Source organism: Phoenix dactylifera, chromosome 16 (genome assembly GCF_051530095.1).
Source record: "Phoenix dactylifera cultivar Ajwa chromosome 16, Ajwa_hap1_PhDact_Kaust_v1.1, whole genome shotgun sequence".
Taxonomy (NCBI): domain Eukaryota; kingdom Viridiplantae; phylum Streptophyta; class Magnoliopsida; order Arecales; family Arecaceae; genus Phoenix; species Phoenix dactylifera.
The window spans coordinates 3,409,218-3,481,306 of NC_143205.1; the positions used below are offsets into that span (position 1 = coordinate 3,409,218).

General features: G+C 41.3%; 2 protein-coding genes across 3 annotated transcripts; one reads left to right on the forward strand and one right to left on the reverse strand.

Annotated features, from left to right (window-relative positions):
• The first annotated feature begins 44,917 nt into the window (after window positions 1-44,917).
• On the forward strand, window positions 44,918-46,072 carry LOC113461197 (nudix hydrolase 15, mitochondrial-like). Its single transcript, XM_026800837.1, has 3 exons — window positions 44,918-45,074; window positions 45,179-45,321; window positions 46,067-46,072. The coding sequence occupies exons 1-3, from the start codon at window positions 44,918-44,920 to the stop codon at window positions 46,070-46,072; spliced, it is 306 nt and encodes a 101-aa protein (XP_026656638.1).
• Window positions 46,073-49,517: 3,445 nt separating this feature from the next.
• On the reverse strand, window positions 49,518-51,256 carry LOC103696295 (GATA transcription factor 7-like). 2 transcript variants are annotated; one of them, XM_008777865.6, is made up of 3 exons: window positions 51,120-51,249; window positions 50,713-51,045; window positions 49,518-50,617 (listed from the first exon to the last, which is right to left on the reverse strand). In XM_008777865.6, exons 2-3 carry the CDS (start codon window positions 51,028-51,030, stop codon window positions 49,874-49,876), a joined length of 1,062 nt encoding a protein of 353 aa, XP_008776087.2. In that variant the 5' UTR covers window positions 51,031-51,045; window positions 51,120-51,249; the 3' UTR covers window positions 49,518-49,873. The 2 variants fall into 2 exon arrangements, with proteins under 2 accessions (XP_008776087.2, XP_088568793.2); XM_088712667.2 differs by having other exon boundaries at window positions 50,713-51,256.
• Window positions 51,257-72,089: the final 20,833 nt, after the last annotated feature.

A 72,089-nucleotide genomic window follows, 5' to 3' on the forward strand; every position in this document is an offset into this window, starting at 1 on the left:
CATAATTGATGTTTATGAAATTTCAGTTTTAAATTTATTATGACCATAAAGTTTAAATATAAATTGTTTATATTTGGAATAAATTGACACCTTGAATCCATGATCATAATACATTTAATAAAGAATTAAATGTTGAATTTAAAATTTAAAATTTGAATTTCAAATAAAGATTTAAAATTCAAAATTTGAAATTCGAATTAAAATTTAAATTTGAACATGGGTTTTGGGGCATGGGTTAGCACAATCAGATTAGTTGATTAGGTTAGACCTAATGTTAGAATTGAATTGGAATCAATAGTTGTATTAGACTAAATTCATTTTTCTAATTTGATCAAACTCAATAGTTTTGTTGATCATGTCCAAACACTTCAATTGGATCTGATTGTGGCTCAGTGGTCGAGCCTGAGTTCTTAATGACTATCTAAATCAACTTGACATACCATTTGGTGTCTAAGGCAAGTTGGATCTACGGTTATTAATTGGGGCTACCTCTTTCCTGGCCAACTCTGTTGGTGTCTAGGAAAGACGGTTAATGGCGGAACCCTCCCGTGATCTCTCTTACCTGGCCAAAGTGGTCGTTCAAGCTTTGATTTAGATATCTTGAGACTTGGTACTCACCCATGTCAATAAGGAAATCAGTATGACTGATTTAGATGTCCATAGACCAATGAAATTCTATGTCCTCTATATGACTCAGTGCAGTCAGTGGGAGGATATAGAATTATCAGTCTCTCTAAAATCCTCTAAATTATTAGGTCCTTAAAATGATATAGTTATATAGATAACTAGGTCATAGCCTCCCATTAAAATGGATGATAATTGGTCCAGTATTCCAGTTGGACATGCAGGACGCTTCCGTCTGGTGTTCATCTGAATATTGGAATTATCCTTCATTATATGATAGCTCTTTGAGCTATCTGATTGTGATTAGGTTGGCCGAGCTTTCCTCGGGCCTGATCATACATTAGGTAGTGTCATCGAGTTAGTTCATTAATGGTTGGATCTGACCAGGATTTTCAGTGGAGGCCTCCGCCTACTGATTACCACCTGGGGCAAAATAAAATACTAGAAATTATTTAGAGAAATAATTGGTAATGTACCTACCCTTAGATGCATATGGGTTGGCCGAGCTTTCCTCGGGCCTGTATACAGTCCATGTGGATTCTAGTACCCGCTAAGGAATTAAAGTAATTCCTCGAATTAAAGGTAGAGGCTATTAATTCGATTAAAATAGTGGGAGAAAACTTTAGACTAAAGTCCAAGTCTTTAGGATTAAATAAATCATATACTGATTAGTTGGGTTTTTCCTTTATTTTTCAGATATGGCTAACTCATTGTCCCTCCGAACACTATTAGACAATGATAAGCTTAATGGACCTAACTTCGATAGCTGGTATCGAAAGATGAAAATAGTATTGGAGCATGAGCGGATCCTGTATGTGATATCGGATCCTGCACCTGAGGAACCTGCAGCCAATGCACCACGTGCAATCAGAGACGCTTATCAGAAGTGGCTCAACGATCGCACTACAGTGCGTTGCATCATGAGGGCCTCGATGAATGACGAGTTTAGTCGTAAATTCGAGGAAGCGCAGCCAGTGGAAATCCTTCAAATGTTGAAGGAGTCTTTCGGTACACCTGATGATGTTGAACGACATAAGACCTCCTGCGCTATATTCAATGCCCGCATGAGGGAAGGGGCATCGGTCACCGATCATGTATTGTACATGGTCGAACAAATTGATCGCCTAAGTAAACTTGGCTTTCCTTTGCATGAGCAATTGGGCAAGGATGCCATTTTGAATTCACTTCCTAAGTCCTACCTGACCTTCCTTAGTCATTATAGAATGACTAAACCTGAAGTATCCTATCATGGTTTGCTAGGATTACTGCAGACCTATGAGAAGGATCACCAACTCAAAAAGGAGTCGGTGAATGTGGTAGGTGGGACTTCTGCAGGACTTTCTTCCTTTAAGAAAGGAAAGAAGAAGAAGGTGCAGAAAGCTCGTGCTGGGGTCTCTAAGCCCAGCCAGACTAAGAAGCGTAAAGCCGATAAGAGCAATGCAGAGTGCTTCTTCTATAAGAAGATGGGTCATTGGAAGCGGAACTGTCCGGCTTACATAGCGTCCCTTGATCCAAACAGGCCTAAGAAGAAAAAGCAGCAAACAGTTGCTACACAAGGTAATTATATGATAACACCTTGTAATTTTTCAATTTATGATTCTACCACTTGGGTATTGGATACCGGAAGTCCAATTAATATTTGCAATTCGTTGCAGGGACTTCAAGTTAGTAGAAGATTCAAAAATGACGAGAGATTCCTGAATGTTGGAGATGGAAGATCAGTTCCAGTCCTAGCTTTAGGAGTCATTCAGCTTGTTTTTGAATCTAGAGTAGTCATATTAGATGATTGCCATTATTGTCCAACATTTTTAATGAATGTCATCTCTGTAGGCCTTTTGGCCAAAAATGGTTATTGTTTATCAATAAAAGAAAATTTTTGTGATATCATTTTGAATGGTATTAAAATTTTTCGTGGACAATTGAAATATGGCATTTATACTCTATCACTGCCTGTGAATGTAATGTACACCTCTAATAAACGCCTTAAGTTAGATAATGTCAATGAAGCCTATTTATGGCATTGCCGGTTAGGTCACATAAATAAAAACAGGATAAACAGGTTAGCCCAACAGGGCATTTTAGAAATCAATGATTGTGAATCATTGCCAACTTGTGAATCCTGTCTTCTGGGTAAAATGACCAAATCACTTTTTTCTGGAAAGGGTGAACGAGCCAGCGATGTTCTTGGCCTCATACATACTGATGTATGTGGACCTATGAACGTAAGTGCCAAAGGTGATTATGCCTACTTCATAACCTTCACAGATGACCTATCCAGGTATGGGTATGTCTATCTGATGAAGCATAAGTCGGAATCATTTGAAATGTTCAAACGATTTCGTAATGAAGTAGAAAAACAGACTGGAAAGAGTATTAAGATCCTTCGGTCAGACCGAGGAGGAGAATACCTTTCCGGTGATTTCTTGACTTATCTAGAGGAGAATGGGATTCTCTCACAATGGACCCCTCCAGGAACACCTCAGCATAATGGTGTATCCGAAAGGAGGAATCGAACTTTGTTAGACATGGTTCGATCCATGATGGGATTTACTAGTCTGCCTCTATCTTTTTGGGGTTATGCTTTAGAGTCTGCGTGTATAATACTAAATAAGGTTCCAAGTAAGTCTGTTGAGAAGACTCCATATGAGATATGGACTGGGCGTAAGCCGACACTTTCATACCTTAGGGTTTGGGGATGTCCGGCTTATGTTAAACGTTCTCAAACTGACAAACTTGGTCCTAGGTCCGATAAGTGTTATTTTGTAGGGTACCCCAAGCAAACTAGGGGTTATTACTTTTACCTTCCTAATGAACAAAAGGTGTTCGTAGGACTTAAGGCAACATTTTTGGAAAAGGAATTCCTTGGTGAAGGAATTGTTGCCTCTAAGGTTGAACTTAGTGAAGTTCAGCAGGTGGAAGATTTAACACAATCTACTGAACCCACAGAATCGGTTTTGATTAGATCAAACCCGGAGCCCAATGTAGAAGCACCATTAAGGCGATCCGGTAGAGTGCCGCGTCAAGTGGATAGATACTACGGTTTCTTGGTCCATGACGCGGATCCTATTGAGCTCGATGAGAACAATGAGGATCCGATCACCTATATGGATGCTATGCAGAGGTCTGACTCTGAGTTGTGGCTTAATGCCATGAAATCCGAAATGGAGTCCATGGAAATCAATAGTGTATGGATACTAGTTGATCCACCTAAAGGGATAAAACCCATAGGGTGCAAATGGATCTTCAAAAGAAAGAGAGGCGCAGACGGAAAGGTGGAGACCTATAAAGCCCGTCTGGTTGCCAAGGGGTATCGTCAACGTTATGGTATCGATTATGACGAGATTTTTTCCCCTGTGGCAATGCTAAAATCTATTCGGATCATGCTAGCTATAGCAGCATATATGGATTATGAAATCTGGCAAATGGATGTGAAAACAGCTTTTCTAAATGGAGAGCTAGAAGAAGAGGTGTATACGATACAACCTGAGGGTTTCATATCCACAGACGAGTCCAAAGTATGCAAGCTACAAAAGTCCATTTATGGACTTAAGCAAGCTTCTCGAAGTTGGAACATACGTTTCGATAAAACTATCAAAACGTATGGCTTCGTTAAGAACGAAGAAGAACCTTGTGTTTACAAGTGGGCTAATGGTTCAGTGATCACATTCTTTGTCTTATATGTGGATGACATTCTCTTAATTGGGAATGACATTCCAGCATTACAAAATGTGAAACTCTGGCTGTCATCACAGTTCTCCATGAAGGATCTGGGAGAAGCATCCTACATCCTAGGGATGAAAATCTATAGAGATAGATCTAAGAGGTTGCTTGGATTATCCCAATCCACGTACATCGACACTATGTTGAAGCGGTTCAACATGGAGAATTCCAAGAAGGGCTATCTTCCGATAGGCCAAGGAATTTCTCTCTCTAAGAAAGATTGTCCGACAACTTCCGAAGAGAGAGAGCGTATGAGTAGAATCCCATATGCTTCTGCAGTAGGTTCTATTATGTACGCCATGACATGTACAAGACCGGATGTTGCTTACTCACTAGCAGTAGCAAGTAGGTATCAGTCTGATCCGGGTGAGAACCATTGGAAGGTGGTGAAAACCATCCTTAAGTATTTAAGAAATACTAAGGACCAATGGTTAATCTATGGAGAATCTGACTTAAAACTTGTGGGATTTACAGACTCTAGTTTTCAGTCAGACCATGATGACAGTAAGAGTATGTCAGGATTTGTGTTTACCCTGAATGGAGGAGCAGTCTGCTGGAAAAGTTCCAAGCAGCATTCAGTAGCCGATTCCGTATGCGAAGCAGAGTATGTTGCTGCATCAGATGCGGCAAAGGAAGCTGTTTGGATCAAGAAGTTTGTAAATCAACTTGGTGTTGCTCCCTCAGTCAATGGTCCAGTTCTTTTGTATTGTGACAATACTGGAGCCATTGCACAAGCAAAGGAGCCAAAGTCCCACCATAGAACCAAGCACATTCTGCGTCGCTACCACCTTGTACGAGAGATCATGGAACGAGGTGACGTCAATCTTCAAAAGATCGATGGAAAGGAGAACCTAGCTGACCCATTCACTAAAGCCCTTTCTGTAAAGGAGTTCGATTATCACAAATCGAAGATGGGTATTAGATACTGTACAAATTGGCTTTAGTTCAAGTGGGAGTTGTTGGGAATTGTGTCCCAAAGCCAATTTTTTAATTGTAAGAAATTGAATTATGTATATGTTTTATTAAAATGAATAAAAGTTTATTCTGGCAATTTTCTATTTATCACAAGTGTTGCATCTTCAAATTGAACTCCTGTGTATTGTGATGAAGTCCTTAGGACTAATTTGGTGGATAAAAGAGGTTTTATCATTTAGTCCTTAAAGCAGTTCGCGACCAAATGACGAGCTGTCAATTGGACGATAGCTATGTCAAGTATAGGTTGTTGTGTGCCATTTAGTTGGTTGTCCTCTTAAACCAAGGAGTGTGGAGACACTGTATGGCATACAGGTGAGATGTAGGAGTACATCGTCACTGAATAGTGACTCACCTGCGTAGCACTCCACTGTCGGGAGTTAGCTCGTAAAACGTATGGGCATAAGTACCCCTTAGACCTGAGACTGTCACAGTGACTTGCAAGCAACTCACTGTACTTAGGCACTGGATGACCTGAATTTCTAATTCAGGGATCGGAAGGATGCTGGGTGCAGTCAAGTACTCGCGAAGTCTGTGTATGAGTCAAGATGGGATTGACCGCTCCAGATTTTAGGAGTTGATGTCTCACTGTATTTCAATTCAGTAAAACCTTGGCCAGGGTAAACCAAGTGATAGGTCACTTGATTTGATTATTTGAAATACACTATGGATGACCGGACCCAGAGGTCGACAGTCCTCTCTGAGGTCATCTTGAGCATCGAAGGTCATAGGGATGAATTATGCAACAACCATACGTCTAGGTTCTTGAATGTTGCTTTGCATATTCGACCTATCCGGACGTCGGGTATCATTGCTAGATGGTCACCTCGATTAGTGTATGGAGTAGTCCATGTACTACCGGCTTAGTATTCGAACCTATCGGAGTCACGCACATAAGTCAAGTTAAGTAGGAAGGACTTGATCCAATTTAATTGAGAATTAAATTGTGGATCATTTGAGATTTGATTTTGTCTATGTTCAGCTAGCACTGAACATGAGGTACATACTGAATTTCATGGATGTGTATTTAATTATGTCTGTATTCTGGCTTAATCAAGTTTCAATTAATGTAATTGAAATTGATTTGGACTCATTTGTTGAGTTTGTTTTTGAATTGGATTCAAATGAATGTAATTGGGTTTCATGATGATTTTATTAGAATTTATTCCATATTTATTCTAGTCCAAGTGTGACTTGGATTGATCCGAAAATTGAACTAATTGGAGTTCACATGAATCAGATTCATGTGGAATTTTTCCGGATCCAAAATCTTTCAAATTGGTCTTCAATTTGGTTTAGAACCAATGATGGACCCAAACCCATTTGATTCAGCCCATTTGAATTAACCCATTTAAGTCAAGTCTGAAAATTTACGTTTTTGCCCCTCAAATTTAATGACACGGGTTGTTCTGGTTTCTTCCTCGGTCCATGGACCGATTTCTCTGCATATCATCTCCCGTGGACCGCTTTTTCCTTCTTCTTCCGAACACATCATAGGGCGCTTGATCTTCCCTCTTTCGGCTACCATTTGAAGATCCGAAGAGACGTGTCTCTTCGGTTTTGAAACCTCTTTAACATAGGACTGATTTAATTGAAATCAAACGGTTCAAAAAAATTCAATAAAATCGTGAAACGTTTGGCGTTCACTCTTCCCTTTTGCCGTTTTCTCTTCCCTGGTTCAGCCTTTTCTTTGCCTATAAATAGGCTGGGGTTCTCTTCATTCTTGGCTAGAGATTTGATCTGGGGAGAGGGGAGATTCGTGATCTTTTGAGTAGCTTGAAAAAAGAGGAAAAGGAAACGGGAAGAAAAAGAAAAAAAAAAAAAGGGGAAGAAAGAATTTTTTGAAATTCTTTTCTTCCAAGGGCTTATTTGCAAAAGGGTTTTTGCACTATACAGACATCATCCTACCTTCCTGCATTTCTTGGCGTGCGTGTGAAGTAGAGGGTCCGTACATCCGGGCCTTGCATTGCACCAGATCCATCAGTACCAGATCCGGCACCAGATCCAGTTCCAGATCCAGTTTCCGATCCAGTACCAGATCTAGCATCTGATCCAGTATCTGATCCAGCACTTGGCCCTGTACCAGATTCTGTTCCTGAGTACCTTGACCATCTTCCGCTGTGGGATCGAGGTATGGTAAACATAATATAGTTATGTTATTTATTTATACCTGTTATAAATAAATAGATAAAATTTTAAAACTGATTTTCTGACCTGGCATCCGATTTTATCGGATTTTGCGGGATATTTTCCCTTCACTTTGTCCAAAGATGCGACCGGTGCCAAAGGAATGCCAATGTTCAGCGCCGGCCCTCGGCTCCTTTGACTTCTATCAGTTCCCCTTGGCCTTTTGCCCAGTGGGGAATTGACATCCTAGGGCCATTTCCACTGGCCGCCGGGCAAAGAAAATTTCTGGTCGTCTCCATCGACTACTTCACCAAGTGGGTAGAAGCCGAGCCCCTTGCCCGGATCACCGAGCAGAAGATGCGGGATTTTGTCTGGAAGTCCATTATATGCAGATTCGGACTTCCCCGCATCCTTATTTCTGACAACGGTCGCCAGTTCGACAACATCCACTTCAGAGAGTTCTGCTCCGAGCTTGGCATTGACCACCGCTTCACCTCGGTCGCGCACCCTCAGACGAACGAAGAAACCGAGGTAACAAATCGTACTATTTTGCAGGGTCTTAAAGCCAGGCTCGACAAATCCAAAGGACAATGGGTCGAAGACCTATATAATGTCCTGTGGGCTTACCGGACCACGTTCCGTGTCCCCACCGGCGAGACTCCCTTCAACCTAACCTATGGAACGGAGGCCGTCATCCCACTGGAGGTTGGGCTTCCCTCTCCAAGAGTCGAGCGTCATGATGCCAGTTCCAACTCTTCGTAGCTCAGAAGTAACCTTGACTTGATCGAGGAAACAAGGGAGGCCACCCGAGTTCGTATGGCGAGGTACCAGCAAAAGACAGCTCAGTACTACAACGCCAGGGTCAAAGTCAAATCTTTCAGACCAGGGGACCTTGTCCTCAGAAGAGCTGAAGCCTCCCGACCTGCTGAGCAAGGAAAGCTGGCTCCCAATTGGGAAGGACCGTACCGAGTCACGCGCGTTCGCCGGTCCGGAACTTACCAGCTGGAGTCCCCAGACGGGACGCCCATTCCGCGGAGCTGGAGCTCTGAAAACCTCCGCGTGTACCATCAGTAGAACCCTAAGGGGTTCCCCATTATTCAATTATTGAACCTCGTTTTATGAATTCCATTTTATAATAAACTTACGGTCCGCATACTCATTTTGAGCTCACCAATTTTTCCTGATTATCTCATGATGTCAGGTTTATTTCTCTTACCCTGACCACGGTCAGGATGCCCTGCCACAACGGGATGCCCCGATTCGTCGGGATGGCCCGAGACATCGGCAATGAGTTAGCGGTCCTCTCTGACCGGACGAGCTCGGCTCGTGCTCCATCGGCAATGAATTAGCGGTCCTCTCTGACCGGACGAGCTCGGCTCGTGCTCCATCGGCTATGAGTTAGCGGTCCTCTCTGACCGGACGAGCTCGGCTCGTGCTCCTACCCTGAGACGTCAGGATGCCCCAATATATTGGGATGCCCTGCCGCAACGGGATGCCCCGATTTGTCGGGATGGCCCGAGACGTCGGGCAATGAGTTAGCGGTCCTCTCTGACCGGACGAGCTCGGCTCGTGCTCCATCGGCAATGAGTTAGCGGTCCTCTCTGACCGGACGAGCTCGGCTCGTGCTCCATCGGCTATGAGTTAGCGGTCCTCTCTGACCGGACGAGCTCGGCTCGTGCTCCTACCCTGACCACGGTCAGGATGCCCCGAGACATCGGGATGCCTCGATCCGTCGGGATGCCCCGAGACGTCGGGATGCCCCGGCTATAGGGACGCCCGAGACGTCGGGATATAAGTTAGTGGTCCTCTCTGACCGGACGAGCTCGGCTCGTGCTCCATCGGCTATGAGTTAGCGGTCCTCTCTGACCGGACGAGCTCGGCTCGTGCTCCATCGGCTATGAGTTAGCGGTCCTCTCTGACCGGACGAGCTCGGCTCGTGCTCCTACCCTGACCACGGTCAGGATGCCCCGAGACGTCGGGATGCCCCAACTATAGGGATGCTCAAGACATCGAGATGAGTTAGCGGTCCTCTCTGACCGGACGAGCTCGGCTCGTGCTCCATCGGCTTTAGCCAACGAGTCCGGCCTGACCTATTATTGGATTTCTCTGTCGACGCCCTCCAAGAACGGAGTCCGAGCAGAGAAGCGTCTTCAGTCGCCTCGGCGCCAGGACGCACACGGTACAAGGTACCTATCTATTTAATGTCTTTACATTACCTATTATTGGATTTCTCTGTCGATGCCCTCCAAGAACGGAGTCCGAGCAGAGAAGCGTCTTCAGTCGCCTCGGCGCCAGGACGCACACGGTACAAGGTACCTATCTATTTAATATCTTTACATTACATTACCTATTATTGGATTTCTCTGTCGACGCCCTCCAAGAACGGAGTCCGAGCAGAGAAGCGTCTTCAGTCGCCTCGGCGCCAGGACGCACACGGTACAAGGTACCTATCTATTTAATATCTTTACATTACATTACCTATTATTGGATTTCTCTGTCGACGCCCTCTAAGAACGGAGTCCGAGCAGAGAAGCGTCTTCAGTCGCCTCGGCGCCAGGACGCACACGGTACAAGGTACCTATCTATTTAATGCCTTTACATTACATTACCTATTATTGGATTTCTCTGTCGATGCCCTCCAAGAACGGAGTCCGAGCAGAGAAGCGTCTTCAGTCGCCTCGGCGCCAAGACGCACACGGTACAAGGTACCCATGTATTTAATGTTTCTACATCATTTTATCTATTTCTCTGCCGATGTCCTCAAAGAACGGACACCGAACAGAGGAGCGTCTTCGATCGCCTCGGCGAAGAAGTGCTCAGGACACCGACACATTGTACTAAATCCGGTGAATCCCCGTCACGAGCTGACGAGTATGCAATCCATCTGTAAGAAGAATCCGGTTCGCCCCGGCAACCCGAGGCTCGGATTCGAAATTCGCCGCATTAAGAATTAAGTTCTAGCGACCGCCCTAGGGCTTGGACGAATTCTGGATTAGGCTCGGAAAAACTTTCCGAGCCCAAACCCTTGGTATAAGCACAAGCGTTGCTATACCACTAGTCGAAGAACCGAGCAATGGAGCTCGGCAAGGCAAACTTAAACTCAAACCCTGTGGCGGGAAAAACTGAGGCCCTAGAGTCCATATCCTCGGAACCTAAAATGGATCCGAGCAGAAAAACTTAGGCTACGACAGACGAGTTTCCAAAAAAGAAATGTATATTCATTTCAAAAGGGCCCGTAGGCTAAGTACAAAATCCGGGTTTGGCCCTTACAAGTATGGGAGGCCATCCCGACTTTACAAGAAATAACAAAAATTACATCAAAGGCTCGAGCTCGACCACCTCGGCCTCGGCAGTACCAGGAGTGGTTGGCTCGGCAGTACCAGGAGTGGTTGGCTCGGCTGCCGGGACCTCTTCGATAGCCTCGGCAGCAATAGGAGTAGCCTCGGGGACGACCTCGGGGGCGACCTCGGGGGCGACCTCTGTCACTTCGGGGACAGCTACGGCCGCCTCGGCTCCCGGAGTTTCTGCCTCCGCCTCCGGAGTTTCTACCTCTGCCTCCGCCCTCCCTGCTCCCGGCTGGAGCAGGTTAACGTCAAAATCCGGGAGAAGCCACCGCAACTGGTTGCGGAAATCCCGGAAGCCTTGGATCAGCCCGTTCACGCCCTCCTCAGCCATGAGTTCGTGAAACTCCTCCGACTCGCGGAAGAGCTTCACTGCGTTTTGGGCGTTCTCCCGGGCCTCTATCTCCCGGGCCTCGTGGTAAGCGGCTCTCCGCTCGAGGCCCCTTAGCTCCTGCTCGAGCTCCGAATGTCGGAGGCGGGCATTCCCCACCTCCTGCTCGCGGGAGGCCAACGCCTGCTCGGCCTTGGCCAATCGAGCCTCCGCGGCGCGCAGCTCGGACCTCGCCAATGCGTGCGCGCCCTTCTCTTCATCGAGCTCGGCGGCTAGAGCTCGAATCCTTCCATCGGATGCTCCGACCTTCTCTTGGAGCACCCGTTGTTCGGCCTCAGAGGCCTGGTACTTCTCCTCGGAGGCTTGGTACTTCGCCTCGGCGGCCATGTACCTTTTCTGGGCCTCCTCATAGCTGCGCTGGCACCTCCGGGCTTTCTCCCGGTATTCTTGAACCAGGTGCATCAGCATCTCCGTCTCATGCAAATACTGTAAAAAAGACGAAAAGGAGAACATAAGGCGCCGCTAGTAGAAAAACTATACAGATTACATAGGCGAAAAATTTTACTTACCCGGACGGAGTTGCAGCGTGTAGCGTCCATGAAAGCGTTGTAGCTCATGGACTGCATCATGGCCCGGTCGGCCGGGAGCAGCGCGAGCCGAAAAACCTTGCGCGCCACTTGCGGGTTTTCAAGGGCCAAATCGCCCTCGAACACCGACCAGGTGGGTGCGAAGGGCACCCGTTCTTCCGAGCTCAAAGGGCCCGGGAGGCCAGCACCATCTGGCCTAGGTGGAGCCGACCCCGAGGCTCCTTGACTGCTCCCCGGCTGGGAGCTAAGGGGCTGGGATCGGGCGAGCGGCCGATCTAACCGCCGCACAACTATAGCGGGGCGTGCAAGCACGGAACCCGCTGGACTTCTCCCCTGGTCGGCAACTGGAGCGTCCTGCCGACCAGGGACCTGCGTCAAGGGCGCCGGGCATGGGGGCGCCATCGGGGCTCTAGAGCCCGAGCCCCCGGAGCCCGCGCCCTCTCTCCGATCAGCCTCAGGGCGCGCGGGTTGAGAAGGCCCCGCCTCGGAGTTGGCGGGGCGAGAAGGCCCCGCCTCGGGATGCGCAGGGCGGGAAGGACCCGCCTCGGTCACCACTGCCGCCGAGGGAGTCGAGGTTGCCGAGACCTTCTGCTTCTTTCTCGGCTCCGCAGGCTCCCCCGAGAGCTCGGCTGCCCTCTTCTGGAAGCGGGCGTAAAGGAATTCGCTCTTGGTCACCATTTTTGCGATGTCTGCAAAGATAAATAAAATTAGAACATTAGAACAATAAGGAAATAAAAGTTGCTGTAACTATCCTTATCCTGAGGACGTGCCGAGCTCAGGCCCACGTTCACCAGGGCGTCCTCGCTGATGAGGCCGTTCAGCAAAATCCTGTCCCCAAGGCTGCGGATGGTATCGAAGATCTCCTGCTCACGCGGAGAAAGCTGGGGGAGCCTATTGATGGATTTAAGCTGGGCCGGCCTCCACCTGGGGTCAAACCCCCAGGACCGTTCAGAGCCCAGGAAGAAGAATTTCTCCTTCCAACCATGAATGGATGAGGGGGCACCATGAAAAAGTGGCCAACCCGCCCAGAGGGCGATGTAGAGCCACTCCCCGTCTCCCGGGTTCGACTTAAAAATAAAAAGTCGCCGGAAGACGTTGACAGAGGTAGGAATCCCCTGCAGTAAACATAGTGACAGGAAACCCATCACTGTCCTCCAAGCGTTTGGAGTGAGTTGCGCCGGAACCAACTGGCACACCGCCAGCAACTCATTCACAAAGCTGTGGAGAGGAAATCGGAGGCCGGCCCAGAGTGACTCCGAGTGCACTCCGATCCGGCCTACCGGAGGATCAGTTATCTGATCCCTTCGCCTGGCGGGTTCCAAACGGAACCCGCGAAGAGGGAAAAACCACTCTTCGGCCATCTCGACCTCCAGGACACTCATGGTGGACACTACTTCACTAGGCAAAGAACCCATTGCAAGAGAGGAAAATCAAAAAGAAGGGGGACCTGGGAAAGATGCCGGAGAGAAGGGACTTCGGTCTGAGGAAGACTGGGAGAATAGGAAGCTGAAAGCAGAAAGCAATAGAAAGAGAACAGGGGGCCGGGGGAGAGTTTATATAGACCTCCCCAACGGCCTGGATCAGCGAAGAAGGCGCTGCATCCTGGTTAGATGATAACACGTGTCGGTCTAAAAGACAGAACGACGCATTTAATTAGGGCTAGCGCTTCGAACGTCGAAGCGCCCCGTCGGATCGTGCGAAAAGGCGTCCGCAATCGAAGATCGTGCGGCCCCATCATGAGCCCACGACGCGAGGACGCTTCGCAAAAGGTGTCCCAATAATGAGGCTTTTCGGAAAATAAGAGACGCCGCCTATTAAAGGCACCTCGAAGCGTTCGATAACTCAAAACGCGCAGCAAATCAAAATTTTCGGAATTTGTAATGACCCAATTAAAGCTACTTCCCGCGCCCCAGCTGGTAGCCAACTGGAACTCGGAAGTCGGGGGGTAGTGTTGGGGGAAAAACCCCAAGTCATACATCCACGGAGGCGCTCGGCCGAAGAGCGCCGACCGGAAAGCTGCTCGGCCAAGGAGTGCTGACCAGAGAGCTGCTCGGCCGAAGAGCGCCGACCAGAAAGCTGCTCGGCCAAAGGATGCCGACCAGGAAGGCGCTCGACTAGAGGGCGCCGACCAGAGTGCGCGCCAAGAGGTGCCCAACCAAAATAAGCTGCTCAGTCAGAAAGTGCCGACCAAAGACAGCGCCGAGGCGCTTTGCTAGAAGGTGCTCGCCTAAAGGGCGCCGACCAGGAGTACTCAAAACAGCCCCGCCACAGGGCGCCCCATTGGGCGACCATCTCGGCTCGGCACCCTTGCCGAGCCGATGCCTTAACCAAATGTTCAACCTCCGCCTAAAGTCCAAGGGACTTGACAACTCCTACAGCTTGCGACCTGCCACTATCTCCAAGCCATTAAGGCATAAGATCTCCGCAGGCGTTCGGCACGACTTGCCATTAATGTATGAGACTCCCTCAAGTCTCCGGTGCACTCAGGCATTTAATGAACACGGCTCAAGACGATCTCCGGATCGCTGAACCATCAGAGCGCATGGCTCTACCTGACCGCCGGTTCATTCGGTAATAAATGCACTCACCATCCACAGACCCCAGGCCCGCTACGGCCGGCGGTTCAACCACTCCAACAGGTCCGATCGACCGTGACAACTCCCTGGTTCCGGTCTGATTCGGCCTCGTTCTCCACTACGCCATAAATGGGCCAAATCGTGCCCAATTATTACAGACAGGGACAAATCCCCCGGTTACCTCCCAGGTAACGTAATCCCCTCCTATAAAAGAGAACCTGGGAGAACCAAGGAGGAGGGACGACAACAAAAACGAAAACAGATCCCCGAGACTGAACCCTCCGGAAAGCACAGACACAATAGATGATATCATTCTCTTTGTCTTCTTGATCTGATAAAATACTGTGTCTTCTCCATACACTCTCTCCCCCCCCCGCTCTCTCCACATACTTGCCCCCTCTGACTTAGGCATCGAAGGGCCGGCGCCGGGGAGCCCGGCCACCGGTTTTCCTTGTAGGACTCGCACACCCCCCGCGGCGGAGGACGCAGTAAGCCGGCGCACCGCCGTCCGCCTCCTGCAGCAGCGGAGCTCCTCCTTCCCCGGCTTCACGATGGCCCCCGGGTCCAATTTCCAGCAACAAGCATAATCCATCTTGCCTAAATCATGAAGATCTACCATATAAATATTTCCATGCCTATGTCCCATAAGTACAATGCTATTATCTTTTAGATTTGTAATTATGCATACTGAAGCTTCAAATGTGACTTTAAGATCTTTATCACAAAATTGACTTATGCTAAGCAAGTTATGTTTCAGACCATCAACTAATAAAACATTTTCTATAAATGTGGATGGAGTAATATAGATTTTACCCTTTCCAATGATAAGTCTTTTTTCATTGTCTCCATAGATTACCACTCCACCCTCCTTAGATTCCAAAGTGACAAATTGTTCTATGTCACCTGTCATGTGTCTTGAACAGCCGCTATCTAGATACCATTGTTTATCCCTCTTATTAGCTGTAAGACACTCCTGCAATCAAAGTCAAGAATGTGCCTTAGGTACCCAAACCATGTTGGGTCCTTTAAGGTTAGTACTTGATGTTCCTTTTGGAACCCAAATTTTTTTGGACTTTAGCTTACTTTTATCACTCAATTTGTTACAGCTAAGCTTTCAAAGATTGCATTCATATACTTTGTGTCCTACTTTATTGCAGCAATGACAAGTTATATTTTCAGTTTTGGCTTTCACAAATATGTTCTTTAAGTATTTTTGCTTCCTATTTGTTTTATATCCCAAACCAGCCTTATCATATACAGCTTTTTGACTATCAAGAATCATATTTAATTTAGTTAAACTAAGTGTAAACTTGTCCAAGTAGTTTAACAAATAAAGAAAGAAGATTTAAATTCCTAGATGAGCAAATGAAACAATATAATCAACAAAGAAGAGTTTAGAAAGTATTTATCGCTTGATGTGACTTCTCTCTTCTTTTTCAAGGATGCTTCTCTCTTTAAGGGTGGATGGAGCTCTTGATGACTCTTTGAATCTGCTCAACCACTTTCCTTTGATTCTTGAATGAAGCACTTGGATGAAGAAGATTAGGGCACTTTCTCTTTTTTGTGTACTCTTTGATATTCTTTGGAAAAGATGTTCTATCTGATGAATAGTGCCACTTTAAATAGTTTCTTACATCCATTGGACAAGCCCCAATGGTTAGAATTCAAAAACTAGCCGTTACTCACTGTTGGAAGGACAAAAAGTACATCTGCAGAACTAGCCGTTATGCTTCTGCCCGTGTTTGGGTCGGCTCAACCTGTCCTTGGGTCGACCCAACTTTCACTTGGGTCGACTCAAACATTCCTTGGGTCGACCCTCTCAGAAACACAGAAACTTACAATTCAGCCTTCCTTCACTTGGGTCGACCCAACCTTTCTTTGGGTCGACTCAAGGTTCAGTTGGGTCGACTCAACTTCTTCTTGGGTCGACCCTAACAGGATTTCCAGAGAACCTTTTCTGTCTTCTATTCTGTCTTGCTTTTGGGTCGACCCACTCAGGGTTTGGGTTGACTCAAGCTTGGGTCGACTCAACTATATCTTGGGTCGACCCTCTCTGTAAATCCAGAGAACCATTTTCTGAGTTGTTTTGAGGATCTTGATGTTTGGATCGACTCATGCTTTCCTTGGGTCGACCCAACTCACTGTTCATTTGTGCCATTTTTGCAGAAGTGTGCCAAATGCTTTCTTGATGTGCCGGGGTCGACCCAATCATCCCTTAGGTCGACTCAATCCACACTTTGCTGCATCTCAAGGTTAGATTCATTCAAATAAACAATGAAATGTATCTATATCAATTTATACAAATATACTGAGAGTAATAGACTTATAAATGAAGTATCGATTTAACTTATAATATACTCTAGATAATTGCTTGTTAATCATCAAAATAACACTATCATCCTCACACCTACGTCCACTCCCCAAGAGACCCCTTGGAAATTTACTATAATCTCGCGGATTACAGTTGGATTGTTTTCCAGGCTCACAATCCAAAAACCTTTACACTTGGTTTTTCGGGATCACCAAAAATCTATGTTGGTTTTACGGGCTCACCAACAAACCTTCACCGTTGGTTTTACGGGTTCACCAACAAACCTATACCGTTGGTTTTACGAGCTCACCAACAAACCTTCACTGTTGGTTTTACGAGCTCACCAACAAACCTTACAAGATTTTAAGTAGAAGAAGATTGAAAATTCTAGATGAGCAGATATAACAAATATAAGCTACAAAGAAGAGTTAGAATATTGTTATCGCTTTAATATGGCTATTCTCTTCTTTGTCAAGGAATGCTTCACTCTTCAAGGGTTGGTGGAGCTCTTAATGCCTCTTTTGATCCGCTCAGCCACTTTCTTTTAACTCTTGAATGAAGCACCTTGATGAAGAATACTAGGGCTTTGTCTTTTTTGAGTGAACTTTGATTTTCATGCAAAAGATGTCTTGTTCTGATGAATAGTGTCATTATAAATACTTTTCCACATGTTTAGGTTACTCTCCATTGGTTAGATTTGAAAAACTATCCGTTACTAGCCGTTGAGTGGTCAAAAAATACTTCTGCAGAACTAGCGGTTATGCTTCTGCCCATGCTGGGGTCGACTCAAACCACTGTCCATCAGACTTGGGGTCGACTCAACTTCCAGTGGGGTCGACCCAACTTTCACTGGGGTCGACTCCTGCTACAATGGGGTCGACCCTCTCAGAAATCACAGAACCTTGTATTTCAGCTATTTTTCACTGGGGTCGACTCAACTCTTTTTGGGGTCGACTCAAGCTACAATGGGTCGACTCAAGTTCTATTGGGGTCGACCCTCTCAGGAATTCCAAAGACACAGTTTTGAACGACATAGCCTTGGGGTCGACTCATGTTTAGTTGGGGTCGACTCCATTGGGGTCGACTCAAGCATTCCTGGGGTCGGCCCCATCTGGGGTCGGCTCTCTCAATAAATTCCAGAGACTTGTTTTCTTGAGGATTGAAGCTGGGGTCGACTCAAGCATACTTGGGGTCGACTCCACTACTGTTCATCCATGCTATTTTCGCAGAGGTGTGCTTGATCGTTTCATGATGTGCCAGGATCGACTCCACCTTTGTTGGGGTCGACTTATTCCATACTTTGCTGCATCTTAAGGTTAGACTCATCCATACAATCAATGAAATATACTTCAAGCAATTTTAAATGTATGCCATGGTAGTGCTACATACTCTTAACAATAAAAATTACTATTTTGCCCTTAAGAGTACGTGTTACTTGAAACTTTGCTGAATTAGTATTTAGAATTCACTATCCCTTTTCTATCACAAATTTTATCTCATTATTAATCATTGAAGGACATCTTGATCTCATTCTTCTAATGTGTCGAGAGTGTCGAACTCAGTAATGGTGTATTATGTTAACTTGTAGTACTTAATTAGATACTTCCTCAATGGTTGTGTTAATCATCAAAATAATACTATCATCCTCAGGTGTTCATAACATTCACATACCATCTTGAGGGGGAGTGTTGCAGTTCTATTTATACAGCCTTTACTATGTTTGTTAAACGTAGCTGTAATTCAGTTGATTCAGTTAAGTTTGTTAAGCTTCAGTTAGAATTGCTAGTCAATTAGAAAGACTGTTATACTGTTGCATCAGTTACTTGGTGGTTAATGAGGCTGTTATATAAACAGAGTAGTATGACAGAAGAGAGGTAGAAGTGTTCTTGTATTCAACTCTAGTATTCTGAGTTTAGACTTCTTGTATTCAGTTCTTGTATTCTGAAAACAGAAGAGAATGAAAACACTTTTACTCTCAATCTTCTTGTGACGATTCTCTTTTCCCATCTCCATTCTTAATCAAATTCTTTTTCTTTCGATCTTCATCTCTGTTCTTGCTATTCTACTTCATTAGTCAGCAATTATTGACACTTAAGGATTTTCAAGCTAGGCCATGGGCTATAAAGCCCAAGCTTGTGACCCTTAAACACCAAGCCGGTCAAGAAGAACCTGGCCTAGTTCACTCTAGATTGAGTATTACAATTTTCCAAATGTAGATTGTCAAAAAGGAATTATCTTTCACCTCCTTTATTATATCATCTTGCTTCCATTTGTAGTTTATATTTAATAGTGTCATTCAATATACCAGAAGTAGTGCTACCTTATCTTTCCCTTTTATCTGCTTCATTTCTATTAATTAAATGAGTGCAAGGAGCCTTTGGCCCAATGTCCTCCATGTTTAACTTATTGCAATAGGCCTTTGTGCTTTGATTTTTAGAGCACACCATCCATATCAAAAGAACTTCCCTCTACTTGCTTCACTGACTCTCCCAAATTCTCATTTCAGACTTAGTGTAAGACTTTCCCAAACTCTTAAGCCCATTTATAATTTTAGTAAAACGAGTAAACATATCAGTTATGGACTCAGTAGATTCCATTTTAAACAATTCATACTTGTGTACTAATATGTTTATTTTTGACTCCTTAACTTGATTGGTCCCTTCATGAGTGACCTCAAGTTTGTCCCAAATTTCTTTAGCAGTAATGCAAGTAGATATTATATTAAATTCACTTACATCTAATGAGCAATAAAGTATATTTATAGCTTTTGCATTTAACTGTGCCAATCTTCTATCACTTTCATTCCAATCCATTTCTGGTTTGGGTATGATAGTGCCCTCTATATAAGTGTGGGTGTGTGAGGTTCTCTAGTTATGATGTACCATAATTCATAGTCTGAAGCTTGAATGAATATCCTCATCCTAGCTTTCCAATATGTGTAGTTTGTGCCATTAAATAGACGTGGTCTATTTGTGGATTGACCCTCACTCATAGAACATCCCACTTGGGTTGTCATGATCTTTAACTCTTGATTGTGAGATCAATGAGTACTATTGGAGCACCTTGCTCTGATACCACTTGTTGCCCAAGGTGACAAGCCAAGAGGGGGGGGGGTGAATTGGTTTCTTTTAATTTTAATTATCTTACTTGTGTTAAATGATGAGTTAGTAAACTTAAACAACTCACAATACAAACAACAAGAAATATAGTGGTTCGGTGCTCTCCTTAGCACCTACGTCCACTCCCCAAGCGACCCCTTGAGAATTCACTATAATCCCGCGGATTACAGTTGGATTGTTTTCCGGGCTCACAATCCAAAAATCTTTACACTTTGGTTTTTCGGGTTCACCAAAAACCTATGTTGGTTTTACGGGCTCACCAACGAATCTATGTTGGTTTTTCGGGCTCACCAACGAACCTTTACAATTGGTTTTCTGGGTTCACCAATCAACCTATTCCGTTGGTTTTGCGGGCTAACCAACCAACCTTTACAAGTAGTTTAACAAATAAAGGAAGAAGATTTAAACTCCTAGATGAGCAAATGAAACAATATAATCAACAAAGAAGAGTTTAGAAAGTATTTATCGCTTGATGTGACTTCTCTCTTCTTTTTCAAGGATGCTTCTCTCTTTAAGGGTGGATGGAGCTCTTGATGACTCTTTGAATCTGCTCAACCACTTTTCTTTGATTCTTGAATGAAGCACTTGGATGAAGAAGATTAGGGCAGTTTCTCTTTTTTGTGTACTCTTTGATATTCTTTGGAAAAGATGTTCTATCTGATGAATAGTGCCACTTTAAATAGTTTCCTACATCCATTGGACAAGCCCCAATGGTTAGAATTCAAAAACTAGCCGTTACTCACTGTTGGAAGGACAAAAAGTACATCTGCAGAACTAGCCGTTATGCTTCTGCCCGTGTTTGGGTCGGCTCAACCTGTCCTTGGGTCGACCCAACTTTCACTTGGGTCGACTCAAACATTCCTTGGGTCGACCCTCTCAGAAACACAGAAACTTGCAATTCAGCCTTCCTTCACTTGGGTCGACCCAACCTTTCTTTGGGTCGACTCAAGGTTCAGTTGGGTCGACCCTAACAGGGTTTCCAGAGAACCTTTTCTGTCTTCTATTCTGTCTTGCCTTTGGGTCGACCCACTCAGGGTTTGGGTCGACTCAAGCTTGGGTCGATTTAACTATATCTTGGGTCGACCCTCTTAGTAAATCCAGAGAACCATTTTCTGAGTTGTTTTGAGGATCTTGATGTTTGGGTCGACTCATGCTTTCCTTGGGTCGACCCAACTCACTGTTCATTTGTGCCATTTTTGCAGAAGTGTGCCAAATGCTTTCTTGATATGCCGGGGTCGACCCAATCATCCCTTGGGTCGACTCAATCCACACTTTGCTGCATCTCAAGGTTAGATTCATTCAAATAAACAATGAAATGTATCTATATCAATTTATACAAATATACTGAGAGTAATAGACTTATAAATGAAGTATCGATTTAACTTATAACATACTCTAGATAATTGCTTGTTAATCATCAAAATAACACTATCATCCTCAATCTCCCCCTTTTTGATGATTACAAAATAAAGAGTATGAGCCTATTGATACTTATCTTAAAATCAGTTTTTGAAAGGGCTTAACTTGCTGAATTTCAGCTTTTCATATATAAGAGTGAAGTCTCCCCCTATATCATTCAAATGTTGCCAATTTGACTTTTTGAATTGCTCCCCCTTTCATTTATAATTCATTAAAGATAAAACTCCAAAAATTTGAGATAAAACATGAGTTTCAGGTTATGTATCGAGGTGTGAAAGGTGCGTGCCAAATTCTGAAATTCTATGTTCCAAATTCTGAAATTTGATAGAAATTTTTGATTTGATCATTTTCATTGTTACAAATTGCTCCCCCTTGGATGTATATGATTTTCAATTTGTTTTACAAGTTATTTCTCTTTCTTTCTTTACTTCTCCTCTTATTGCTCTATCTTTACTTCTCCCCCTATTACTCTTTCTTTACTTCTCCCCCTTTTTGTTATCATCAAATAGGTGCATGGGAAAAGACACAATAAATAACAAACATTCAAACTTCATTGATCAAAATAGGAATATTTTAGTACATTCATGTCAAAAATAAAAGCAAATACAATGTTCCTCAGTCAAAGTTTAAAGATACATGATAAACACAAAATACATATGAGAACTAGATATCTAGCCTAGGCTCTAAACAGAAATGCTAGTATCAGCCTAGGGAGTATCTAATGGCTGGGATCTAGTCCTCATACTCCTAGTGTACGTGGCGAGGGGAGGTCGAGCCTGGTGAGACTGTGTCTGGCGTGGAGCACGACGAGCTGGATGACTCTGTGCCGATATCTCTGACTCAGCAGCCTGTGGCACAGATGGTCCATGGGTCTCTCTCTCTCTCCAGAGTGCTCCTATCTGCTGCCTCAGATCACTGATCTCAGCAGACATGATGTCCAGTCGGCTCGTCAGCCCATCAGTAATAGTCCTCGCCTGAGCTGACATACTATCTAATCTGCTCGTCAGCCCGTCAGTGATAGTCCTCGCCTGAACTGACATGATCTCAGTCATCCTACTCCAGAACTCATCTGTATCTCTCGGAGGAACAGATGACGATGGTCCAGCCTCTGAAGGTGCAGTAGGATGATCCATATGCTCCTCATCCTCAGGGATAGGGTCTCCATGATCTGGTGCATCACCCTCTGGTGCCTCACCCTGAATCCCTGCTCTAGTATTAATCCACTGCCCGTTCACTTTCTCATATCCCATGCGTATAAGTGTCCGTGCAGTGTATGTGTCAGTATGAAGCAGACTCCTGGATGCCTCCCCCTCGACAGATATACCGTGCTGTCGAAAAATCAACGTGAGTATCATACCATAAGGTAGTGATACTCTGGAGTTGCAGATTACTTTCCTCATCTGCTTCAGTATCATGGCCGGGAGATTCAGGGGAATACCCTGAATAATATACTCCATCACTACTAGATCTCGCTCTGTGATGAGATCGAATCTCCCGCTCTTTGGAAATAAAATTCTATTTATGATACTGAGCAATAATCTCATTTCAGCAGATAAAGAGCTTGCTATTACCTTTTCTGAGAAGTCAAAGTCCTCATTTTCCATAATCAACTGCAGAGCTCTCATCTTGTTTTCTGGCTTTTCCGGAGTGGCTCCTTCGCAGGGAAGATGAAGTAGCTCACTCAAACTCTCCTCGGAAACTCGAACCCTTACTCCTCGAACTTCCGAAACAAGCCCTCCTATTCCAGTTTTAAGGAAGGCATAGAGCTCCCAAACTAATCCGGGGTAGATCATCACATCTAGGGAGCAAAGATACTCCCAACCTTGCCTTTGGATCCATTCCCTCAACCTAAACCCTTCTTGATCAAAGAACTCGAAATGGATCCTTCTCCCCATTGTAACCGGTCTCCCTGCAAATCTTGCAAGTATAACTGAGGGGGAAGGAGGAGGAGGTGGCTCCGCACGTGCCTCACGTTGTGGAGACACTGTAGATGGCTCCGTAGGTTGCCTTTCCTCACGTTGGATCCGTGAGACTCTTCCGGATCTCTTGGCTACGGCTCTTTTGGGTCCCATTTCTCCAAGATCTTAAGGTAATCTACTGTTTGGAGGAGTTTGGAGGAGTTTGGAGAGTGGAGAATAGAGTATTCAGAAGAGGACAAGGGCAAATAGTGCCCTAATAGAGCTCTCGGGTCCCCCTTTTAACAGTGGGGTCCCGACGTTGGGTCGACTCAAGAAATTTCTTGGGTCGACTCAACGTTGGGTCGACCCTATTCTGGGTTGGGTCGACCCAAGTGCAGAATTTTCTTTTCTCTTCCTTTTTGCTTCTAAAAATTTTTCTTGCTTCCAATCCTTATAAATTCTTTCTGGGACAATGATACATGAATAAGGAATCTATAGATAACAAGTATGACTCATGTTTCATGGGTTTTTTGAAATTGAAGGAATGTATCATGAGACTACTTGCTCCCTTTTATATTTCTTCAATAAAAAGGATCACATATGCCTAATTTCCTCCTTAGCGTGCAGAATCTATCTTCACTCAAGAGTTTTGTAAATATGTCGGCTAATTATTTTTCAGTGCATATATGTTCAATACATATGTTTTCATTTTGCACATGATCCCGTAATAAAATGATACCTTATTTCTATGTGTTTGGCTTTAGAATGTTGAACTGGATTTTTAGTAAGATTGATGGCACTAGTATTATCACACTTAATAGGTAGCTTAACTCCATAGTCCTCTAGTTGTTGCTTAAGCCATAGTACTTGAGCACAACAACTACCAGCAGCTATATATTCAGCTTCAGCTGTGGACAGTGCCACTGAATTCTGCTTTTTGCTAAACCATGATACTAAGTTATTTCCTAAGAATTGACATGTGCCACTTGTGCTCTTCCTATCTAATTTGCATCCGGCAAAATCAGCATCTGAATATGCAAGCAAATCTAGACAGGAGTCTCTTGAGTACCATAATCCTATATTGGTAGTTCCTCTTAAATATCTAAGGATTCTTAACAGCACTTAAATGTGACTCCTTAGGATCCGATTGGTATCTAGCACATATTCCTACACTAAATACGATGTCGGGTCTACTAGCAGTAAGGTAGAGCAAGGATCCAATTAGTCCTCTATAGAGCTTAATATCAATACTCTTTCCTTTTTCATCTTTGTCTAGCTTACTAGTAGGATTCATTGGAGTGCCTACTCCCTTATGATTTTCATTCCCAAACTTCTTTAGTATTTCCTTTGTATACTTAGTTTGATGAATGAAAATGCCTTCCTTAGTTTGTTTGATTTGTAATCCTAGAAAGAAGCTTAGTTCTCCCATCAAATTCATTTCGAATTCTCCATGCATTAAATCAGCAAATTCTTTGCAAAGAGTATCATTTGTGGCACCAAAGATTATGTCATCTACATATATTTGAACCACTAATAGATTTTTGTCCTTTCTTTTGAGAAATAGTGTTTTATCTACATTTCCTCTACTAAAGTCATTATTAAGCAGAAATTTGCTTAATCGATCATACCAAGCCCTAGGAGCTTGCTTTAATCCATATAATGCCTTATGTAGTTTAAACACATGATTTGGCAATTCATGATTCTCAAAACCAGGAGGTTGTTCTACATATACTTCCTCCTCAATAAAACCATTTAAGAATGCGCTCTTCACATCCATTTGATACAATTTGAAATCCATGAAACATGCAAATGCTAGAAGTAATCTAATAGCCTCTAATCTAGCTACAGGAGCAAATGTTTCATCAAAATCTATTCCTTCTTCTTGATTGTATCCCTTAGCTACAAGTCTAGCCTTATTTCTTATAACTAATCCATTTTCATCTAATTTATTTCTAAATATCCATTTTGTTCCAATTACTGAGTTATGCTTTGGTCTTTCAGTTAATGTCCATACATTACTTCTTTTAAATTGATTTAATTTTTCTTGCATGGCATTTATCCAATTAGTATCTTTTTCAGCTTCTTCATAAGTCTTAGGTTCTAATTGTGAAACAAAAGCAAGATAATCATTTAAATTTCTAAGAGATGATCGAGTTCTTACCCCTTGAGATGGATCACCAATGATTAAGTCTTTAGGGTGTCCATATGCATACCTCCATTCCTTTGGCAAGTTTTGAGATTGTGGTGGCACGCAATCATCTCCCTTATCTTGAATTGGCACGTCATTAATATTCAACTTTTCAAAGTCAATAATTCCTGTATCACCATCAACAATATTTTCTTTCCTAGCAGACTCACTATCAGACTCATCAAATATAATATTGACTGACTCTTCCACTACTAGAGTTCTTTTATTGAATACTCTGTATGCCCTGCTAGATGTGGAGTATCCTAAGAAGATACCTTCACCGGACTTGGCATCAAATTTACTTAGATCCTCCTTGCCATTGTTTAAGATGAAACATCTACATCCAAATACTTTAAGATATTTAGCAGTTGGTTTCTTATTCTTCCAAAGTTCATAAGGAGTTTTCTTGGTTATTGGTCGTATTAAAACTCGATTTAGAATATGGCAAGCAGTGCTTATAGCTTCAGCCCAAAAGTACTTTGGAAGATTTGACTCCCACAACATCGTGCGTGCCATTTCTGCCAATGTCCTATTTTTTCTTTCAACAACCCCATTTTGTTGAGGCATTCTAGGTGCTGAAAATTGATGTGAAATACCATTTTTAGTACAAAATTCTTCAAAGTGTTGATTTTCAAATTCAGTACCATGATCACTTTGAATTGCTACTAAGGTGAGTTTCTTTTCATTTATGATATTATTATATAGTTTCAAGAATTCTGAAAATGCTTCATTCTTATGTGCCAAAAATGAAATCCATGTATATCTTGAAAAATCATCAACAATAACTAGTCCATACTTCTTCCCTCCTAGACTCGCAGTTCTAGTAGGTCCAAATAAATCCATGTGTATAAGTTCAAAAGGCCTAGTTGTTGATACTATATTCTTTGATTTGAAAGATGTTTTAGTTTGTTTTCCCAAAGAACATGGTCCACAGATTTTATCCTTTTCAAAAATCAATTTTGGCACATCTTTTATTAGTTCCTTCTTGACTAGTTTTGATATTAATTCCATACTAGCATGTCCTAGTCTACGATGCCAAAGCCAACTTGTTTCATTTTTCTTTTTTTCATTAGTAATTAAGCATAATCCATTTTTCTTGCCTAACTCATGAAGATCTACTAAGTAAATATTTCTTTGCCTTTGTCCTACAAGTACAATGCTATTATCTTTAGGATTTGTTATTAAGTATACTGATGCTTCAAATGTGACTTTAAACCCTTTATCACAAAATTGACTTATGCTAAGCAGATTATGTTTCAATCCCTTAACTAATAAGACATTTTCTATAAAAATAGATGGAGTAATGAAAATTTTACCCTTTCCAATGATATGCCCTTTACCATTGTCTCCATAGGTTACTACTCCACCCTTCTTTGATTCCAAGGTGACAAATTGATCTACGTCACCGGTCATGTGTCTTGAACAGCCGCTATCTAGATACCATCGTTTTTCCACTTTATCAGCTGCAAGACACCCCTGCAATCAAGATCAAGAAAGAGCTTTAGGTACCCAAACTATGTTGGGTCCTTTAGGGTTAGTACTTGATGTTTCTTTTGGAACCCAAACTTTCTTGAATTTAATCTTTTGATTATTACTTAATTTGTTTTGACTGGACTTTCTATAGTTACATTCATATGCTCTATGTCCTAATTTATTGCAGCAATGACAAGTAATATTTTCATTTTTAGCTTTTACAAAAATGTTCTTTAAGAATTTTTGTTTCCTATTTGTTTTATATCCTAAACCAGCCTTATCATATACAGCTTTTTGACTGTCAAGAATCATATTTAGTTTGGTAGAACTAAGTGTAAACTTATCTACTAAGGATTTATATTTTTCAGCATCTTCTTTTAACTTGATATTTTCAGCAATTAGATTCTTAGTTTCGTTTGTAAGTTTCCTACTTAATGTTTCATAGTTATGAGATAGTTTTAACTTATCTTTGACAAGAGATTGATTTTCTTCTTTTAGAACTTTATTTTTATTGATTAGTTTCTTATGTTCTTCCATGAGTTCTAAGAATGCATCATGTAATTCATCAACAGTAAAATCACAGTCAAGTTCAGAATCTACCTCATCGTCATTGGCCATATGACACATTTGGGCCGTCTCTTGATGATCTTCCTCTTCCGAACTTGACTCCTCACTTTCACTCCATTCAGCCATGAAGTTCTTCTTTTTCAGTTTTCTTGCCATCCATTTCAAATCTGGGCAATCTATCTTATAATGCCCGAATTTGTTACACTCATAGCAAATATGAGTTTCTTTTTCCTTTTCTTTGTCCTTACCCTTTTCTTTGCTTGAGCTACCTTTGAGGAAGGGTTTCTTTCTATAAAATCTATTCTTACCTCTCATAAATTTTCTGAATTTTCTTCCAAGCATAGCCATCCCTTCTTCATCAAATTCATCATCATCATCTGAATCTTCTGATTCAGTTAGTTGTTTAGGGGTGATAGTCTTTAGGGCAATGGGCTTTCTTCTCTTAACCTCATCTTCTGAATTTTGCCTCATTGTCAACTCATGGGTCATGAGTGATCCTAGAAGCTCCTCTAATTGCAGTGTGTTGAGGTCCTTAGCTTCCTGAATTGCGGTTACCTTGGCCTCCCAAATTCTTGGTAGAGACTTGAGAATTTTTTCGCACCAATTCAGAGTTAGTGTAAGACTTTTCCAAACTCTTAAGCCCATTTATAATTTCAGTAAAACGAGTAAACATATCAGTTATGGACTCAGTAGATTCCATTTTAAACAATTCATACTTGTGTACTAATATGTTTATTTTTGACTCCTTAACTTGATTGGTCCCTTCATGAGTGACCTCAAGTTTGTCCCAAATTTCTTTAGCAGTAATGTGATGACCCAAAGATTGATTCATAGATTGATTTTGATGATCACAAAACCTTGAAGTATAGATACTAATGTTTATGTTGCAAGGAGAAAGATATTTATGTTGCAAGGAACATAGCAAGTTGGAAGAACACAAGAAGGCCTCTAAAAGCACTCAAGAAAAGTTGGAAGAAAGCTACAAGTTATTGGCCCAAGTCTCAAGTTCAAAAGATTCAAATTGGAGGAGCAAATTCAAGGAAAATTTAAAAGAATAGTCTTCGAGTCGACTCCTGAGGAATTCGAGTCGACTCCAATGCTTGGCGAGTCAACTCGAGAGTAGAACGAGTCGACTCCAGGGTGTAAAAGGCAGAAAAGTCAGAGAGGGATTTTCGACCCTGAGATTCGAGTCGACTCCTGAGGAATGCGAGTCGACTCCAATGGTTGTCGGGTCGACTCCAAAGAAAGCGAGAGTCGACTCTCAGTGGTACACAAGGGAAAACTCAGAGAAGCAGTTTTTGGACACTGAGATTCGAGTCGACTCCCACAAAGTCCGAGTCGACTCCAAAGACAGCGCAACCCCAAGACAGAAGACGGTATTTTCGTCTCTGAGAGGCGAGTCGACTCCAAGACAAGTCGAGTCGACTCCAAGGCAGCGCGGCTCCAAAATACAGAGGATCAGTTTTCCGACTCTGAGATTCGAGTCGACTCCCAGACAGCTCGAGTCGACTCCAAGGCAGCGCTACACTAAGATGGCAGAAGACCAACTTTCGGAAACTGAGAGCCGAGTCGACTCCAAGGAAGTTCGAGTCGACTCCAAGACTGGATGAGCCAAAAGACAGAGAATCGGGAGTTCGGGCTTTGAGATTCGAGTCGACTCCCAGGACAGTCGAGTCGAGTCGAGTGGACAAAATTCAAATTTGGATCCACGGACTACAGAGGATGAGCCGACTCCAAAATTGCCAGGTCAGCGCCAGAAGTTGGCGAGTCGACTCCGGGTTAAGTCGAGTCGACTCCCAGTCAAGACGGCAACTTTAATTCAAACTTGGAACAGTTGCCGAGTCGACTCCGGAAAAGCTCGAGTCGACTCCTGCTACAGCCGAGCCGACTCCTGATCGCGCGAGTCGACTCCAAACCCAACGGTCATATTGTCAGGAGCTGCAGACTGGTTCCAACGGCTCTATTTTTGTCTCTAACGGCTATATTCTTGTTTCCACTCCATCTAAAGCTATAAAAACAAGAAGAGAGCTAGGGGAGAATGCATGGAAGTGGGAGAGATCATCTAGGAAAGAGATCTCAAAGAGATTACAAAGGAAATCTCCCACAAGCACAAAAGGGCCATCCAAAACGAAATAGAGAGAAGAAGAGCATCCAAGTGAATCCGAAAGCTTCCTCTCCATCCGCGTGCTGCCTCGGGGATCCTCTACTTCATGCCAAATCAGAGGAGGATCAAGTAAAGAAGAAGCCGAGCTCCTCCATCTTCAAAACTCGTTTGAGGGCTTCTCTTTACTCTATTTGTTTATATTGTCATATCTGCTTGTTTAAGAAGCTTTGATTTGTTTTTATTCCTTGTTTTAATATCTTGTAACTTGATTCAATCAAGGGATTGAATCAAGGGGTTAAAGGTTTGTTGGTGAGCCAAAGGGAAAACCAACGGTGTAAGGTTTGTTGGTGAGCCAAAGGGAAAACCAACGGAGATAGGTTTGTTGGTGAGCCAAAGGGGAAAACCAACGGAGATAGGTTTGTTGGTGAGCCGAGGGTAAAACCAACGTGTAAGGGTTTGATTGTGAGCCCGGGAAAACAATCGGGGTTGGTTCTAGTCGGTGAGCCTGGGAAAACCGACCGAGTTCGTTGTGCGCTCGTAAAAACAACAAGTTGGGTTGTGAGCTTGTAAAACAACCGGCTGTAATCGGTAGGATTATAGTGAAATTCCCAAGAGGTCTTGGGGAGTGGATGTAGGTGCTGGGGTGCACCGAACCACTATATGTCCTTTGTGTTTGTAATGCCTCTAGTTATTGTCTAACTAACACACTTACTTACTTAGATAAATTGCTTGCTTAATTCTTATCCCCACTTCCCTTAGTTGCAAGCATATTTAATCAAGTCGAAGTCTATACATCAATCCCTTGCTAAGTTTAACTTTCACTGTGCATCTATACAACTTAGCATAGTTAATCAAAAAGTTTAAGAAGTAGCATAAAAGTTTTAAAAGACCCAATTCACCCCCCCCCCTCTTGGGTTGTATCTACTGGGCAACAAGTGGTATCAGAGCAGGTGCTCAAATATTATTTGTAGTCTTAACCGACTAGAGCCAAAGATCATGACAACTCAAATAGATAGTTTTCTAGGAGAAGGACAAGCAATTGACACACCTCCACTATTTAATGGCATAAACTATGCACATTGGAAAATACGCATGCGCATCTTTATTCAATCACAAAACTATTACTATTGGAAAATCATAATAAATGACCCTCACACACTCTCTCAAACTTTTAATGAAAAAGACTTAGCACAATTAAATGCTAAAGCTATGAACATATTATATTGTGCGATTCAAGAAACAATGTTTAATGAAATTTCTGCATGCTTATCTGCAAAGGAGATCTGGGATACTTTAGAAAATATTTATGAGAAATCTCAGAGTAGCTCACATGTACTTCAATTGCATACTAACAATGAGACTGCAGAAAAAGGTGTTGAAACTTCCATCTCAGTCGAGTCGACCCCAAGTATTTCAGAGTCGACCCTCAAGTTAACCGAGTCGACTCCAATAAGGTCCGAGTCGACTCCAAGGCAAATCAGCTTCCTAAAGACAAAGAAGAAGAGGAAGCAAGAAGAAAGGAAGAAAGAGGTAAAACGCAAGAAAGCCTTGACCAAGAGAAATTCAGACAAGGAATTGAAAGTTAGGAGCAACAGTGAACTACAAAAGGTAACTAATTTATGTTTTATGGCATTAGAAGAAAAAGTAAAATCTGAATCTAATTTTAAACCAAACGAATCTCATGAAGAATTTTCTTATGATGAACTTTTAAATGCTTTTCATGAGTTGTATAGTGATTGTAGAAAATTATCTGTAAAGAATAAAAATCTTAAGAAACTAAATTCTGAAAATGAAAGCTTAAGGTCATTTTCAGAAGAATTGATTCAGAAAAATCATAGCTTAATTAAAGAAAATCAAAACTTAAGTAAAGAAATTAACCAATTAAAATGTTTTATTAACAAATTCACTGTAAGTTCAGAAAGATTAAAAATGATGTTTGAAAGCCAATATGCTGATTTTGATAAATCAAAATTTAGCTTGACTCCTTCACTTAGCCATAAATCTCTAGAGAAAAAGGTTATCAATTTACCAAGCAAACCATTAAATAAGATAACTTATTTCAAAAATGAAAAGGATGGGAATAACAACTTTACCTATCGTTCTAGTATAATTAAATCAAATGGTAAAGTTATTATTATTAAACAGATATGGATTCCAAAAGGAACCATATGTCCTAACTCTCAAGGACTCAAGCAAGCTTGGGTACCCAAAATGAGAAAATGAGGATGTACACATAGGTGTACCAAGGTACCTATGGAACATAAAGAAACTTAAAAAGTTATTAACAAAAAAATAATGAAATCAGTAATTCTTGCATCTCATCATTATTTGTGCTTTAGTATTTGATATGATTTGCTAGTAGTGATCAATTTTGTGATATAGAAAATACTTTTGGAAATATAATCAAATCTCTTCATTTTTTAGTATACTTTACTCACTATTGGATAAGTTGCTAAATGATTAATCAATTTATTAAGAATAACTCTATGAATTCTCTATATGCTTGATTGAGAGTTATTATCCATGGCATTATTGTTTATTGATCATAGATATGATAATGTGTACTTGGTATGCTTTTGAATATATGCACTATGAATACCAAGAAACCATCCTTGGCATATAAAATCAACTCATGCTAGTATGTACTTAATCTCAAAAGACCTTGCCATAGGCTTACTTAGATTATCTACTTAAAGGTCAAAGTTTTGCTATGCATGCTAACTAAGGAAACAAACAAAAATCATTTCTAAATCTTAAGATGTTGTTTCCATCTCCAAGTTTTTCAAAAGCTTACATTGAATTTATTCTTGAAAAATAAAACTGAAGTATTTTTCTGTATTTACTAAATCTTGTAAAAGTGGTTCAAATGATAAAGGTTTCCAAACTGTGAAGATAAAGAGTATCATGGCACAGTGTTGAAAACCAAAATCCTGATAAAGGTTATACAGAAAATAATATTAAATCCAATGATTTCAGCACCAAGGACACCATAAGCAAAATAGGATTAATAGAATTCTTGAAGAAATGAAAAAGACAATTATGTATGATAGTCATCTACTTAAATAAATTTTTAAAAGACTATCATCACTGCTTGTCATACATATGATTTCTATTTTTGATGAAAATTTTGATCTTCTGAAAAATGGAAAATGAACCATTGCATATCTTTCATATTTTTCAGTCGTACATGTTATTATGAAAATAATGCCAAATCTGATAAAGATACTTCTATCCTTGGATATCATTCATCAAGCAATGCATATAGAACATTCATGAAAAATTCTAGTTGTAGAAGTATCAATTCATTTTATTCTTTATGAGACTAATGATTTATTATCAAAATACTAAAATCAAATTATATGGTTAATCTTTTACATATGCACTTAATGAAGAAAAATTGATGACTACTAAAAGACTAAATCAAGAAAAGAGGAAATAGATCTTGATAAAGATTCTTGCATGATTAGAAGTAAAGATCATCATTATCATGTGCTTGCTTCATGAGCTTTATATTCTGTCAAATGAATGTGTAGAAGTCACTCCTATGTGGTTACTTCATTAAAAAGGAGATCTATGAAAAATAACCACCATATTTAAAAATACACATTACATATATGATAAAGCAATATGTGATTTAGAACAAGCATCAAAAGCATGATATATAAAAGCTTAAGCAACCTTTTTGATAGAAAGTAATAGTGATAAATCTATGCATCAAAAAGATGAATTTGTGATATCTTATTTGCTCAAAGTATGCATTGATGACATCATTTTTGGTTCTACTAATGAAGAGTTATATTGCAAAGTGAGTTTGAAATATGATGAATGAATTAACATCTTCTCTCAAACTCCAAATTAAGACAAACAGGAAAGGGGATCTTCATTGACCAACGTTAGTCCACAAGAAAACTCTTATAGAAGATTGGCATGAAGAAGGTATATCTATGACCCCATCTTGTAGAATTTGAAAAGGATGAGCAAAGTAGATCTATTGTGTTAAAGCTGTATTGAAGCATGATAGAATAATTATTTTACAGCTAGTAGACCAGATTGTATGCTTATTATGTGACCTTGTGCAAGACTTCAATCTAACTTTAATTAATCATATTTTATTGATAACAAATAAATCATAATCTGAATTTTGATAGAAACAAATGTTTAAGATAAATTGATTAAAACATAGTTAACATATCTTATTGATAATTATCTTAAGCAAATAGAATCTAAACTAAATTGACTTAAACTATCTTGGTTAATGAATCTATCTCTTTAGTTCAAATGATATGTGCTTGCTTATATTTAGGCAATCTCTTGAGTAAAGTGACTCAACATGCAACTATTGTCATATCTTATATTGAGTCATCTAGTTAAAAAATATATATGTTGGATGAATGCTTTGTATCTTAAAGAAACTAATGACCTTCCTTCAAGAAAGAAAAATGAGAGATTTCAACTTGAAGGATATCTTCATGTAAGATACACTAAACATTTACATGCAAACAAGAGAGAGGATCTTCTTCAGCCAAAAGTTCACACATAAGAAATCTAGTTTGGCTTGAAGAACATATAATGAATAGGTAATTTAGATACCTTTCTCACAAATTAGTTGAGCAAAGTCAGTAACTTAAATCTTATTATGGCATGATTAAATTCTTTAATTATTAATTTTTGATATCATGTCTATATGTGTATTGACTGACTTATACTTTTAGAAATTATTTCATGGTTTGCCCAAACTAAAATATATCTTTGCCTATGTCATAACCATGAAATACACAAGTATATGCTTAAAATGTTGATGTAAAATAACTTGTGAGAAGTTATGAAACCTTGAGCATAATGAAAATATTGTTTGCATGATATACATATATATGATACGTAAGATTAATTCTCTATTCTGCTCTCTCATGAAAATTACTTGAGAATAACAAAAAGAGAGAGAGATAAAGAAAAGAAAATGGATATTATTCAAGAGAAGTAAAATCCAAGTAGAGGCAAACACTTCAACCTTAAGGAAAAGCAAAACAAACTTAATATATTCGACACATTTGTGAGACTTGTGTGAGCATTCTTTTGGAAGGGATAAAATCCATAATTAATTACACTTAAATAGGGAGGTTTTGAAGTAAACATTTTAACCTTTCTATACTGCTCATCATAGGGATGGTGCCAATGGGGAGGCTAGTGGTAGTACCCGGCACTATTTGACCCAACTATTCGGTGTAGGGCATATTAGGGACGGCACAAGAGGGAGGCTAGTGGTAGTACCTCGTGCCCCTTCCCAACTCCACCGGATAGGGAGCAAATAGAGTATAGAGCATAAGAAAGTTATAAATGAAAAACAAAGTAAATGAAAGTAGAATTAAGTCAAATTTTTAATCACTTGAAAACACACTTTAAGGATGAAATTATTGCAAGATTATATTTAAATAGGGGGAGTTTATTTGAAAAGAATTGATTTTGATCCTTGACATTCTTGTACTTAGTATTTTAATGCATGACTTAACACATGGTATATTTTGCATATGGTATGATGTCTTGATTTATGGATTCTCAATATTTTGTAATGTTTCATACTTGGACAATTTGTTTGAATGTTTGAATTGCTACATAACATCTTTTGTTTGGTTCTATTGAAAAGAAATTTCAGATTTGTCATTCATAATCATCTCTAAAATCTGAAAGTCGAATAAAATTGTAGAAAGGAGAAGAGAAGAGTATCTCTATTTAGGAAAAATAAATTGATTTTGATCTATCTTTCTAATTGCCTAACTTTGATACATAATGTTCTAATACTTGTTAAAATATCCTTATTTTGTAATAATTTAAGATGAGCCACAATGTGAAAGATACATATCTCAAACTATGACTTAAAAAGCCTCTATTGAAAATCTTTATGAAATTCAGAATATGATTTTGTATAAAAGTTTAAACTCCATATGATTACTAAATAAAATGTTAATGTAAGAAAAACAGAATTTATTTTGATCGCTCCGATACACTTCCGAAACATATCATTTCTTATCTTCAAAGTGTACTCATATTGGTCTAAATGGTGTGTCTTTCAATGATCTTGATTACAAGCAAATATTTTTAAATATATGACTTTATTTTAATATTTAAAATTTTATTGAGCTTCATGTGTACATAGCTGAAAAACTGTGATTAAGAAATTGAAGTTTATAAAATATATACCTCAATGATCATCTATATGTTTTTCCCTCCTACATTATAAAAGACTTCCATTAATATAGTGAATGATCTTAAAGCCTAGAAATATTTCACCTCACTCAAATGAGTCTAAAAGAAAGAAAATGTAAATGGTTTTGAAAGAAACTGAGCTTCAAATGAATCATTTTTGATTAATATTTCAGTACATTTTCTCAAAGTTGAAGAGGAAGCATACCTTGTTCTTAAAGGATTAGAAAGAGTAATTGCTACAAATTTTGAATAATACTAGATTACTCTACATTCTCGATGTCATAGAATTTCAGTGTTATTCACGTTTATCACTATAATCTGAAATTCAACAATTTAAAATGATTAAAGAAGAATGCATCTTTTGAGGGGGAGCTTTAGATATTCAGTATCCTATCCCAAAGACACTTTATTTTGATGCATGCTTTGAACTTTATGGATTGATTTTGATGAACCTCCTTATATTGCAAGACATGCTTTAATTACCTTGAGATGAGTTCTATAAAGGTTGTCTTATCTCAAACCTTGAGTCTTATGAAAATAAGCTGAAACTTATAGAAAATATATTTTTGAGATTGACAATTTTGTTGAACATTATCTTAGGATTCTAAACTCTTAAATGGAATGATCAATTGAGGGGGAGAAAGAAAATTTCAGAAGGAGAGGTCTTATGGAACTTAATTACATGAATCTATAGGAGAGGGAAAGAATACTAAATGAAAAGTGATCCTAATACTCTCCAATATGTATCATCTGAAATTTAAATCTGAAAATCTTTATGATACACCTTGAGGCGTGTTATTTGGTTAGTATATCTTATGCATCACTCATGAACCAAATTACAAATCTTGAGAGCCTCTAACTTAATGAAAAAGGGGGAGAATAACGTGTAATTGACTTGAACTTTAGAACTTAAATTGTGTGCCAATTCATATTGTTATGTATCAAATTGTGCTTACTTTCTACAGAGATAAAAGAAAGTCTCTAAAGAAATCATGTTGCATGATTTCATATTTTGGTGTTTGTGCCCCAATGATCTTATTATCATTAAAGAACTTTGAAGTTATTAAGACTTAATGATCCAACATGATGATGTGTCTTTTACATATATAGGTTTTGACCTGTTACTCTGAAAATTAATTAAATTGCTCTCCTGTTGATAAAACACTTAATAGATTGGGCAAAAGATCTTAAATGAACAAGCTTTCATACTTATTATTGAAGAGATGTTAGACTTCCATTCGTGCTTTTCATTGAATATCATTTGTGGTACTTCTTGAATTAACCTAAGAGAGATTCCACCCACACTTGATTAGAAAACTATCTGTGGTATCAAATTAGAAAACTTCTTGAAATCACATTCAATGTGTTCTGCTCTGAAATTATCTTAATTGGCTCTGATCTGTGCTCACTAATCTGATTCCAATATTATTGCCTTGAGTTATATGATTCATATTCTTGCAATAATTCAACATTCAAATCAGAGTACAATAAGGAAAAGAAATATTTGTGCTTAATGTTTCCCTATTTTTTTTTGATGTTGTCAAAAAGGGGGAGAAATATTTAAGTATATGCTTATAATGCTTTTTGTATTGAGTACAAATCAGCTTAAATTGATTGTGTTAAGCTGATTGAATCTAAAGCAGTATCATGAAGTATGTTTCAAATATATATGTTTTCTACTTCATGCAACTTAGCTATGTATTACTTCTAGAAAACAATATCTTTTATATTGCATATACTCCAAGTTTTGTCATCATCAAAAAGGGGGAGATTGATGACCCAAAGATTGATTCATAGATTGATTTTGATGATCACAAAACCTTGAAGTATAGATACTAATGTTTATGTTGCAAGGAGAAAGATATTTATGTTGCAAGGAACATAGCAAGTTGGAAGAACACAAGAAGGCCTCTAAAAGCACTCAAGAAAAGTTGGAAGAAAGCTACAAGTTATTGGCCCAAGTCTCAAGTTCAAAAGATTCAAATTGGAGGAGCAAATTCAAGGAAAATTTAAAAGAATAGTCTTCGAGTCGACTCCTGAGGAATTCGAGTCGACTCCAATGCTTGGCGAGTCAACTCGAGAGTAGAACGAGTCGACTCCAGGGTGTAAAAGGCAGAAAAGTCAGAGAGGGATTTTCGACCCTGAGATTCGAGTCGACTCCTGAGGAATGCGAGTCGACTCCAATGGTTGTCGGGTCGACTCCAAAGAAAGCGAGAGTCGACTCTCAGTGGTACACAAGGGAAAACTCAGAGAAGCAGTTTTTGGACACTGAGATTCGAGTCGACTCCCACAAAGTCCGAGTCGACTCCAAAGACAGCGCAACCCCAAGACAGAAGACGGTATTTTCGTCTCTGAGAGGCGAGTCGACTCCAAGACAAGTCGAGTCGACTCCAAGGCAGCGCGGCTCCAAAATACAGAGGATCAGTTTTCCGACTCTGAGATTCGAGTCGACTCCCAGACAGCTCGAGTCGACTCCAAGGCAGCGCTACACTAAGATGGCAGAAGACCAACTTTCGGAAACTGAGAGCCGAGTCGACTCCAAGGAAGTTCGAGTCGACTCCAAGACTGGATGAGCCAAAAGACAGAGAATCGGGAGTTCGGGCTTTGAGATTCGAGTCGACTCCCAGGACAGTCGAGTCGAGTCGAGTGGACAAAATTCAAATTTGGATCCACGGACTACAGAGGATGAGCCGACTCCAAAATTGCCAGGTCAGCGCCAGAAGTTGGCGAGTCGACTCCGGGTTAAGTCGAGTCGACTCCCAGTCAAGACGGCAACTTTAATTCAAACTTGGAACAGTTGCCGAGTCGACTCCGGAAAAGCTCGAGTCGACTCCTGCTACAGCCGAGCCGACTCCTGATCGCGCGAGTCGACTCCAAACCCAACGGTCATATTGTCAGGAGCTGCAGACTGGTTCCAACGGCTCTATTTTTGTCTCTAACGGCTATATTCTTGTTTCCACTCCATCTAAAGCTATAAAAACAAGAAGAGAGCTAGGGGAGAATGCATGGAAGTGGGAGAGATCATCTAGGAAAGAGATCTCAAAGAGATTACAAAGGAAATCTCCCACAAGCACAAAAGGGCCATCCAAAACGAAATAGAGAGAAGAAGAGCATCCAAGTGAATCCGAAAGCTTCCTCTCCATCCGCGTGCTGCCTCGGGGATCCTCTACTTCATGCCAAATCAGAGGAGGATCAAGTAAAGAAGAAGCCGAGCTCCTCCATCTTCAAAACTCGTTTGAGGGCTTCTCTTTACTCTATTTGTTTATATTGTCATATCTGCTTGTTTAAGAAGCTTTGATTTGTTTTTATTCCTTGTTTTAATATCTTGTAACTTGATTCAATCAAGGGATTGAATCAAGGGGTTAAAGGTTTGTTGGTGAGCCAAAGGGAAAACCAACGGTGTAAGGTTTGTTGGTGAGCCAAAGGGAAAACCAACGGAGATAGGTTTGTTGGTGAGCCAAAGGGGAAAACCAACGGAGATAGGTTTGTTGGTGAGCCGAGGGTAAAACCAACGTGTAAGGGTTTGATTGTGAGCCCGGGAAAACAATCGGGGTTGGTTCTAGTCGGTGAGCCTGGGAAAACCGACCGAGTTCGTTGTGCGCTCGTAAAAACAACAAGTTGGGTTGTGAGCTTGTAAAACAACCGGCTGTAATCGGTAGGATTATAGTGAAATTCCCAAGAGGTCTTGGGGAGTGGATGTAGGTGCTGGGGTGCACCGAACCACTATATGTCCTTTGTGTTTGTAATGCCTCTAGTTATTGTCTAACTAACACACTTACTTACTTAGATAAATTGCTTGCTTAATTCTTATCCCCACTTCCCTTAGTTGCAAGCATATTTAATCAAGTCGAAGTCTATACATCAATCCCTTGCTAAGTTTAACTTTCACTGTGCATCTATACAACTTAGCATAGTTAATCAAAAAGTTTAAGAAGTAGCATAAAAGTTTTAAAAGACCCAATTCACCCCCCCCCCCCTCTTGGGTTGTATCTACTGGGCAACATAATGCAAGTAGATATTCTATTAAATTCACTTACATCTAATGAGCAATAAAGTACATTTATAGCTTTTGCATTTAACTGTGCCAATCTTCTATCACTTTCATTCCAATCCATTTCTGGTTTGGGTATGATAGTGCCCTCTATATTAAGTGTGGGTGTGTGAGGTCCTCTAGTTATGATGTACCATAATTCATAGTCTGAAGCTTGAATGAATATCCTCATCTTAGCTTTCCAATATGTGTAGTTTGTGCCATTAAATAGAGGTGGTCTATTTGTGGATTGACCCTCACTCATAGAACATCCCACTTGGGTTGTCATGATCTTTAACTCTTGATTGTGAGATCAATGAGTACTATTGGAGCACCTTGCTCTGATACCACTTGTTGCCCAAGGTGACAAGCCAAGAGGGGGGGGGGGTGAATTGGTTTCTTTTAATTTTAATTATCTTACTTGTGTTAAATGATGAGTTAGTAAACTTAAACAACTCACAATACAAACAACAAGAAATATAGTGGTTCGGTGCTCTCCTTAGCACCTACGTCCACTCCCCAAGCGACCCCTTGAGAATTCACTATAATCCCGCGGATTACAGTTGGATTGTTTTCCGGGCTCACAATCCAAAAACCTTTACACTTTGGTTTTCCGGGTTCACCAAAAACCTATGTTGGTTTTACGGGCTCACCAACGAACCTATGTTGGTTTTTCGGGCTCACCAACGAACCTTTACAATTGGTTTTCCGGATTCACCAATCAACCTATTCCGTTGGTTTTGCGGGCTAACCAACCAACCTTTACAAGTAGTTTAACAAATAAAGGAAGAAGATTTAAACTCCTAGATGAGCAAATGAAACAATATAATCAACAAAGAAGAGTTTAGAAAGTATTTATCGCTTGATGTGACTTCTCTCTTCTTTTCCAAGGATGCTTCTCTCTTTAAGGGTGGATGGAGCTCTTGATGACTCTTTGAATCTGCTCAACCACTTTCCTTTGATTCTTGAATGAAGCACTTGGATGAAGAAGATTAGGGCACTTTCTCTTTTTTGTGTACTCTTTGATATTCTTTGGAAAAGATGTTCTATCTGATGAATAGTGCCACTTTAAATAGTTTCCTACATCCATTGGACAAGCCCCAATGGTTAGAATTCAAAAACTAGCCGTTACTCACTGTTGGAAGGATAAAAAGTACATCTGCAGAACTAGCCGTTATGCTTCTGCCCGTGTTTGGGTCGGCTCAACCTGTCCTTGGGTCGACCCAACTTTCACTTGGGTCGACTCAAACATTCCTTGGGTCGACCCTCTCAGAAACACAGAAACTTACAATTCAGCCTTTCTTCACTTGGGTCGACCCAACCTTTCTTTGGGTCGACTCAAGGTTCAGTTGGGTCGACTCAACTTCTTCTTGGGTCGACCCTAACAGGGTTTCCAGAGAACCTTTTCTGTCTTCTATTCTGTCTTGCCTTTGGGTCGACCCACTCAGGGTTTGGGTCGACTCAAGCTTGGGTCGACTCAAGCTTGGGTCGACTCAACTATATCTTGGGTCGATCCTCTCAGTAAATCCAGAGAACCATTTTCTGAGTTGTTTTGAGGATCTTGATGTTTGGGTCGACTCATGCTTTCCTTGGGTCGACCCAACTCACTGTTCATTTGTGCCATTTTTGCAGAAGTGTGCCAAATGCTTTCTTGATGTGCCGGGGTCGACCCAATCATCCCTTAGGTCAACTCAATCCACACTTTGCTGCATCTCAAGGTTAGATTCATTCAAATAAATAATGAAATGTATCTATATCAATTTATACAAATATACTGAGAGTAATAGACTTATAAATGAAGTATCGATTTAACTTATAACATACTCTAGATAATTGCTTGTTAATCATCAAAATAACATTATCATCCTCACACCTACGTCCACTCCCCAAGAGACCCCTTGGAAATTCACTATAATCTCGCGGATTACAGTTGGATTGTTTTCCAGGCTCACAATCCAAAAACCTTTACACTTGGTTTTTCGGGATCACCAAAAATCTATGTTGGTTTTACGGGCTCACCAACAAATCTTCACCGTTGGTTTTACGGGTTCACCAACAAACCTATACCGTTGGTTTTACGAGCTCACCAACAAACCTTCACTGTTGGTTTTACGAGCTCACCAACAAACCTTACAAGATTTTAAGTAGAAGAAGATTGAAAATTCTAGATGAGCAGATATAACAAATATAAGCTACAAAGAAGAGTTAGAATATTGTTATCGCTTTAATATGGCTCTTCTCTTCTTTGTCAAGAAATGCTTCACTCTTCAAGGGTTGGTGGAGCTCTTAATGCCTCTTTTGATCTGCTCAGCCACTTTCTTTTAACTCTTGAATGAAGCACCTTGATGAAGAATACTAGGGCTTTGTCTTTTTTGAGTGAACTTTGATTTTCATGCAAAAGATGTCTTGTTCTCATGAATAGTGTCATTATAAATACTTTTCCACATGTTTTGGTTACTCTCCATTGGTCAGATTTGAAAAACTATCCGTTACTAGCCGTTGAGTGGTCAAAAAATACTTCTGCAGAACTAGCGGTTATGCTTCTGCCCATGCTGGGGTCGACTCAAACCACTGTCCATTAGACTTGGGGTCGACTCAACTTCCAGTGGGGTCGACCCAACTTTCACTGGGGTCGACTCCTGCTACAGTGGGGTCGACCCTCTCAGAAATCACAGAACCTTGTATTTCAGCTGTTTTTCACTGGGGTCGACTCAACTCTTTTTGGGGTCGACTCAAGCTACAATGGGGTCGACTCAAGTTCTATTGGGGTCGACCCTCTCAGAAATTCCAAAGACACAGTTTTGAACGACATAGCCTTGGGGTCGACTCATGTTTAGTTGGGGTCGACTCCATTGGGGTCGACTCAAGCATTCCTGGGGTCGGCCCCATCTGGGGTCGGCTCTCTCAATAAATTTCAGAGACTTGTTTTCTTGAGGCTTGAAGCTGGGGTCAACTCAAGCATACTTGGGGTCGACTCCACTACTGTTCATCCATGCTATTTTTGCAGAGATGTGCTTGATCGTTCCATGATGTGCCAGGATCGACTCCACCTTTGTTGGGGTCGACTTATTCCATACTTTGCTGCATCTTAAGGTTAGACTCATCCATACAATCAATGAAATATACTTCAAGCAATTTTGAATGTATGCCATGGTAGTGCTACATACTCTTAACAATGAAAATTACTATTTTGCCCTTAAGAGTACGTGTTACTTGAAACTTTGCTGAATTAGTATTTAGAATTCACTATCCCTTTTCTATCACAAATTTTATCTCATTATTAATCATTGAAGGACATCTTGATCTCATTCTTCTAATGTGTCGAGAGTGTCGAACTCAGTAATGGTGTATTATGTTAACTTGTAGTACTTAATTAGATACTTCCTCAATGGTTGTGTTAATCATCAACATAATACTATCATCCTCAGGTGTTCATAACATTCACATACCATCTTGAGGGGGAGTGTTGCAGTTCTATTTATACAGCCTTTACTATGTTTGTTAAACGTAGCTGTAATTCAGTTGATTCAGTTAAGTTTGTTAAGCTTCAGTTAGAATTGTTAGTCAGTTAGAAAGACTGTTATACTGTTGCATCAGTTACTTGGTGGTTAATGAGGCTGTTATATAAACAGAGTAGTATGACAGAAGAGAGGTAGAAGTGTTCTTGTATTCAACTCTAGTATTCTGAGTTTAGACTTCTTGTATTCAGTTCTTGTATTCTGAAAACAGAAGTGAATGAAAACACTTTTACTCTCAATCTTCTTGTGACGATTCTCTTTTCCCATCTCCATTCTTAATCAAATTCTTTTTCTTTCAATCTTCATCTCTGTTCTTGCTGTTCTACTTCATTAGTCAGCAATTATTGACACTTAAGGATTTTCAAGCTAGGCCATGGGCTATAAAGCCCAAGCTTGTGACCCTTAAACACCAAGCCGGTCAAGAAGAACCTGGCCTAGTTCACTCTAGATTGAGTATTACAATTTTCCAAATGTAGATTGTCAAAAAGGAATTATCTTTCACCTCCTTTATTATATCATCTTGCTTCCATTTGTAGTTTATATTTAATAGTGTCATTCAATATACCAGAAGTAGTGCTACCTTATCTTTCCCTTTTATCTGCTTCATTTCTATTAATTAAATGAGTGCAAGGAGCCTTTGGCCCAATGTCCTCCATGTTTAACTTATTGCAATAGGCCTTTGTGCTTTGATTTTTAGAGCACACCATCCATATCAAAAGAACTTCCCTCTACTTGCTTCACTGACTCTCCCAAATTCTCATTTCTGGTTTGATTCTAGAGCATGAACCTTGAAGCATGGATCACTACATGGCAAAGATTCCAAAAAATTTGAAAACTCTAGGCACATCTTAATTTTGAATTTAATTTATAGATCTAGATCTAATACATATAACTAGGTCACTTTTATGGAAAAATGAGAATTATCCAGCCCGACCAAGTTAAGAATAATCCAGCCCGACCTAATGCATTTAGATCAAGGTAAGATCAGATCTAAGTTCAAGCTTTATGGAATATAAAAGAAAAGAAATGTCCTTATTATTAGAATAGTATATGCTCCAAAAGCTATTGGCATATTTAATATAGGAATTGTTGAGATGTCATGGCTATCTCCTTTCTGCACACAGTCATAAATAGTATATAGTATATGTCACACAATAGCCTTGGAGCCAGGATAGAGTCCACAAGGGCTCCATGAGATTTATCTTAGTAAACCCGAATATTTTCCACACACTACAGCAAAAATAGGTTTTTCCAACCTTTTATTGCCGACGCGAGAAAGAAGCGTCGGCAATTTTGTCACTATGCCAATATTTGCCGACGCTTGTGGGTAGCGTTAAAAAATATTAAAATTAGACGACGCTAATAAGGGTTGGGAGTAAGCTTTGGCCTCGGACGAAGTTTATAAGCGTCGTCGGAGGCCAAAAATTTGAAATCTGCCTAACAACGCTTCATATGAAGCATCGTCGGAGGCCAAATTCCACCCCCCCCCCCCCCTCGCCCCGCCGCTCCAAAAACCCGCGAGCGGCCAAAATATCCCCCCAATACTTGCGGACGGACTTTTTCTTTTCTTTTGATACAATTCCCTAACCCCCGTCTTCATCCCAACCCCCAGCAAAACCTCCTTTCCCATTCCCCCAGCCGCCTTCTTCCTCTTGGGCTTCATTGACGTGAGGGATCTCCTCTCGGTCCAGGACCTCGACGAGTCCTCCCCTCTCTCTGCTCCCGACCTCCATCTCTACAAGCCCCCTCCCTCCCCGGCTGACACCGATGACGATGACGCCGTGGACGCGCGGGGCAAGGTCTTCTCCGGGATGGGGCTGGCTGAGTCCGCCGTGCCGCCCGCCCTCCAACGGCCCGAGCAGTTCCGGCCCAAGAGGGCCTCCGTCCTCATGTGCCTCTTCGAGGGCGACTGCGGCGATCTCCGCATCATCCTCACCAAGCGCTCCTCCAACCTCTCCACCCACTCCGGTTCGTTCCATCTCCAATTAATGTCTCCCTTCCTTACTCTGATCCAAAGGGATTGCTGAGATTCAGGCTTTTGCTTTAATTCATTGCTGGGTATTATTAATTAGGTGAAGTGTCGTTGCCGGGGGGGAAGGCGGAGGAGGGCGATGCGGACGATCGCGAGACGGCCATGAGGGAGGCCAAAGAAGAGATAGGGCTGGATCCATCCCTCGTTACGGTCGTCACCGTTCTTGAACCCTTCTTATCCAAGGTACAGCTCCAATTCGGATCTCTGTTATTTTCAGATGAAATCCAATAAATTATTTTTACCTACGTTGATCGACTCGTACTGTCTAATGAAATTGAGAATATTTAAGTCTCGCCATTTTTCGGGGAGTAAGATTTTGAGTGTTGCCATTTGATGTCAAAACTAATGGTCAGCGGAGAGCAAGAACCGATGCAGTGATCCCTAACCCATCGACTGCCAGGTCGAAATTTCTCCTAGTCACAGTGATCCCTAACCCCTTCTTTCATTCTCTTTTTCTTTCCTTATCTTGATTTTTTTTCTTGATGGATACAGGGTTTTTTCCCCCAAAAAAAAAAGAAAACAAAAGCTCCCGTTAAAGCGTCATTAAATTTGTAACTGAGCTTTTTATTTTTTTTTAAAAAAATAACTATAACGATGCTTTAAAGCATCGTTATAATAACTATTGCCGACGCTTTAAAGCGTGGGCAAAAATTTCGTTATTTTCGATGCTTTCCAAAAGCGTCGGTAAAAAAAATCCACTCTAACATAGGCGACGCTTTTAAAAGCGTCGGCATTGAAATTACCGACGCTTATAAGCATCGGTATACACTTTAAAAAGCGTCGGAAAATATATATTTTGTTGTAGTGACATGAAGGTTTTGATATTCCCAAGTATGAGAAATATATTTATAATTATGGATAAGGATGAGTGTTGTACTTATAAAGATGTTAAGGTGGATAATGATTTTGTTGAGTTCTCCTTTCACAGAGGTGAGATCTTGCATGAACACCTATGTATATCATCATACCGAATGGTTAATAGTGGCAATTCATCTTACAAACCACCGTCGAGGGCAAATGTGTGAAACAAATGCATAGCTTGCAAAGTGGTTCCTTAGCTTAAAGGACATGACACCTTGTTATACTCTAGAGATCAATAAATTTGCGGCTAAACTCGTGTATCGGTAATAATATCTTAGACTATATACTTGATAAAGAGTACAATGATTTACTAGGTCCAGATACGAGTGAGAGTCTAGCTGCTCGATATAGAAATCATCATAATGATATAATATCTATATCAAATCAGAGGGTTAGACATATAAGAACTGAAGTCCATGCAGTAACTTAAAAGGTCTAGAAATAATTATGTTTAAAAAATTATTATCACTAATAATTAAGTACAAATTGGTTTGATGGCCATGACTTTATATGACTAAATTGGTTTGATGGCCATGGCTTTATATAACTAAGGGTTTGAGAATGCAGCATTCAATGGTTATACAACAACACTAAAATGATGGAAGATTGAATTATATGATACAAATAATGCATGAACAAGGAGATCAGTTAGTTTCATTCTACTCGCCAAGAGGTTCAGTAATGTATTATGAACTCCATATCCTACTCAATGGTTATACAAGAATACTGAAATGATGGAAGACTAAATTATAAGATGCAACTTATGTAGAAATGAGGAGATTAGTTAGTTTCATCCTACTCACCAAGAGGTTCAATAATGCATTATGGATTCCATATCCTCATGCTAAACTACATCGCTAATACGCAACTAAAGCATTCCTAAAGGAGCAGGTTATTGGAGAGTGAAAACTTGAGTTGACTTATTCTAATGACGCATCAAGCATATGCCGCTTATCTTCAGAACAATAGGAATAAGATTCTAATCGATAATTCTCTCATGGATTGGATCATAAAAGATCTTAAGTTTGATTAAAGAAGAGATTAGGCTAAAGAAATACTTTAGATACAAGAATTGGCCAAGTTAGGTTAAGCATGACTTAGGCTAATTCCAGGTCACTTGGATCCTATCCAAGTGGAGGTGGCTAAGTAGAAAAGTAGCCTCCACCTAGCTACCTTTGGCACCACCTAAATGGCACAATCCCAATGGGGATGTGCACATGTAGAAGGGGGCGGACCCTAGTGGCCAGCGCCCTCTCATGTCAGAGTCCTTCTAGAACCCCTAAGAGGCAACCTAAGTCTGCCACCTCACCTTCATATCCTGTCTTGTTAGAGTCCAACTGAGACTCTTGTTAGAGTCCGACTGAGACTCTAGAGTGCCAAGAATAGAAACCTTGGCATTGTCACTCCCGTATAAATGGAGTCGTCACCATAGGATTTCTCCCATCAATCTAACACACATACCACCAAGAGAGAGAGAGAGAGAGAGAGACAGACGTAGGCAAAGCTAGGCTAGAGTTTTACTTCACCAAGAGCAAGAGAGAGAGAGTGAGGACGTTTGTGAGATAAATTCTTCTTATTGTGAATCTTCTTGGCCTACAATTTCTAGAGATTTAGAATTGGGCAAAACTTTAAATAGGCACATGAACTAAAGCAGTTTAGGATAGTAATTATCAAAGGATCATATACTTTCACAATCTCAGTGTCACTTGAAAGATATACATCTCTCTAGTTGCACATATAATTTATAGATTAATGGTGATTTATCAAAATAGTGCATTCCTATTTTATTATGTAAATATTCTTCTCTTGCAAGACACCCCACCAACAGTTCTTATGCCCTTTACTCATTTTTTCTAGAATAAAATTGATAATACGTTAGGTGACAATTGAACAAAACTAAAGAAGGTCATGGCGTGAAATGCTACCGGTAATGTTCTGAACAATGGCACAAGTCAACCTCAATTAAGTCTTCTAACTATGGTTAAATACATAAGTGTTAAACCACAAGCATAAAGTGAATGAGAAAGGAGTTAGGAACCTCTTTAACGTTATTATAATGGTTATTATATTAGTGCTTGAGAAAATATGGTATCTCATGAGAATTATAATGTAATAACCATTATTTAATTGTTTATCTCATTATAGTAGTCATTGCATAACAAGAATAACAACAATTATTAGTATTGAATTGTTTTCTAGATTTAAAAATTCAAAATTGAAAATATACTAATTTTTCCTTTGAAAAATATTGTATCATCTAACAAATAACTGCTTTTTCTTTAGGATTCATTTGATTGGGTATGTTAGATTACTAGATAATTTGACTATTCTTCGAACTCATTTATCTAAAATAATGATTAGCGAGGAAAATAAATTTTACCATATTTGATTAGTGAAAAAAATACCTCAAAAAATGACACCAAAAAATATTACTATGTTTAGTTGGAGTCAATTTTATATTGGAATATTACCAAATTTTTAATAATATCCTTAAATAAACAATTCAAGTAATAACCTTTATGGGTTTCAACAAAACAAAAATAGAAGCATTTTCATCGAGCAACAACAATTTCATATTACATCCACTCGATAATCTAGCATGAAAAAAGAATACCATCCTTCTGATGATATTTATTTTATCTTTTTTCTTAGTAAAATAGGCATAAAACCTATCATTTATGTTACATCTCTTAGCTTTATTTTGTACCAAACATAATAATCTAGCAGATAATTTATTTTTTCATACCAAATCACCTCCAACAAATAGAACCCTAACGAGTGAACAATTGTTTTGACAATAACGCCCACTAGACAGGCATTGTAACAAATACTATTAATACAACAATTACAAATCGCATGGCGTGAGACCAATGATAGTGTTATAACCATTATAATAATTTTTAAAAGAAACACCATCTTCTAGGTAGCATACTATTACTCTTGGTTGGAAATTTAAAATTATAAATTTGGGAGTATTTTGGATTACATCATCTAATTAATATTTTTCCCATTTTAAACTATAGTAGTCCATAAGTCAATATAAGAACACATCACACACATCTCCACATCTAACTCGACCCTTCAAGATGGCCCTTTCAACCTCAAACCCTCCCAAGCCAGCGCACAGCCCGGCTGGGGACCGGGTATTCGGAGCCCTGATGCTGAGGCTACGAGCCTCAGCGTACGGTTAAAAACTGAGAAATTTTTATTATATTTTTACTGCATATTCCCGCTAGGTCTTCCAAAGGGATTGGCGCGCAGGGAATCTTTTGACCAAAAGATATCATCCGGCCAGCACTACTTTTCCAGCTTTCCGCCCATTAAAACCCCATGCTTATTATGATTGCGTTAGACAAGATCACTACGAATGCACCCCCCGCCCATCATGAGCTCATTAGACGCGGAGAGAGACAGGTGAGAGGATAGGTCACGGGAATGGCGTGGCCTTAGAGATGGCACAGAAATAAGACCGTATAGATTTAACCACACAAACTTCACTCTAAAGCATTCAGCAAAGCTACATACGAATGCATACTTTATAAAGAAGAACCATCTTTACCCCACTAACTGGGTTAGGTTAGGAATACATACTAAACTAGATTCTACCCTGGCTAAGTCTATTAGGACTTGATCCTAACCTTTCAAATGGAAAGCCTAATTTCAAATTCAAAAAAGCTAAACACTACAATTAACCAGAAAAAAACAAACAAGAAAGGAAGAAAGAAAGAAAGCTACCGTCTGGTACCGACCGCTTTATGGATGAGGCCTACCTAAAAGACTATTCCGTTGCAGCAGAGCCGGCCAAAATGTACACTAGAAGTCTAGAACCGATCCGGTCCGGTTCGAATTACTTTCTACTTTTAACCGCGGTGGGTCAGAAAGAAGGAACGGGCACCGCCGACGCGGCGGCGGCGACGGTGGAGGAGGCGGAGAGGAGCTTCTGCTGCTGTTCCTCCTTCTGGCGGCGCATCTCGAGGACCTTGCGGTGGCTGCTGGAGTGGACGTGGCTGAGGAAGGTGGGGCTGCAGGCCGGACGGTACTCGGGGAGGAGGCGGCCCGACTTGAACCGGACGCCGCAGGCGTTGCACAGCGTCTTCGCCCCCAGCGGCCCTGCTCTCCACTGCGGCGTCTTCTGGGCCCCGCAGTGGCTGCACCTTCGCTCTCCTCCTCCGCCGCTGCCTCCCACCGCCGCCGACTGCGGCTTCGGCCGTTTCGGTTTCCGCCCCCGTTTCTTCTGGCTTTCTTTCTGCGCGGGGGGTGGGGTTCCGGCGAGGAGGACGAGGTCGGGGGCTGCGAAGCCGGGGACGGCCGAGTCGTAGATGAGGCAGGAGGAGGAGGAGGAGGAAGAGGAGGAGGAGGAGGGCGAAGAAAGGCAGGAGGAGTTTGAGGAGGTGGAGGAGGAGGAGTCGGCGAGGGGGAGAGGGCCCGCCGTGGACCAGACCCCGCCGGCGGCGGCTCGCGAGCGCTTGCTCCTCTTGGCTTTGACGGGAGCCAGGGATTCCATGGAAGGGATGAGTCTCTTCAAGGAGGGGGCAGTTATCTCGGAGCACGGCGACAACTCCATGAAAGAATCATCAAAGAAACGAGACACCCATTCCAGCTCTTCGACATCATCATTCTAAATTTTGAAAAAAAAAAAAAGCAGCCGTTAATAAACTGGAAATTGGATAGCACTAAAAAGAAACCACTTCCTGTTTTCGAGTGAGGGTTTACCGGAAACTCGATTTCAGTAGGAGCAAGAAGGTCGCAGAGGGAGACGGCGGAGGTGGAGTTTGAAATTTGGAAGGATTCTGCTTCAGCTCTCTCCACTTGTTCCTCTTCTTCCTCTTCCTCTGCCTCTTTTTCCTCCAGTTCCATGATTCCCCCAAGGTCGAGAAGGTCGTCGACGGAGAAATCCTCTCCAAAAAGCGCGCTCCGCTCCACCGCCCATCCCACCTCGCCGCCGGCGGCGGCAAGCCCCTGGTGGTCAGCGTCCGACCGGAGCACCTCCAGCTGGAACCTGTTCTTAAGCGCCGTCCCCAACCGCTCCATCTCTGTCTCCTCTTTCTGCACAAAGAAACGACTTTTGTTTTTTTTTCCCCCCCCAAAAAAAAAATCAGGTTTTAGTGGGTAGCCTTTACCTGAGAGAATGAGTAGTTGCAAGGCAAGAGTGGGAGAAGGGAGGAAGGTGGGGGGAAAAGAGAGAGAAGAGCAGATGGAGGGGTGGAATGGGAACAGAGAAAGGAGACTTGGGTGGAGCATTGAATGGTTGGAGCTGTCCCTTTGTTTTATGATCGTTATTTATATCTGCCGAACTTATCTCTAATCCAACGGCTAAAACAAATCATCATACTGTTTTTGTCCCGTGTGTAGTTTATTGACTGGTCCGGCTCCCATCCACCATCTTCGTAATAGCATGACTTGGCGTAGTCTACGGTGATGGTGGCATCTCAGACCTCGTCCACGGTCCACAAGTTTTTTTTTTGAAAACCTTCCCACCCACGAGAGGGATGGAAACGAAGTTACGTTTGTTTACGAGGAACAGTCGCGGCTCTAAAGTTTCAACGGAACGGAATGCACCGCCTGGTCTTTTGTGCATATTTTTACTTTTCCCTTCCTTAATTCCGTCGTCAGCCGGCGTGGTTCCCAGAATGCCCTCGCTTGCTGTTTGGGCGAGAAGGGCTTATCATGATTTTTTTTTTTTATTCATATCATGGTCTGCTTATCATGATTTTTTTATTCATATCATAGACTGGTTAAAAATATTTTGGAACACAATTGATGAAAAATATATGATTTTCACGCTTGATTAAAAAATATGTGATTTTTCTTCTGGTGACATTTTTTTTAGGTGACCGAAAGTTGGATTCGGATTGCATTTCCGTACTTATGAATATTTTTTTTTCTTTCACGTTGTTGACTATTGAATGATGCCTCACACAGATTTTGAATTATTTCAAACTTTTCATTAATTTATATATATAGATCTCGAAATGATTATTGCACAACCTAATGATGGATACACATAAAAGGTGTTGTGGATCAAATTTGGCCCGAGGGTGACCACGTCAACAAGTAGTCCTGTAGTCCTGCAGTCGAAGGAGCTTTTTGGCTCGCAGCTGACACAACAAGGCGTTCTGAGCTTGGGCTTGAGATGTCATTATAAACGTCAGAAGAGGTTACTACAGGTCGTAGTTAGCAAAGAGATCCGGCCGAGATCAACTAAGCCTTTGGTGGAATCCGAAATTGGGTTGGTTTTGAGTAGGACCGCGGTCATGCCTAGTCGGTGCTGTGGTCTGCCTGGCCGAGATGGGATGATCTCTTGCCCTGAGCAGGACAATCCATTTTGCCCCCCATCATTTGCCCCCGGACTTTTGAGGTCGAGTTGCTCTTTAACTCGGGCGAAGAAAATAGTTGGATTGTTAGCCGTCCTGCGTCGTGGCTAAGTGCTCATGAGGACGCGCGCCCTGGATAGGACACATGGTGTGTTATTGGGGTTGATGGCTTCAAGCCGGGCTCGGGTGGCTTAGGTTGCCACATCACTCCAAGCAGAACGGCTGTGGGAGCTCTTTTAATGTGCCGCGTGCGTGCTTCTTTCTGAGGCATTGTTGGATGGAACGCATGGGGGCCAATCATTAATGCCCCATCTCCCGAAGCGCCTCACGTGATGGAGAACGAAAGGGTGGTTATTAATGTCCTATTCTCCGAAGCGCCCCCCATAATGGTCGGCTTTTAGTGCTGCGATCCAGGAAGATTTGCTGAGGTCGCTTTTGGGCCTGCCACACAGTGAGATTCGGCTCATTTGATCACTTAGGTTAGCCGATCAGAGCCGTTGTAGTAGGCTATATAAGGCCTAGAAGGGACTCCAGTATCCTTATTTGATCCCTCTTGCTCCTCCTCTTTTTCATGACCGCTGTAGTTGTGGTGTTCGAGCTTTTTCTTGGGTGTTTTTTTGGAGCTTCCCGATGACCTTTGCGACGAGCCTTTCTCTCGACTCCCGGCGATCATCCTTCTTCTCTCGGTCATCTTCTTCGGCGAACTCTTGGGTAAGTGTTCTATCCCTTTTCCGTCGCTCGGAGAGCTTCTTATCTTTTTTTTTTTTTTCTGATTTTGCGACCAAGGCAATGAGGTCGCCTACAAGGGCTCTGATGCTCGGCGCAGGTTCATCCTGAGCCCAGGCTTCTTCAGATGTGGAGGAGGCTGAGCTCGAGGTGAACCAATGTCCGTACAGGACCAGCTCGAGCATCATTATAGAGGAGCTGGGCCTGGTTTGGGCTTGGTTCTCCTTTCCTCTTGAGTTTGTCCTCGAGCTTCTGGAGCTCAGGGCTCGAGTTGCCAACCCACCTAGAGGTCGGATCGAGATGTATATAGAAACATTCCGAGCAGGGCTGAGATTTTCTTTGCACGGATTTGTGAATGAGCTCCTGACGGCTTACTGTCTTGTCCCCACATAGTTCGCTCTGAACCCGTGGATGATAATCGGCTTCCTCGCTTTTTGCCTTGCACATGGTCTGCCCCCTTGATGAACGTCTTTCGGAGTTGCTTTATAGTAAAAGGCAATCCCGCAAACAAAGAATGGTGGTACTTCTCTTTTCGAGGAGGCCACAAGCTCTTCCGGGGTGTTTCTTTCTCCATTCACATGTGGAAGGACAAATTCCTTTTTGTTTCCTCCGAGCAGTCGTGGAGGTTTAACTCGACCTGAAGCTTTTCGTAGGCCACGGTGAATAACAAGCTCCCCCAGTTATCACAGTCCGAGCAGGTTATTCTAGACAGGCCGCTCGAGCTGGAAGGAACTCCATGGCTTCCCGACCTGCTCAGCGAGGAGGCCTTATTGAATGTCGACCTGAACTCGGCTTGTCCTGAGGGTAAGGGCGGCACAGCTACTTCTCATTTCCTTTTTTCATGCTGGATTCTAACAAAATCTTTTATTGCTAGAAATCATAGGAATGATCTTCAGCGTCGAGACTTTGATGGCCAAATATAGAAAGAGGGTGGCCACCTCGGATGGAGCTCAGTCTGAGAGAAAGCTGAAGAGGGCCAAAGCTGCCTCTAGCTCTAGGATTAAGCGGGCTCACCCAGATTGAGGCTGCCGACCCTGCTCGAGCTGGGCCCAAGCAAGTCCCCTCAGTGGAGGTTAAGGTGCCTCCATCGGTAGCAGGAGGGGCCCCTTCTGAACAAGTGGCGGTTGTGTCTGTCGGCCGAACCCAGAAGGCTCGCAAGGCCACCCGGCTGCACGAATCAGGTTTCGGTCTGAGGTGCGGTTTTGAGAACCCAACTCCTTCCGAGGTCCTGACTTCCGCTAGGGCCACAACCCCTCTTGAGGCCCCAACCTCAGCTGGGGCCTCGGCTCCTCCTGAGGTCCGTTCCTTAGCTTGGGTCGACTCTGTTGGGAACCTGCCCATGCCGCTGATATTTCAAAAAAATTCAGATGGCAGCGGAATCGGCATAAGCGGGATCGACGTTCATCGCATGAACGTTGTTTCATGAACCGTTCGTAGTTAGATAAGAATTAAAACTTTTTAAACCTTTAGAAAGATCAGATCTTCACCTTGTGCGGGTAGATGATCACCGCAAACGGAAGTTCGTGGTCTAGGATGAAGGTTTGCTTGAAGCCGTTCAAGTGTCCGGCCTCTACGGGTATCCACACGAAGCAGTGATCCGATCAAAGCTCTCTTGTCTTCCCGGGGTACTAGCTCCCTTGCAAAGACTTCTTTTGATGGCTGATTTCCTCTCTTTCAATCAACCCTTGATTGTGCTTGAGAGGAGGAAGAAGAAGGATGAAGAAGAGGAAGAAGAAGAATCCCCACGCAGCCTTCTTTCTTTTCCCTGCGTTGGAAGGAAGAAGGGAGGAAGAGGATGCCGCCAACACCTTTGGCTTTTATCTTCCTTGCTTGCGGCTGAACCAAGAGGAGAGGAGAGGGAGGCGTACGGCAAGGAGGAAGAGGACTTCTTCTATGCCCTAGGTGCCGCCCACAAGTCCCTTTTTATAGACATGTGGAGCTCCTAACATTTAGGAGTTCTTGATGTCTTTCCTAAGAGGGGGCGCCGTCTCTTCTCCCTTCTCCACGTGGAAAGGGAGGGGCTTATCCCCTTCCTCATGGTAAACCCTAATCCATATTAGGTAGGGATTGGAATGCCCTAATGTGGTCAAGCCCTAATCTAATTAGGCTTAGCCCAAGGGTGAACCAATTTGGATCCAATCTGGGTAAGTCCTAATCCAATTAGAACTTAAATCAATTTTGACTCAATTGAACTCTTCAATCCTAATCCAATTAGGAGTCTTATTGATTCATTAGATTAATAATTAATTGTGACTTAAGAAACCCTAATCCAAATTAGGACATATATAATTTTAGTCCTAATCCAATTAGGACTCTATTTGAATCCGAAGTCCTAATCCGATTAGGACTCTAGGAATCCTACTCCAAGTAGGAATCCAATTTTGATTCAAAACTCCTAATCTCATTAGGATTGCAGGAATCCTATTCCAAGTAGGAATTCCAGTCCTACTCCAACTAGGATTCCCAGTCCTAATCCAATTAGGACTCTAGGAATCCTACTCGAAGTAGGACTCTTGTTTCAAGTCCAATTAATTAATTCCCTTTGTTCCTTCTTCAACTGAATATTAATCGAATTGATTACTTGTGATTCATAATCACTTTTCAACCATCGGATCGGTCAATACTTCTAGTGTGTGTGACCCCATAGGTTCTACTCTGACTGGTAGTGAGATATATTGTGATCTCTATCACTATATCATTGAAAACTCCTTTCAATGGGTTGGAACGATTCCAACTCAACTCATTAGGGTTTATCGATCATCGAGATAATCCCTGTGAGTCCCACCATCCACCAGTGACACCTAGCAGCATGTAGTGGCTACCCAGTAGAATAGAAAGATGAACCTCTAGGTGCAGTTACCATGTGATACAGTCCTACTATCATGGATCCCTACAGGACGGAGGTCATGGACAACTCGTCAAACCCCATCGTCTGTCATATGTCAAAATTTATTCGACTCGAGTTCGATAGTGGAAAACTCTTTCTCCACTTTATATTACTGCCCTGGCCAAGGTCTTAGAACTCAGTCTAACAAATCACATAGGATCACTCCTCTTCTATCAAGGTCGATAGATTCCTTGTAGGTGCATACCCTACTCCTACAGTGAACCTACTGCAGCCAATCTACACTGCATGGACCCATATGGCTAGAGACCATGTATGTGTGCAGTCAAACTACAATAACCTCACTGTGAGTAGCCGAAGCACCGCAGGTCAAAGGACCAGTCACACTACTGCAACATCAAGCAAGTCACTGACGAGTGGATAGACATCCAAGTGACTTCTTGTCTTGGTCACGCTCAGTACCCTTGTTCTCTAACAAGCACCTGCACTATCACTTCAGTGTCCCTACACTGTGGACTCAAGTCTCGTCCATCCAGAAGAAAAGTGATCTGTGCACTGATCGGATCGATCACCGTCCTCGTGATGATCCATTGATCAGGAGCATTTAGAAATTAATCACCAATGATACATGGCTCAAATTCTCAACTCTTGAGAATATGTATCATCATCTTATTAATTCCTTGGACGATTCATAGACACATAAATAATATGAATGAAAAGAATGCCCATTTATTAATGAATAATAATAAAGTCAAGTACAAAATTATGTCCCAGAATTATTAATGTGTTAGCCAGATTGGCTTCTAGGGCATACTTCTAACAATCTCCCACTTGCACTAAAGCCAATCAGCCATAAACCTAAGCCCCATCTTCTCAAGATGCGATTCAGTTTTCTGTCGACTTAGCTGCTTAGTGAATGGGTCCGCCACATTTTCTGTGGAGTCTACTCTCTGATCCTCTACTTATTTTCTTTCGAGGTAGTCGCTTATTAGGTTAAACTGCCGCTCTATGTGCTTCGATTTCTGGTGAGACCTTTGGCTCCTTAGCTAGTGCTATGGTGCCTTTGTTATCGCAGTAGAGTGTTATGACATCTGATGACATTACACCTAACTCTGCAATGAACTTTTTAAACCAAAAGATTTCCACTGCACCCTTAGAGACGGCTTAACATTCAGCTTCTAAGGTAGAATCTATAATGATCGGTTGTTTGGAACTCTTCCAATTTACTGAACCACCATTGCACATATTCTGATGTAGACTTTCTATCATCAATATGTGTGCATCCTTCTACCTTCAACTCTGATCTTCTTCCAAAGACCAAGAACATGTCCTTAGTTCTTCTCAAGTACTTAAGACTGTTCTTCATAGCTATCCAGTGCTTTTTGCCTGGATCTGATTGACATATGCTTGTGACATTCACAGCATGTACTATATCAAGTCATGTACATAGCATGGCATACATGAGGCTCCCTATTGCTGATGCATAGGGGATCTTGCTTATGCGTTGAATCTCTTCAGATGTGTTGGGGCACATCTTCTTGGAAAGATTAATTCCATGCCTTAGGGGTAAGCGACCCCTTTTAGAATTTTCCATGCTGAACCTTTTCAGCACTTCCTCTATGTACATCTTCTGTGATAGGCCAAGCATTCTTTTAGATCTATCTCTATAGACCTTTATTCCCAAAATATAGGATGCTTCCCCAAGGTCTTTCATGGAGAACCTTTTTGACAACCAGACCTTGACCGAGGTTAGCATGGGAATATCATTCCCTATTAGGAGGATGTCGTCCACGTACAGTACGAGAAATACGACAGCGCTCCCACTAACCTTTTTGTAAACACACGGTTCCTCTTCGTTTTTGATGAAATCAAACGTTTTGATTGCGTCATCGAAACGAGTGTTTCAACTCCGAGATGCTTGCTTTAGTCCATAGATGGACCTTTGCAGCTTGCAGACCTTGTGATCTACATCACTGGAAGTGAAACCCAAAGGCTGTTCCATATAGATATCTTCATCAAGATATCCATTCAGAAAAGCAGTTTTCACATCCATCTGCCAGATTTTATAATTATGAAATGCTGCAATGGCAAGCATTGTTCGGATGGATTTCAGCATGGCTACAGGTGAAAAGGTCTCCTGATAGTCAATGCCCTCCCGCTGACTATACCCTTTTGTCACAAGCCTTGCCTTATAGGTCTCTACCTCTCCATCCGAACCTATCTTTTTTTTGTAGATCCATTTGCATCCAATAGGTACAATACCTTCTGGTGGATCTACTAAGGTCCAGACTTGGTTGGAATGCATGGAGTCTAACTCTGACTTCATAGCTTCCATCCATTTCTCGGAATCGATATCAGATATCGCCTCGTCGTAGGTTTTGGGATCCTGTGTGTGATCCCTATCTCCCACTAGGAACATTTCCTCGGTATCCTCTTCTAGTATACCTAAGTATCTATCGGGAGGATGGGAGACCCTACTTGATCTGCGAGGTGGTTGAGGGACATCGTGTACTGGCTCTGTATTAATGGGTTCGATAGGATCCATGACTCGTTGCTTTTTAGAGACTTTCTCTTCAAGCTCAATTTTTCTCCCATTGCCTCTATCAAGGATAAACTATTTTCATGAAGATAGCATGGCGTCTCACAAACACTTTGTGATCCTTTGGGATAAAAAATTGTATCCTAATAACTCTTTCAGGATATTCAATAAAACGAGCATTAATTGTCCTATCCTCTAACTTGTCCGCCTGTTGTCGCTTGACGTGGGCCGGACATCTCCAAATCTTGAGATGACCAAGACTCGGCTTCTTACCAGGTCATATCTCATATGGTGTGGTAGGAACGGACTTTTAGAGGTAATTCTATTCAACAAGTAAATAGCTGAAAATAGGGCATCTATCTAAAGAAACAAGGATAAATCAGTGAAGCTCATCATGGGCTGGACCATATCAATAGAGTCTGATTCCTCCTCTCTGACACTCCATTGAGCTGAGGTGTACCAGGAGGAATCCATTATGAAACTATACCATTCTCCTTGAGATAATCATGGAACTCTCCATTAAGGTATTCACTTCCTCGATCTGATCGAAGAACCTTAATGAGTTTTTGTGCTTATTTTTCTACTTCATATCTAAGCTTTTTGAACCTTTCAAAAGTTTCATATTTGTGTTTCACACACATATCCATACCGTGAGTAATCATTGGTAAAATGAAGTAAAAATTACAACCCCTAGCCTGCACATCGAATGGGCCACACACATCAGTGTGTACTAGGGTAAGTATTTCAGTGGACCTCCCTGTGTCCTACAAAGGATAATTTGGCCATCTTTCCTTGAAGGCAGAGTTCACAAATCAAATATGACTCGAAAGTCAATGAGCCCAAAAGCTCATGTTTCTCCAATTTGTTTATTCTGTCTTCTCCTATATGGCCAAGCCTGAGGTGCCATAAATACTTTAGATTTATCTCATTTTTGGATCTATTAGATCCTATGGTATTCACTGTTTGCTCAGATATATTCACAGATACATCCATATGTATGTGATAGAGACTGTCAATCTTCAAACCATGTTGAATCAATTTATTTTTCAAATAAAAATCTTTCTATGCTAAATAAAATACAGAAATCAAATTTCTGCTAGCAATAGGTAACAGTCCCTAAGTATCCTGAGCATATCTGACATACCTTCTGAAGGTCTGTCACCCTTCATGTTCTTTATGCTTCCCATGTATGTAGGACAGTTCCTCTTCCAATGGCCGTCCATGATGCAATAGAAACACTTTTCCTTGCAATTAGCCTTTTTCTTGGAACTTCCTTACTTGGTGTTTTCTTAGTCTTCTGTTTCTTCGCAGGCTTCTTCTTCTTCCAAATAGACTCTCTCTTGAAAGTAGAAACCAACTTGACAGCGAAAACGATGCCCCTTGAACTTCTTCAAGGTCCCTAAGTTAGTTACCAATTTATTTAACAATTCTATTTTAGTGCATACAACCTTGTTCATATGGTAATTTACTATAAACTGTTCATATAAAGCTAGAAGGAATTGTGGGATCAAATCCGTTTGCAATTCCTTGTGCATGGTCATGCCAAGCTTCTCAAGCTTCTCTAAGTCCTTTATCATGGTCAAACCATGATCATGGATATACTGCCCATCATGCATCTTAGCTTTGAAGAGCCTCTTGGACACTTCAAACCGAGATGCGTGACTCTGATCACCATACAACTCTTGCAGGTGATTTAATATGTCCCTGGCAGTCTCATGTTCTCATGCTAGCATTGTAATGCATTGGACATGGATGCCATTGTGCAGCACCTAACTTTATTGTCATTGTTCGTTGTTCGTCCTTTCCTGTCTAACTAAAAATACGCTAGACAGATCGTTGTTAGAACCGACGAACAAAGTTTAAATTTAATTTTACTCTTACCTGTTCTACTCGAAGAATAGTGGTTGTAAGAGGTCGATCCACAGGGAGGCGATTGGAGTTGCATAAAAGTTAGAACATTCACTCGGATTCAAAATTGACTTTTGAATGATGGAAGAAAAAAAAACATTATGTCGGGGATATTGACTGATTTCCTGGTCTATCAGAGAATTATTTTTTTATTGAAATCAACTAGAGGACATATACTTAGATTTAAAAAAACATTTATATATTTTTTTTAAAAAAAAAGAAAGCTCTGAACTAAAATGGGTGAAAACAGTGCTAGGAATATTGAAGACTAGAACATGGATTTCATGAAAGAAATTTTAATGTATTAAAGAAAGATTACAGAATCTGAGGAACGGAAATTAAAAACAACATAAATTAAAAACTTTAGCATAAATAAAACTCTTTATTAAACTAAATCTAAAAACCCCAAAACAACATGTTTCAAAATAAAACTCTTACTAAAAAATTAAAACATTGCTCTCAATTAAACTAAAGAAATAGGAACACATAATACCCAAATTCACTAATACAAAACATAACTTCTAAAAAATAAACAACAAAAACAATAATTAAAAAAAAAAACTAAGGAAGCGTGATGCTCTGTTTTCAAATCTGAAAACAGAGCATTCTCTTCCCCTCTTTCTTCTCTCACAAACAAAAGGTTCCATTCCCCTGTTTCTTCTTCTTCCTTGGATCAACCGAAGCAGCCGAGCTCCTTCTTCTTCCTTGGACCAGCCCCAACCGAGCACACCCCTCTTCTCTTCCTCCTTCTCCTTTTATAGCCGCGGACGGACGCCTGATGCGGAAGGGAGATGGCAGATGTGGTGAGGACGCGGGGAGGAGTCGATCACGGACACGGTGGAGAGGGGCTGGCCGCGGGATCGACGGGGTGACTTGGACGGATCACGGAATGTTTGATTCGTGGAGAAGATTGGACGCTAATCCGCTCTGTGAACGCGGATGGATGAAGCCGGAGGGAGCTAATCGATGGCTCGCGGACGGCTGGGATTGGGTCCGGACGCGTCATGGGCGGAAGCAGAGGCGGAGGAGCTGCCAACGGACGCTGGAATTCCGGGATTAATGGCATGAATGGAAGAAGATGAGATGGATTTCCTTCTTTGGGTGCCGGATTGGGGCATTCGTGGCACGGGAGAGCTGGCAGCGACGCTTGGATGCGGAGGAGAAGATCACGGAAGAGCTGGGAGCGTGATCTTCGGGAGGAAGAAGAATGCGGACGGGCTGATCATGTAGGCAAGGAAGGAAGGCACGGATACAAGGAATCTATTTTGCTGGGAGGGGGGATTTGATGCTGGATCTTGCTCGGAAAGCTCAAATGGAGAAGGAACGGGGACCACGAATGGCTGGGATGTCGCTTCGGCTTGGAATGGAAGGTTGCAACGCTGGTTGGGACGGATTGCAAATGGGATTCGCTGGAGTCTCGTGGGATCGCACGGAGTGACTTGCTGGTAGGTGGCTGGCACGGATGAGGGGCATTCATGGCTTGGATGTGCCGTGGAAGATGGATACGGACGGAAGATGGGATGCTAAAAATGGACGCCAGTGGACTCTTGGGCTGCTGGGATTTGGATCACGGGTCACCTGTTCTGACTGGAGGTCAATTGCAAGTTTCAAGTCATGGGTCACCCGACCCCATAGTTATGATATGACCAAATTAGATTTGCCCAAAAATTCTTTTCCAAAAGCACAAATAAAATGGACCCGATTCGGACCCGAACCTGACTCGGACCCGACTCGATCTTCAACCGGGTCGGATCTGGAAAGGGATCCTTCTTTAGTCAAATTTGAACTCAATGTGCATTTTATTTCTAATTTATGAAAATATGTGCCAAACCCAAATATAATATTAATCCAGTGAATTTATCATCATCGGTTAGCAATAATACTAATTTAGGTGACATGTGGGTCGCACTTTTGTGCTCTCATCACACCCCCCAACTAGCTTATTGCTAGTCTCTAGCAATTTAGTGCGAAAATGATAAAATAAGAGTGCAAAAGTGTAATTTATTATATAAATATACTAAGATAAATACTCATTTTTGTAGAGCATTACGATTGCACTTAGCACGTGCAGCAAGCCGTTAAACCCCTAGGTTACCCTAGTGGACGAGTGTTGTCTCGTGAGGGTTTGCAGTGAAGTTACCCACAAACTTCAATCCCAAAATAAAATTTGTTTTATGAAATGAAAGTCTAATTTTCAAGTATATAACTGATAAGAATTTCAAAAGCACACAAGGTTTTAATTACTAAGTAGCCCAAATTCTAGGTTAGTATGCAATTTAAGTTGAAGTCATTAAGTTTTCTGTTAGGAAGTTGTAAGACTTATTTATACTTGAGTGCTCAGTGAAGTTTGGACCATGCACAAGCTAAGGTTTTGGATCTCCAAAATATCGCTAATATTAGTAGTTTCCAAGAATTGGTCGGACAAGACCTATTTTGCTGATTCAAAATCATCTTTTCTGCAGGATTTCGAGAGCTGTGGATGTTTACTTTAATACCTCATGGGCTTTATCTGTAATATTCCAGTTTACTCGAATTTTTACAACGACGGCTTTCACACTATTGTCTTTCTTAAGGTCAGTATACATTTTTTTTTCTTTTTTTTTTTTTTGCGTTAAGGAGAAATGATAATGTATATATTATGCACTTTTACTCCTGTGATGATTCCTCCATGTAGCGAGCAATTAGTCAACAATTCTCACACCAGTTGGCATGAGGTGTCGGGCATCAAGACTCCCCTACGGACCTATGCTCAGGTTCCTCATCACAAGCCCGCTGACCTTTGACAATAGGTAGCCCTTTTCGATGTACCTGACTAAATCCATCTTTTTTTTTTTTTGATCAGAAAAAGATGGTTCATCAGGATTCGAGGTTGCTACCATATTCTCAACACAATGTCGAACCTATACCTTAGAAAATGCAGGCCAGATGTGTTGTGAAATTCAAAGCACTAATTAGCTTACAACTCACTAAAAGGAACTTAATAAAAAGAACTCACTTTGCACTACTTCCAACTAGTCATTGGGCTCTTAGATTTTATATACCTTGTGTGTTGTATATTTTTTTTTATTTTAACTAAAAACTTTTTTTTTATTTTTATAAAATTCCAATGCTTAAAAATACCCCCAAACCTACATCTAACATTGTCCTCAATGTTAAAGAAAATTTAAAGCAGTAAGAGGACAGAGGAGAGGTTACCTGATATGGGTGGGTAAATTGAAAATTGGGGCAAAATCCCCCAAACCTGCATGTTAGTAATTTATTGATGATTTTTTTTTTAATAAAAGAAACTTACATGTTGGGTTGCCTCCCAAAGAGCGCTAAGTTTTATGTCTTCAGCCAGACAAAATGTAAATCTCCTTTTTTTTTTCAACCATTATCTAAGAATGGTTTTGGAAGAGTCCGATGAAGAACAGTCGGCTGATGACGATCTATGCTCATAAGGGGAACAGAACTAAGAGGCGCATGTTTGACCCTTTCCTCGGAATGGGCAAGGTAAGCTTCTAAAGGGTCCTTATTATAAGTTTGTAAGAAAGTCTCCTGAACCAGACTTTCAATCATGTCAACTTCATTGATTTCTTTGTCGTCTGGTGGTTGTTTACTTATGTTGAAGACATTAAGCTCGACTTTCATGTTGCCAAAAGATAACTTCAGCATCCCATTTCGACAGTTGATCACAGCATTTGCTGTGGCTAAGAAAGGTTTACCTAAAATTATAGGTGTGTGACTGTCTGGATGTATTGCAGGTTCAGTCTCAAGGATAACGAAGTCCACAGGATAGTAAAACTCATTTACTTTCACTATTACATCCTCTACAATCCCCTTGGGGTACTTCACTGTCCTATCTGCTAAGGAAAGGATAATATTTGTAGGCTTTAATTCCCCCAAACCTAATTTTTGGTACACATAGTAGGGAAGTAGGTTTACACTGGCTCCTAAATCTAATAGAGCTCTTTGGATGATCGTCTCTCCTATTTTTATTTCAATAGTTGGGCAACCAGGGTCTTTGAATTTCGGGGCAATCTGTTGTTGAATGAGAGATGAGGCTTGTGCAGCCATAACAGCTTGCCTAGGAATACTTGTTTTTCTTTTGACCGTGGTGAGGTCTTTCAAGAATTTTGTATAGGAGGGAATTTGTCTTATGGCATCGAGAAAAGGTATATTTATTTGAACAGTTTTAAAGACTTCCATGATTTCATCAAAGTTAGATTGTTTCTTGGAGTCCTGAAGTCTACTGGTAAAGGGAACCTTGGGTTTGTATGTTTCTATGGGTTCTTCCCTTTTTTCCGGTTTGTCCTGTTCTTGACCCCTCTTCTGAATAGGGTTCTTATCGGATTCAGTTTTATTTTCTTTTTCATGTTCAGAAAGTTGAACTTTATTGTCCACTTGCTTGCCAGACCTTAAAGTGGTAATTGCCTGGACTTCATAGGTCGGATTTCCATTAGAATTGATTTGATACTGACCTTGATTTTGTTGTCTACTAGGGTTAGGCACTGGTTGACTAGGTAGTTCACCGTTCTTCCTATCCCCTAGAGAGTTAGCTATTTGGCTCAGACTAACCTCAAGTTTTGCAATTGCTTGCGCATGGAATTGGTTAGTCTGGGCTTGGGCTGTATTGGTCTGTTGTTGTTGCTTGATAAAATCTTGTTGTTGTTTCATCATATTAGCCATCATGGTTTCTAATTGTGAAGGTTGCTGTGGGATAGGGGCATTATAAGGCGGTACAGATAGAACCAAAGGTTGGTTCATTTGTGGTGGACCTATCCTGGGGAAGTTGTTCTGATAACCTGGTGGACCACCTTGATGCTGAATAGGTTCATTTTGCTTGTATGAGAAATTTGGGTGGAACCTATTATCAGGGTGGTAAACTGGGCTGAACGAGTTGGGAGTGGGCTTCTTAAAGGCACTATATGAATTTAAAGCATTTGCTTGCTCGGCCTTTATGTTAGGCAGACTAGGGCAGCACTCCACTAGATGCTCAGGACTGTTACACAAAACACACAAGCTATATGACTCGTGATCCACTTTCATGATGGGATTTGACTCTTTGTATGAACTCGAACTAGTGGAAACAGTGAAAGCATCAAACTTTTTACTCAAGTTGTTCATTCCAGCCACCAGATTGGACATGACATTTTTGAGTTCTGGGTCTGCTTTCATTTCATAATTACCTGGTTTTCTAGACCCAAACTCATCTCTAATTACTTCCTCACCATAGCTACTCCAATTTTGGGCATTTTCAGCTAAGTCAACAAGAAATTCATAGGCTTGATCCGGGGTTTGGTTCATGAACCTACCCTTGTGCATGGACTCAATCATGTTTCTATGTGCTGGAGGTAGTCCTTTATAAAAGAAGTGGACCAGATCAGCCTTATCAATCCCATGGTGTGGGCATTTGACCAACAAGTCATGGAATCTTTCCCAAAGTTGGGAAAATTCCTCCTCAGATTTTTCTCTAAAAGTTCTTATGGCATCCTTAATTTTTTCAGTTTTTACCATAGGATAGAACTTAGCCATGAACTTTCTAGATAGTTGTTCCCATGATGTGATAGAATTTGAAGCAAGGGAATACAGCCATGCAGCAGCACGATCCTCTAAAGTCATGGGAAACAACCTTAATTTAATACCCTCTTCATCTAAGTTTTGGTTTCTAAACGTTTGACAGATTGTCAAAAAATTGTTCAGATGAATGTAGGGTTGTTCACTCTCGAACCCATGAAACTTGGGTAACATGTTTATTGTTGCAGCCCGAATCTCGAATTGGGTTGCATTATTAATCGGTAATACTATGCAGGTAGGGGGACTAGCGGATGCGGGTGCAAACAATTCATTCAGGGTTCTAATATGTTCACCCATTGTAGAGATCGACGGTTGGTTTACAGTTCGCAGGTTGTGATGAAAAGTTCTGTCAATCTCAGGATCAAATGGGGTTAACTTATTCCTTAATGACCTTCTACCATGCATACATTTTCCACAACTTAATTAGACTCAATTTTTTAAACGAAATCCTAAAAGATAAGAAGAAGGGCTAGACCAAGATGACCACAATCAACACCACACAACAATTTGACCCTATTAGTCTTAGAGCTAAGTGAGGTTTAGTAGGTTCTTAAATCTAGTTGCATAGAGACTTATCAGGTTAAAAAAGTTCCTGAAATTCTCTCTAGATTAGACAGCTCCTAATCTCCCTTTCAGATTAAGCTTGAGCTTACCAGTTAAGTGATCCAGTAACCAGTGACCAGGAAAGTCCCGGGGTGTGCAGTGGTGCCAGAAGGGATACACCGATACCACAATATCCGTAACAGTTCTCACTGTTGTAAAACTTTCCTAGACATCACCAATTACTAAATTCTCACTGGAGTGGCCTTCAGCCGCTTCTTTCCAAGAGCCTAATTGAGCTCGAAAACCCTAAGGCCAGCATCTAATTTGATTTTAATTTAATTTGGCTTAGGATAAGTATGCAAGGTGGTGATTTTTGGGCTAAGGACAGGTAATGACTTCCCGACCTTATCTTTTTAATGGGTTTTGCCCTTAATTACTTTATGCAAATGCTTAATACTAAATGCAGCAAATAATCAATATTTTTTTTTTAAAGTTTATGCAATGTCATTAGGTTGTACTGATTAAATGAGCAAGCAATTTTTTTATTTTTCTTATTTTTTTAAATTTTATGTTGTTTTTTTTTATATATAGGAATAACTTGAATGTAAACTAAAACTAATCCTTATGCGTCAGTCAATCTCCGAATACCCGTTGAATAAGCTCTGGAGATTACTCCGTGAGGAGCTCCAATAGAGGTATGATCACCTCGGGAGATTGCACCCTATCAATTACTAGCAAAAATAATATATATATATATATATTTTGAATTTTTTTAACTTTTTTTTTAAATTTAAATTTCAAATTTTGAATCACAGAATTCAAATTTTGAATTTAAATTTTTGAATTTTTGAATTTTGGAAATTTTTTTCAATTTTTTTTACTTTTTTAGAAAACTTTAAATTTCGAATTTCAAATTTCAGAATAACTAATAAAAAAACTTATAATAACTAATAATAACTACGAAATTACTAACTAAAAATAATCAAAATAAGAAAAATTAATAAAAAACAAAAACTTACTACCGGAGTGCGTTCACTCCGGGTATCCAAAATTCGATTTGATCTTCGTGATCGTTCCTGCTTCTCGATTTGCCTCCCCGGCAACGGCGCCAAAATTTTGTTCGTCCTTTCCTGTCTAACTAAAAATATGCTAGACAGATCGTTGTTAGAACCGACGAACAAAGTTTAAATTTAATTTTACTCTTACCTGTTCTACTCGAAAAATAGTGGTTATAAGAGGTCGATCCACAGGGAGGCGATTGGAGTTGCATAAAAGTTAGAACATTCACTCAGATTCAAAATTGACTTTTGAATGATGGAAGAAAAAAAAACATTATGTCGGGGATATTGACTGATTTCCTGGTCTACCAGAGAATTATTTTTTTATTGAAATCAACTAGAGGACATATACTTAGATTTAAAAAAACATTTATATATTTAAAAAAAAAAGAAAGCTCTGAACTAAAATGGGTGAAAACAGTGCTAGGAATATTGAAGACTAGAACATGGATTTCATGAAAGAAATTTTAATGTATTAAAGAAAGATTACAGAATCTGAGGAACGGAAATTAAAAACAACATAAATTAAAAACTTTAGCATAAATAAAACTCTTTATTAAACTAAATCTAAAAATCCCAAAACAATATGTTTCAAAATAAAACTCGTACTAAAAAATTAAAACATTGCTCTCAATTAAACTAAAGAAATAGGAACACATAATACCCAAAATTACTAATACAAAACATAACTTCTAAAAAATAAACAACAAAAACAATAAAAAAAAAAAAACTAAGGAAGCGTGATGCTCTGTTTTCAAATCTGAAAACAGAGCATTCTCTTCCCCTCTTTCTTCTCTCACAAACAAAAGGTTCCGTTCCCCTGTTTCTTCTTCTTCCTTGGATCAACCGAAGCAGCCAAGCTCCTTCTTCTTCCTTGGACCAGCCCCAACCGAGCACACCCCTCTTCTCTTCCTCCTTCTCCTTTTATAGCCGCGGACGGACGCCTGATGCGGAAGGGAGATGGCAGACGCGGTGAGGACGCGGGGAGGAGTCGATCACGGACACGGTGGAGAGGGGCTGGCCGCAGGATCGACGGGGTGACTTGGAGGGATCACGGAATGCTTGATTCGTGGAGAAGATTGGACGCTAATCCGCTCTGTGAACGCGGATGGATGAAGCCGGAGGGAGCTAATCGATGGCTCACGGACGGCTGGGATTGGGTCCGGACGCGTCATGGGCGGAAGCAGAGGCGGAGGAGCTGCCAACGGACGCTGGGATTCCGGGATTAATGGCATGAATGGAAGAAGATGAGATGGATTTCCTTCTTTGGGTGCCGGATTGGGGCATTCGTGGCACGGGAGAGCTGGCAGCGACGCTTGGATGCGGAGGAGAAGATCACGGAAGAGCTGGGAGCGTGATCTTCGGGAGGAAGAAGAATGCGGATGGGCTGATCATGTAGGCAAGGAAGGAAGGCACGGATACAAGGAATCTATTTTGCTGGGAGGGGGGATTTGATGCTGGATCTTGCTCGGAAAGCTCAAATGGAGAAGGAACGGGGACCACGAATGGCTGGGATGTCGCTTCGGCTTGGAATGGAAGGTTGCAACGCTGGTTGGGACGGATTGCAAATGGGATTCGCTGGAGTCTCCTGGGATCGCACGGAGTGACTTGCTGGTAGGTGGCTGGCACGGATGAGGGGCATTCGTGGCTTGGATGCGCCGTGGAAGATGGATACGGACGGGAGATGGGATGCTAAAAATGGACGCCAGTGGACTCTTGGGCTGCTGGGATTTGGATCACGGGTCACCTGTTCTGACTGGAGGTCAATTGCAAGTTTCAAGTCATGGGTCACCCGACCCCATAGTTATGATATGACCAAATTAGATTTGCCCAAAAATTCTTTTCCAAAAGCACAAATAAAATGGACCCGATTCGGACCCGAACCTGACTCGGACCCGACTCGATCTTCAACCGGGTCGGATCTGGGAAGGGATCCTTCTTTAGTCAAATTTGAACTCAATGTGCATTTTATTTCTAATTTATGAAAATATGTGCCAAACCCAAATATAATATTAATCCAGTGAATTTATCATCATCGGTTAGCAATAATACTAATTTAGGTGACATGTGGGTCGCACTTTTGTGCTCTCATCATTCGTCCACTTAACAAGCGTCTTACGCTGATCAGTGATCGGACGGATTGGTAACATGGGGATTCCATGGTCTAGCATATACCCGAATTTCTTACAATTCAAAACTATTTTGAAATTTGCTGAGCCAATCTTTATAATTGGGTTTGGTCAAACGGTTGTTCTATAGGATATGAGTTAAGAGTCTAGAAGGTGACTTTATAATCCTCAGAGAGTAAAGATTCTAGTTAGAATTTTGTACTTGATCCTAATTTGTTCTAGGGTCTTTTAGAACAAATGTAACTCCCACTATTTTCTCGAATTCCTCACACTCCCCTGGTAGGAAAACGAAAATTCCACACAACTAGGGTTTCTAGTGGGTACTGCGGTCCCACCGATTTACATGCCACCTCACCTAACAGTTATTGGTGACACATAAATTGATGAATGTGCAACTCTCGTACAATGCTTCTCAAGCATGTTGCAGTGCTACTTGGTCTCTAAGCCATGAAGACCCCACCTAACAGTTATTGGTCCCATTTCTTAGTTAAGTCAGACCCACCGTATAACCGTAGGAATAAAGTCGTCATTGGGTCCTCACCTAACAGTTATTGGTGCCCAACCCCACCTTTATCCTACAACATCTCATGTCTATAGAGAGGTCCAGCCCCCCGATGCAACTTGACCACTGTATCCAGCCGAGACAAATCAACATCAGAAAGGCCTTAGCAGCTCTACTACAGTGGAAGACCTATTGACTTAATATTGGTTAATCAGGTCTTAGTGTTTGCAACTTGAGCTCTTCATAAGAGGTAATCGAACAATTGGCCAGGTAAGCAGGTGGGAGGCTCCCCTTACTCAGAGAGTAAGGTCCTAATTAAGTAACCACCTTTCATGCTTTCCTAGACACCAATTAGATCAATTAATCTAATATGACTTGCTCATGTTGGTTCACTCTCGACTTAATTGAGGAGGTTTTAATTAAGGTCTCAATTGGGTTTGCTACATCACATGTAAACCTATCTACCCGACTCTCATTCACATCACATGCAAACGGCACATTGCAGGCAGTTATAATCGCAGCAATAATTAAAGCTAAACTTTAAATAGGTGATGATCATGGATTCTAGTTAGGTCGTATTACAAGCACATGCACGTCAATCGATCAACTGGTCTTCAACTCTTGAATTGGTTCCAAGCCTCCTTGATTCGATCCTTGATCAACTCTTGATCCAATCGCCATCAACCGCTTAGATCACCTGTTCATCTCATGCCTTGTCTTCAACTTGATCGTTGACGTACATCACATCACAGAAATACAACCAGATGTAAAATAAAAATAATAATAAATTACATCTCCTTTTAGGAGGCACACAGGCCTCTCAAAACATCAAATAAGATGCATGCAAGCATCTGAAAAATTACATGACATCACAGATCACATCGCAGGTCATTACATTTGATACCAAAAGGGTTTGAATCCTATGATCATCACCATATGCAACAATTATAATTTTCAGATCTGAAAACTAACTGATTATATCATGACATAGGTTGCTGATCATGCTAATCATGATTCTAAACTTTGTAATCTCATTAACAATGCAAATAGAATCATCATCTTATCATATAAAAATCAGCATGCAAAAATCAGCACCCCCGAAAAATCTGCATGCAGAAATTTTCAGCATGCATGATCATTCAATTTTCAGATCTAATAAGCCTTTAGATAATTAATTCTTACCTTAATCTACGAAGCCTAGGCTCTGATACCACTGTTGGGAACCCGCCCATGCCGTTGATATTTCAAAAAAATTCAGATGGCAGCGGAATCGGCATAAGCGGGATCGACGTTCATCGCATGAACGTTGTTTCATGAACCGTTCGTAGTTAGATAAGAATTAAAACTTTTTAAACCTTTAGGAAGATCAGATCTTCACCTTGTGCGGGTAGATGATCACCGCAAACTGAAGTTCGTGGTCTAGGATGAAGGTTTGCTTGAAGCCGTTCAAGTGTCCGGCCTCTATGGGTATCCACACGAAGCAGTGATCCGATCAAAGCTCTCTTGTCTTCCCGGGGTGCTAGCTCCCTTGCAAAGACTTCTTTTGATGGCTGATTTCCTCTCTTTCAATCAACCTTTGATTGTGCTTGAGAGGAGGAAGAAGAAGGATGAAGAAGAGGAAGAAGAAGAATCCCCACGCAGCCTTCTTTCTTTTTCCTGCGTTGGAAGGAAGAAGGGAGGAAGAGGATGCCGCCAACACCTTTGGCTTTTATCTTCCTTGCTTGCAGCTGAACCAAGAGGAGAGGAGAGGGAGGCGTATGGCAAGGAGGAAGAGGACTTCTTCTATGCCCTAGGTGCCGCCCACAAGTCCCTTTTTATAGACATGTGGAGCTCCTAACATTTAGGAGTTCTTGATGTCTTTCCTAAGAGGGGGCGCCGTCTCTTCTCCCTTCTCCACGTGGAAAGGGAGGGGCTTATCCCCTTCCTCATGGTAAACCCTAATCCATATTAGGTAGGGATTGGAATGCCCT

Bases quoted from the DNA above. Each gene is read 5' to 3' on its own strand.
- LOC113461197 (XM_026800837.1), top strand. From the start codon at position 44,918: ATGGGGCTGGCTGAGTCCGCCGTGCCGCCCGCCCTCCAACGGCCCGAG. The intron at 45,075-45,178 runs GTTCGTTCCATC...ATTATTAATTAG, and splicing joins CAACCTCTCCACCCACTCCG to GTGAAGTGTCGTTGCCGGGG.
- LOC103696295 (XM_088712667.2), bottom strand. From the start codon at position 51,240: ATGCTCCACCCAAGTCTCCTTTCTCTGTTCCCATTCCACCCCTCCATC. The intron at 50,618-50,712 runs GTAAACCCTCAC...TTCAAAATTTAG, and splicing joins CTACTGAAATCGAGTTTCCG to AATGATGATGTCGAAGAGCT.